This window comes from Homarus americanus, unplaced genomic scaffold (assembly GCF_018991925.1).
Source record: "Homarus americanus isolate GMGI-L3 unplaced genomic scaffold, GMGI_Hamer_2.0 scaffold45698, whole genome shotgun sequence".
In the NCBI taxonomy this organism is placed as follows: Eukaryota; Metazoa; Arthropoda; class Malacostraca; order Decapoda; family Nephropidae; genus Homarus; species Homarus americanus.
This window is the reverse complement of record NW_024735554.1, coordinates 4962451-5034539: the sequence shown is the minus strand read 5'-3', so window position 1 is coordinate 5034539 and position 72089 is coordinate 4962451. Positions and strand designations below refer to the sequence as shown.

At 37.9% G+C, this 72089-nt stretch overlaps 4 protein-coding genes across 8 annotated transcripts in view; 2 read left to right on the top strand and 2 right to left on the bottom strand.

Annotated features, from left to right (window-relative positions):
• Window positions 1-18716, top strand: part of LOC121871442 (polyadenylate-binding protein 2-B-like) — a 32347-nt gene extending 13631 nt beyond the window's left edge. For 2 of the 3 annotated variants that reach the window (XM_042373740.1, XM_042373741.1), the window contains exon 6: window positions 5462-6514. In XM_042373740.1, the coding sequence (XP_042229674.1) occupies window positions 5462-5492 (31 nt within the window). In that variant the 3' untranslated portion in view covers window positions 5493-6514. Of the gene's footprint in view, window positions 1-5461; window positions 6515-18017 lie in introns of those variants that run through there. The other variant, XM_042373742.1, reaches the window with a different exon arrangement.
• A 5520-nt stretch (window positions 18717-24236) lies between these two features.
• On the bottom strand, window positions 24237-25278 carry LOC121871439 (high mobility group protein DSP1-like). The gene has a single exon (XM_042373735.1). It carries the CDS (start codon window positions 25150-25152, stop codon window positions 24475-24477), a length of 678 nt encoding a protein of 225 aa, XP_042229669.1. The 5' UTR covers window positions 25153-25278; the 3' UTR covers window positions 24237-24474.
• A 15381-nt stretch (window positions 25279-40659) lies between these two features.
• On the top strand, window positions 40660-70580 carry LOC121871433 (sphingosine-1-phosphate lyase-like). Of its 2 annotated transcripts, none has more exons than XM_042373725.1 (16): window positions 40660-42219; window positions 43747-43866; window positions 45416-45514; window positions 46283-46408; window positions 47420-47631; window positions 48575-48736; window positions 49002-49076; window positions 49538-49747; window positions 49875-50010; window positions 51021-51123; window positions 51475-51621; window positions 51912-52029; window positions 53038-53202; window positions 68189-68371; window positions 69352-69469; window positions 70249-70580. In XM_042373725.1, the coding sequence occupies exons 1-13, from the start codon at window positions 42192-42194 to the stop codon at window positions 53197-53199; spliced, it is 1698 nt and encodes a 565-aa protein (XP_042229659.1). In that variant the 5' UTR covers window positions 40660-42191; the 3' UTR covers window positions 53200-53202; window positions 68189-68371; window positions 69352-69469; window positions 70249-70580. The 2 variants fall into 2 exon arrangements, with proteins under 2 accessions (XP_042229659.1, XP_042229658.1); XM_042373724.1 differs by having other exon boundaries at window positions 40665-42219; window positions 68145-68371.
• Window positions 57716-67780, bottom strand: LOC121871436 (very-long-chain (3R)-3-hydroxyacyl-CoA dehydratase-like). Of its 2 annotated transcripts, none has more exons than XM_042373732.1 (10): window positions 67708-67780; window positions 65979-66095; window positions 65708-65818; window positions 64587-64707; window positions 63431-63538; window positions 62047-62174; window positions 61036-61148; window positions 60672-60794; window positions 59493-59611; window positions 57716-58797 (listed from the first exon to the last, which is right to left on the bottom strand). In XM_042373732.1, exons 1-10 carry the CDS (start codon window positions 67771-67773, stop codon window positions 58715-58717), a joined length of 1089 nt encoding a protein of 362 aa, XP_042229666.1. In that variant the 5' UTR covers window positions 67774-67780; the 3' UTR covers window positions 57716-58714. The 2 variants fall into 2 exon arrangements, with proteins under 2 accessions (XP_042229666.1, XP_042229665.1); XM_042373731.1 differs by lacking the exon at window positions 67708-67780 and adding an exon at window positions 66840-67098.
• Window positions 70581-72089: the final 1509 nt, after the last annotated feature.

Genomic DNA, 72089 nt, shown 5'->3' with positions numbered 1-72089 from the left:
TTGGGGGTATGATATTGGGTTTTTTTTTTTTTTTTTTTTGGGGAACTAAACCCTATTTTTCCCATATTTTCCTATTCGAGATCTGAAAATTTACCTAAAGTTTTTTTTTTTTCTATTGTTTTACCAAACCATTCGTATCTCGGGGATACCTGTACATGTTGAGATATAACAAAGCGACAGAGAATCTGACATAAAATTTGCCTACGTTGCCACTTACCCAAGGGATTTTTATTCTGCTTATTACTGTAGTTCCGTCTGTGAAATTGTCTAGAATTTTTGTAAAGTCAGCAACTGCATATCGTGATCTTTCTAGTTTATGTCCTAAAGCCAGGCAGCTCTACTAATACTGCATAGACTGGTGTCAATTTATTAGCATTTGGGTATGCAGAACTTCCCTCCAACCGTCCTGTCACATCATTTGCCTCAAATAAGGTGCACTTGTTACACACTTATGGGTGAGGATGTTTTCTCCGAGCTGAACATGTCCAGTCAGCAATCTTCATACCAGAGCTTTATCTGTTACCTTTAGAATTCAGGACCTATCTTTTACTCACAGTTAAGTTCCTTGCAGACTGCTGTCAAGAGTGAAGCTTTCGACCAATTCTCTCCAGGCTGCTTCAAAAAAAGTTAGATATCAGAGCTACAGGCTGCTTCAACAAAAGTTAGATGTCAAACCTATTTTGCTACTTTTTAGGGATAGTTTACAGGAATTGCTACACATCTTGTTGTTATCTTGCAAGTAAGAAGTGCAGTTAACATTTCATAAAGTTTGTTTATGGTATTTTATACTTGATTTCCTAAGTCTGGGCTAGCCTTGACTGCCCTCTCATGCAAGTTTACATGGTCCATCAAAATTTTTGGCATACCTGTGATATGCTTTGTAAGGTTCAGGCCTTGCCATAGTGATGTTGATGTGACAAGTGTCTGTTCATAGCTGCAGGATAGGACAAACATATTCGGTTAGCTCTCCTGGACGACCTATCTTGTTGAGAGCATATCTGTATATTAAGTCTACAAATCCAATTTTCCTGGGAGTCTTTACATGTTTTGTGTTCATTAGTTAATTATTTATGAACCTTAGAAAATCTACCTGACTTGCTTGAATAGGTTAGGTAGGACACTTTTTGGTTTGAATAACCTTCTGAGGTACCCTGTGAGTTATGACTCACAGGGTCAATAAACAGCTCCAGGGTCTTTTTGCTCCCCAGAGAGACATGACCTTTGCATCAATATTAATAAATGTACCACTTGTTATGCCATAGATTATTCGCTCACCTCAAGTATGGGACTTGTAGTAATTTTCAAATAAGTAATAGTTACTGCTTCATTGCAAATGGACTAGATTGTACTTTGTTTTGGTTATTTATGTTGGAGATCTCGCTTCAGGCATTTAAAATGAATCAGATTACTTCTGCAAGATAAATGAGAGGGGAGTGAGTTTTTTTTTTGCCACATAACAGTTAAGTAATTCTTTTACCTTCACAAATGTATGTCATGATATACCCTGCACAAGGCACAAATCTTGCAAGAAACAATACTTATGGTTATAAAAGGATTAAAACATAAAGCTCTGTACAGTAGGTAAAAAAAAGGGGGGGGGGGCTAGCAGTGGTTCCTTGAGTTTCACTAGTGGATTTGAGTTATCTTTTGGTTCTGTGTTACTTCAATGGGAAGTTTCTAGTTAAGGAGTGGGGGGGACCTCATGGGTTCCCTTTTCTTTCTATTTTTTCTGCCTTTTCTTTGCTAACTGACAGTCTATACAGTAGTTGGTTTCACTTGTTCATCTCCATAGGGCATGTTCAATGAATTTTGGCTTTTTGAATACTGACTGCTCTCTTTTTCCATAAGTTCCAGGATCAAAACCTCTTGATTGCACAAAACAAAGGCAACTTTTTGTAGCATCTTTTTGTCTTGTCTTTTCATGATTCTGAAGTCGTTTTTCTAGTACATCCTGTAATCAGGATGGTTTGCTCAGCTAGAACTTAATTTTGAAGGATTGGGCCTAGATTTTAAAGATGGTGGATGAAATCGTTGATAAGAGCATACTTATTTGACCTCTTCTCTAGAGGGCAACAACTGCCGAACCTAGTTCTCATTCAGGACAGGGGCTGATAGAATACCCAAAGGCATTAATAAATCAACCCTGGCTTGCAGTTCAGGGGATTGAAGGTAGATCCTTAACCCCAGTAAGCCACATGTATTACAAGAACTGCATGGTTACTCACTCCACTAGAAAAGAGGATATAAATGCCAAATCCTTCTACTATTTAGAGATTTGTGTGGAATTTGGTGATTTTCTGTTAATTTTGAGAGGCTAGTGGCATTCTCTATTTGTTTAAAAACCACTGATGCCTCCACCCACCAGAATGAGCCTGCTTTATGACAAAATTGTTGAGGTGCAGGTCGTGTAGTAAGCTGTGTGGTGTATGTTTCATTAGACTTCCATCTTTTGGGCAATCTTGACTCCTAATCTCCCTTCACTTAAGGGCAGTGGTTACTGTTGGGTAGTTGGTTAATCTATGGATTAACCCCAGTTGCCTTATTTTGGGAGTTTTCTGGCCCTACCCACCTGGCTTCGACAGGAGTGTTATATGTAAGTAAATTCACAATGGCATGGTAATAAAACAAGTTCACAGAATCAACCTTTTTGCCAGTTTGACTGTAGTTTTGATTATTCCAATAAAAGGTTTAGTTTAGATCTCCGTCTTTTCTGTTGATTAGTCCAACCCTCCATCCTGGAGTGGATTATGACAGGTGTGTTAATTCGGTTACACTCGTTTTATCCCACCCCCCCCCCCTCCCCTCCCAGATTTTGTCTTAAAACCATTTAACCAATCTTTATTAATTTTTTGCCCTTATGCATTTTGATGAGATGTTGCAAAGCTTAACCCTTGATTTTTTTTTCTTGACTTAACCCTGCGGGGCTGTTACTGCCAGCAGTATCCTAACCTGGGGCTTAAGGGTTAAGCCCCCTTACTTTATGACAACAGGCTAATAAATTCTATATTTTTATATTACATACATTTAAAAATATTGTCTTTTGCATTCAGAATTTGGCTTGGTCAAATATAGAATGCAAGTAATGTTATGTAGTACCTTTTAATATAGAATGAATAAAATAATTTCCTTCTCCAATAACTGTGTACCCTTAGTGTGCATAAGGATAATTTCCATGGAAAGGTTTAAAGTTATATTTTTTCTCCCTCTGCCTGAATGTTGAGAATGGTAAACGACTCATAAGCAACTAAATTTTTCTTCTTTTTGCATATTTTATTATTATCTGTTTACTGATTATTCACAAAATTGTAAAAGTGGGGAAAAATGTTGGTCTGCCTTAAGAAAATATTATTAGCTGTGTAAGCAGTACAGTACAGTCACCAACTTATCATTTACTGAGGGACAAATATTGATATCTTCCCTAATGGGATAAACTATATTTCTATAATAGGCTATTATAACCTGCCAAATCTATTACAGTGAGTTCTGCTATAACGCGTGTTTTGATAACGCTAATTTGCTCTAACGCGATTTATGAATTCGGAACAATATTTGTATAACGCGATCGCTTGTTTGCTATAACGCGATTTTTGCTTACTATTTCTCCAATTTTGTGGTATTAACTGTGAATATGGTAAAGAAGAATATCTCCAAAAAGCATTCTGATGATAGAATTCCCGGTGATTATCGTAAAAGAAAGGATATAACACTTGAAGAGAAGCTTGATGTTATCAACCTCAAAATCACCCTTCTCCCCATCAAGTTACATTCATATTTTTTCAAGGTAAAGTGTTAAATTTACTGTATGATTTCATTATTAGATATGAATGTAACATTTATTTAGACTGTGCTATCCTTTGTGTTAGGCTAACTACTAAATTTTTTTCGATTTCGAGTAATCTGCACCTAACCCTATTTTCTCCATAAGCCCTGTTATTTCTATTACGCGATTTTCTATAACACGATATTTTACAAGAACACAATTATCGCTATAGCAGAACTACCTGTAGTAGGATCTTCACAAATAAATTGCATTAGATTTGACCACACTTCATGAGACAACTCACCGACTCATTTATGGAGAAAATTTTATGCTGCGAGTTTATATGTACGTCTTTTCTGTTTGATCAGTTTATGCCTGTAGGTTCCATTAATTTCTTTCCAATAACAGACTCTAACTCTTGCTGCAGTTCTTCCTCTACATTCACATCGATTGTCAGTCCATATTCATACAAGTCCCACTTCTGTCACCATTCACTTGTACAGTTGTGGAAATGTGTTCTACACCCCCTGTGGTAACCTGTGTCTTCAAATGGCCAACCTATATCAAACCTATCCCTCAGTCATGTCCGTCGGTACATGACCAATTACCCATTCATTCATAAATAGTGATAGTGTTACTGCGACATTACCGTTTGGAGACATGGGTTACCACGGGGTATATGAACACATTTCCGTAAATGTACCTATACTCAATCCACATTAACACCTCATTATGCTACCGTCTGCATTCACTTGGTCCACTTCTCAATCCTCATGCTCCTGGTCCACTATTTAGTCTGCATTCACTTGTAGTTTTTGTTCGTGCGTTCCACTTGTCATTGTTCACACTTTATCACTTCTTAGTTGTCACGATGTTCTGCATTTTTGTTCCCATTCAGACTTCTGAGGCCATACTGTATTTACACCTTCACCACTTTTCAATCACTTATTCTTTATTAAATCCAAGTTTATACTGTTTGCTCTTTTTGTCCACATTCCCTTTTAGCACTTAATCAGTCATCACACTTAGTTCACGAGTCAGTTCTCCTTCACAAAGGTTCTATTTCCATCAACATTCACTCTTGTTTAATAATCTCAGTTCACATTTGTACTTGTTCAATTGTAATAAAAATTTGCAATGTACTGTTAACATTCACACAATTTTTCCGCCACCGTCATCATTCATGCAGGTCCACTTTTCAATGCTCATTTGGCCTTAGTTCCTTCAATTTGAAGTCCAGTACATTATGTTATACAATTTCAAACTACCCCTTCCATTTGACTTAGTTCCAGCAAGTCATTTGGTTAGTCAGCACAAATTTCTTCTTGATTTTATTATTTCTTTTTAACTGTAGTAGCAATTGGTAGTAGTTCATTAAGTGACAGCCAAGTCAGTTAACAGACTTTGGGGAGTTAAATGTTGCAACTACTGTTATTTCGTTTTCTGTAATTGATGTGTGGAGATCTGTGGTATCAAAGGCCTAGGAGAAAGTTCACTTGATCCCTGCATGGGAAGTACCATACGCAAAGAGGAGGGGGGAGGGCAAATACACACACACAAGGGTATATTATATACAGTATATTACAGTATTCTAAATAGATAATGTATAAATAATGTTAGTAACTTGGCACTCCCAAGGAATAAATCTACCAACTTGCGTGCCTCAGCTAAGCAGCAGCTTGATCGCATTTGTCATTTCAGGGGACGGAGGTTCTACTACAGCCCTTATTAATGGCCGCATGTGGAGGAAATGCGGAAACAGGTGGTTGCAGATCCATACTTCCGTAATTGCTTTACTTAATATCAGTTTTTTGTTTTTTTGTTTTTTTGCAAAGGCTTTTTCCTGTGAAGGTATTAATATTACCCTTGACCGATTCCCTCTTTTCTGGTAATTTGTGGTAAATAATAAGACAGTTTATAACTTAATTTATTATGTGAGTGGGGTGTAAATTTCTGATAGGGGGGGTGGGGGGCTTTAGGTAGTTTTATTTATTTTTTTTTATCTTTAATTTCCAGGGGTCTTCTTATTCTCGCTTTGGTTGCTACTGGACACAGTTGTATGTGTCATGACAAAAATAACTTTTCCCCCTTTTTTTTATATGGGTTGGGTAGATATGGAAGTTAATGTGACTTGATCAGCTGGTGTTTAATACTTAGTGATTAATGCAGTATTAGTAGTGTGTATAATCCCTGGATAGCCTTGACAATAAGTTGGTACTCATAATGAAATATAATTTTGTAAGATTCAAAGCACAACACTTGTGCATAAGTAGGATAATTGCTGATCTTGTCACAGGTTGGAATGGGATTAGATTTAGTGGTAAGCCTATCTAACCCTTCCTTTTCAGCTCTGCAATAAAGGCAATCACAGGGATTTCATATTTTTCATGTTGAAGCATGTAGTAGACTCATGTAATTTCAGCCATAAATATCAAATACTCCTTGTCTCTGTCGCTGTGTGTGTCTCATCAAAAGGGTTTGGAATTACATGAGATAAGTACTAATAATTTATAGTGACTGGTCTTCTTTTGACCTAAATTTGCTCACCTGTGATTGCCTGGCATCCCCAAAGGAGGTTGGAGATTTAAAAAAAAAAATGTATCAAAATAAGTTAATGAATAAAAAAAAAGCAATTTTTGACAAAAAAAGATTAAAAAGATTCACAAGGGAAAATATACAGATTAGATAAAAAAAAAGATGTTAAGGTCAGAAAAGAGGAACATTGTAAAGACATTAATAAATGAATTGTTAAATTTTTTTTATTTCATATACCTTCTTATGACAAAAGTCTGAGTGTTTGTGACCTTATTTTTATTTTAATAATTTGATAAAATATTTTCAACACTTGAATGTAGTATTTAGGAATATATCTAATTGAATTTGCTGAATCTTTCATCTTATGACATCAAGCAATTACTTGAACTGTGACAAATCTTGGTGAAATTTTATTTATTTTTTCCAATACCAGTAATTTACTGTTGTAACTGTATGCCATATAGTACTTTATCCAAAAGAAATCCTAGAAGAAAATGTAGTCAGTTGTGGGGGTCAGTAGACTTAAGGGAAACATACAATTTCCCACCATTTGGTGCCTTATTGAATAACTGCAGTTGAAAGTATTACAGTTAGATGGAATGATACAGATGGGTGATAAGAAAGTATAGCACCATACAGGGTATTATGGAGAAATATGGAGTCCTAGGATTGAATGGATATGGAGAGAGAGAGACTGATGGAAATGTGTGTTGCAAGACGAATGAAAAGAGGTCGCAATTATGCATGGAGGCAGAACTATAAGCAGTAGTACTGTAGTGTGTTGTTAAACTATTAACAGAAGAGTAAAATGTCTTAATCAGAGGCGATTATTTGGTAAAGGTACAGTAATGATAATAGGGAGAGGAAGGTTCACGATGAGATGTTCAAAGAACCTGAAAAAATAGGTCTTTGGCTGAAAATGAAAAGAAAAATTAAACAGGTGGAGTGTGGGTATAAGAGAATGAAAATGAAAATCAAGCTGAAGGAGAGGATGGACTTATGAAGAGAAGGAAGTGAGCATTATTACAAGTATGGGGTTATGAAGTAAGAGGAATACAGGGATATTAAAAGGAAGTAAAGAGAGTGGTGAATGAATGCAAAATCTGTAAATGAAAGGTTTTAAAGTGACAAGTTTTTCTGGACGGAACTGAATAGGGTAAGAAAATTAAGAAACAAATGAACATGGCTAAGATTGCAGGAAATCACTACTGTATAGTACTGTCTGTTGTCAAAAGAGGGGTATGGGAAGATTATTAAAAAACTTTTAAATGCGTATGAGGAGGGAAGTTGAGTTATAATGTTTGGGATAGGGTGAAAGAGGAAGAAGTGAAAAGTAAGGAAAAATGAAATTGGCTGTAAGCAAGCTCAAGTGGTCAGGCATTGGTTGTTGTTGGAGTCGTTGTTATGTTCATGATAGAGGTGGAAGAGTGATATGGATGCAAGTGCACAGGCTGTGTGCATGGCAAGAAGGAAGAACACAGAATGGCAGATAGCATGTACAGGGGGAAAGATAACAGAAATGTATGCAAAAATCATGCAGGAATAAGTTATTTCATGTACTACAGAATGATTATGGAAGTTACTATTGAAAGCATTGTAGCTAAAACAAGTTTAACAGGGAATTACATAGATCAGAAAAGGCTTTCATGGAAGAGCACATGTGAAAAGTTTGTGGAGAAATGGGAGAATTTGTTTGTAACATTTGTGGAGCAGTATGCTGAATGTTGTCCAAAGTTTCAGTAGAGATATGGCTCCCAATGAAAGCAGAATTATAATAAAGGATGTGTAATGCTGCTGAGGGTTTTTAAGAGGAAAAGGCAAGATTAATGGAGAGAATGCAAGTTTGGTAAATAATAATATGGGATGCAAGTGGAAGGCGAGTAAGTTTGTATTTGCAGTTGAAACTGCTCTAGTGGGTGATACAGAAGAAACATTGCAAGTACTGTACAATGTTTGTAGTCAGGAGAAAATAAATATTAAAACAAAAGTAAACTGGGTAGAATAAATAAAGGAGTGTTTGAATGGAGATAAAATGGATGAATTGAGATGTCTCAGATACCTGATTGTGGATGTGTCTGTAAATGGAACAGTGAAGGATAAATATGTTGACAGTAGCAAAGGGGAAGAACGAGGTGCATTGGGAAATGTTTGCGAAGATGGCATGAGCATAATGACAGAATGAGAAATGAAATACTAGTGGGAAGTGTATAAATCAGAGGTGGATAGTAGAAGAGAGAGGAGGAGACCAAGGAGATGCAAGGATGGAATGAAAGCCACACAAAACATGAAGGTTAAACTTCCAGGAAGGAGCCGAACAATTTATTTTTTATAATGTCCGATATTAAGTGATGGGTTTAATTAGGTTGTGGACAGGGTTTTATCACAATACTTCTACAAAAGTAAAAAATTGGTGATACTGTACAAAGGTTGAAAAGAGACGGGACGTACGCTTAATTTATAGCCACCCCACAGTCATGGGAAGATGTTTGAAAGAGTTGGGGGTAAAGTGTTCATTTTAGCAAGGTGAATTGCCACCTTGTCCAAGTAACTTATCTTATGCATTTTTATCAATCTGTCTTGATAGGGAAATTACCCATAACCATATCTGTCCATAAACTATTCTTGCCTACTCCATAGTTTTGAGCTGGTGAAAATTAACAACCAGATCTGTACTGTATGTACCATCACTCTTGAGGATATGTACAGCAACCATGTCCCTCCACCAAAACTCAAGATCTTCATTGAAATAAAGATGTAATAATGGTTCCAAGTTGCATGTTGGCCCTCAAGGCATACATAGTATTACTGCATTCCCACATAACTGAATTGTTATGGCAGGATTATTTGTAGCTGATCCCTTTGATAAATTTGAAATGTATTGCATTCTTGATCCTCATTCCGTGTGTCTTCTCATCTTTTACATGAACCTCCAAACACTTGGTGAAGTGATCTGAAGTGATTTTAAAAATAGACAATTTTATCCAAAACAAAAAGATTTTTATGTAAGTTCTGTGTAGAGTACAGTATTAAGAAAGTTTAGCCTTGGCAGTATAAGTGATGAATCAGTTGACTCAGGTGCACAGTGTGCATAAAATGCCAGTGTTGGCATGAAATACTGGTTGATTCATATAGGTCCTTGGTTCATTTACTGTATAGTTACGTATCCATAATCTATCCTTAAGAGACCAACTGATTTGGTTTGTTTTTTCCTTCTCTCTAATACATCTTGCCCATTAAGTGTTTAGAGAATGGTAGACTCAAACTATTTCAAACTTACTGGATACTGTATGTTCATCAGCTGTATATGAAGAGCTGATTATTTATGTAGGTTAACCCAATTTCACTCTCACTTACCTGCAAAACATGATAGATATTCTTAGTATTTGTCCAATTGGTATTATACGAGTGCAAAAGTCAAGGGAGTTTAAACCTGCAGGATAGGTTTCCGAGCAAGTGATGTAAAGCTGATTTACTTCCAGGGTTGTTGTTAGGTAGCCATGACCTTGGGATAGGGAGGGAGGGGGGTTAGATATGTGGCTGCCTGTCACATAATATAGTATAACTTGCACTATTCCATCTTTCTCTGTTTTTTTATGCTTTATTTCCTCTGAGACCTCTTCTGTCCATAGTTAAATTTATTTAAACATATCTCCTGGTCAGATTTTTTTTTTTAAGTATTAAAAACCTTTCAGCCTCGAGAACAGCGTAACTTTTCAGTCTTTCATTATCTACGCGAATTCTTTGGAACTTAAAAATGTGTAACCCATCCATTAAAATGGGAATCTATTCCCCTCAGTCTGAAGACCCGTGTCAGTTACCTCATCTCTAAATTATGGAGACTGAAAATAACTTTTTAATCACCTTGAAAGATAACCTGTTTATCAGACACATTTTATCCATGCATTTATATTTGGGTAAAACTGAATGTTTACCCATTAGTGTTGGAGAGCCCAGGTCTTGCCCCAAAACTTTTTTCCTATAACATTAACTTTACATTAACTAGAGCTAATTATGTATTCTTTTGAAATCAATACATATTAAATTGCTAGAACTATTTCATATTAACTTTGTATTTAGTCATGTCATTCTTTTTAGGAAGCCATAACTGCTCACACATACAACCTTCATCTCCTGTTTATAGAAATGCATTCCAATCCTCTTTAACCTTCTCTAATAGAAACCACACAGAAAGCCCATCACCTCAGTAACCCTCTAGCAGGCAGGGGCTCCTCTCAGCTGTAAAATCGTCTGGCGTTAGCCAAATTAAAATGCTTAAGGGATACTTTGCCCGCTAAAGGGTTAATGACAATTTGCACTTTCATTCTGCAACACACACTTGCCCAGCATTGAGTTTCACCACTTTCTCTGACATTGCTTTATTTGCAAATGGTCATCATAAGCAAACTTTTCAAACTACTGTACTGTGTCTTAGTGTAGTTAATTGCATGTTTTATATATATATATATATATTATATATATACTTTTTTTTTTTTTTTTACGGTATTCCACTACCTCCTCATTATTTTAGCCGAATGACCATAGTTATTCAAAATCGGATGACAGTAATTACTGTAATGACAAATGGCATATTAAAGTACCTGTACACATTATATCACAATTGAAAGAACCCATCAATTAAGTTACAATATCAATCAGATTGATACTAACTGCTTGCACTGGAAGAATATCAATATAAATGAACCAAACAAGGAACCAATCAGTTTACACAAAGTCAAAAGGTTATCTTATCTGTTGACTATAAAAAAATAAGTAAGACTTATGCCTGTCAGTCTGTCCATCTATCTGCTATCTACTGTACATCTAATGAGTTTATCCATGTACACCTCTGTTCTGACAGTTTTAAACACATCCTCTACATAAGCAAAAGGAATATTGGCTGTTGCAATTTTTGTAAAATAAAGTCAAGTTTAAGGGTGATTAAATTTAGTCAACGCTGTTTCTCTTAATATCACTTGCTAGTGTTTGCCTTCCATTATTACTTTTGAAACTTTTCTTAGTTCAACTGGTCTCTGCTACAACTAATGTAGATGAATGTTTTTCCTGATATTTTCAGGCTTTCCCTTTTAAATTATGTAAGGACACGTACACCTACTCCTGTGTATAGCAATTTCACTTATCAATTTATTTAAAAAAAAAATCTGGATCATTCCTCAGAATGATCCAATAACGTTTTGCCATATAAAATACAGTATGGCTAAATTTAAGAACATTTTGTGTCCAGTCATCTTGTTCACTCCAGTATCATAACATGTTAGGGAGTGCTGACTCCAAATACTTTATTCACTCATGTAACATATTAAGCAGTAACTCCAAACAGTTTCAGTATTCTAATAACAAGTTAGAAAATTACTTCAAACATTTATTCCCATAACTTGTTAGGAAGTACCTTTAAATATTTTATTTACTCCAGTAACATACTGTATTAGAAAATACCTGTACCTTTACAACACTTGATTCCTATTCTAAGGGTTACTGATTTGTACCCAGGGCACCTCCAATATGGGAGGTGAATGTGGGTGAGTGCAGTGCTGGCCAAACTGCCTCCTTGGAAACTGAAGGTTTAGTCATCAACGTTGTATGTCTGTTTTACCCCTAATGGGACCCTCTTTGCTCTAGAAGAATTACTACTACAGTACCAAAAAATTTTATTCATTATCGCTAATAATATTTTCCTGATGCCATTTTTCAATTCCACTTAATCTTATTAGATTTTTTATTTTTACAGTACAGTACCTGTACTTTGTTTCTGTGTACATTTGTCCCAAAAAACTATCTTTACTGGTGGGGGGGGGGGGGTCAATGAATTTCAGAATGAACACTGTGACTCCTGTCGTCTCGGTATAGTTGTCAAAATCCTTCAACCGTTGTGTCATTGTCTAACAAATTTTGTAAAGATAGATTTTTTAGTGATGACATTCATTCTTTTTCATTACTTTTGTTTCTCTACATTTCTACTTCCTCCATTATACTATTGTTTCTCTTTACATTTCTCCTCTTTTCATTACTGTACTTTCTACTTTTGTTTTTCGATGTATACAGTATTTTTGCTAGGACAGTACAGTTCTCGTTCTCTACAGTTTTCTTTTCTCATAAGGATTTACTGGTTAGCCAATCTAGCACACAGCATACTGAACATCAGTACAGTATATGTATTTAGGTAATGAGATAGAATTGTAGGTCTGACACATTTTGGTGCAGTGGACACTATTTTAATCTTTTTTTCCTTAGAAGATTCTCTATGCCACCTTGAATATAGGATGCAGAAGAGTATGAAATGATTTAAACAGACCTATTGTTGAAAGATATTTACATATTTTCTCCAAAGAGTAAACCATGCCTAGAAAATTTTAGAAAAAGGAAAGAATGAAAAACACTTTTTTTCCTTTAAAATATTTTCCCACTTTAAGTTTAATGCAGGCTGGCCAAAATTGGGTAAACAAATTCACGCACAGATTCTCTCTTCATTCAACACCATTCTTTCATTCGTAGTGCTGTAATTGATGTGTTCTGCTATGGTATTCGCCTTCCACAGTAGGGCCCAAATATCTATCCAGTGTACCCTAGCGTTTAATACGACCAAGCATACCCATCAGCGGCACGCCCCTCCTCAAAAGTCACTTGATGCTACATACAGTACTCCAGTCATGCATGTTGCTCCATCCTGGATGATCATCACCCTTGTTTTTAGTGCATCCTTCCAATTGTCCTTCTATTTTCTTGGTCTTCCACACACTAACCATTCATCTCTAAATTTTCTGCTAGTTTAACCAAATCTCTCCCTTCCCATTCTTTTGATATGCCTATTCCACTTAAGCAAACCTGGATCATCTCTCTGTAAAGTATGACTCTTCTTTCACAGAACATCTCTTTATTTCAGTACAGTACAGTATTTTTCATTCTTTGCATCCCATTCACCTACATGTTGCTCTCAGGTGCTTTTCTGTTACTTATTCTTGCATCTAGAGTCCTTGCTTTACCCTTGCATAGTATAGTGTCAACTGTTCTCTATATCCCTATCTATGCCTTCTATGATTTTACAGTTCTCTCTCTCTCCCTTTATGTTTCTCAGTGTACCACCTACTATTTTTCTTCTGCTACCCTGTGTTGTTGAATTCACTCCTATCATTCCATTTACCGACTCCCTCTGTTACTTGGATTCATTATTATTGTTGTTCACATTTACTCTTGACTTTCTCATAATACACTTCCAAAGTCATTCACTATTATATTTAATTTATCTTTCAAATTACCCTCTAGAATAATGTGAAATTCACCTTCCATACCATTATTTACTAAGATTGCCACGCACTCCATTAGTCTTACATTCATCGCTCACCAATATGTCAAAGGTTTGAGCCTCGGTAGCCAGTGTGACACGTCCAAACATCACAGGTTTCCCAGTCCCCCGGTGTCTTCCTGTACTAACACTGAAAGACCAATCGCCTGAACGGCTAGTAAGCTGATACGTGGTGAAATTGAAAAAAAATATAATAATAATATATAATCATAGACATTATACATCTTCGACATCGTACTTTCCTTGGGAACCAGTTTCAATCTTGCTGTCAAACTTAATTAGCTACTGTTCATCCTTCACTATAATTCTGGACAGCATTCATTAATTTCTTTACTCCATACATCTTCAAAAAATGCCATATTGTATTTTCTGTCTACTACTACTGTATATGTTATTTCTAGAATAATGAATACCACCAACAAATTCATTCATTTCACAAGGAGCATTTTACATATGCTCTAATGCATTGACTGTATCCATACTCACTCTCTTTTCCATGTGTGAACCCACAGTTCTTCTCTTAATACTGTACATTTATGGTTTTACTATACAGGTACTTCTCTCAGTAATAAATCCATCATACTCTCCTTGGTCACTGTATCCTCAATAAACTTGTTCCTCTTCTAGGTTTTACATTAATTTTGATCACAATGTAAGTGCTCTTGTCCATTTCTTTGACACCATTCTCATTGCCACACAGAACCTGTACACTTTTGTCACCTATCTTATCCCATTTCCACCTCCCACCCTTAACTTTTCAATGGTTATTCCTTTCACTCCTGATGCCATACAATTCTTGAGCTGCCTTACAGCTAGTCTTACTGCTTCCTCACTTATAACTTTCTTTTTTGCTGTGATGCTTCAAACCACCACATGCTAAACAGGATAACTCTACCTCTACTTTATCAGTTTCATTTAACAGTAGTACAAAGTATTCTTAACATCTCCTTTTTCTGCATGTAAATGGAGGATTGATCCTGAAATCCCATTTAATGGTTGAGCCCAGAGTTAAGCAACTCCTGTATCATGCTCATTATGTCAGCGGGTTGAGACCTAGATGACCAATTGACACCCTATCATCACAACCAAGTTTGTGTCAGGTATCTTTTTGTAGCAACAGTCACATTCAAGGTAAAATGCAACTAATTGTGGTGTATCAGCATGCACATCTCATTCTTCATCAAGTTGGCCATATTGAAATCAAAGGAATCATTCTTCATTCAGTCCAGCTGAATTTGCATTGCCCACCGAGAAGAGTGAAGGAAACCTTGTCTCTTAACTCGAGGCTCAGTCATTATAGGATTTCAAGGTTAATCCTCCATGTACAGGTATCACTTTATGCTCTCATTAAGAGACTCAAGTATCTGAACCCATAAAGGCCATGAAAGATATGTTGTCCCTGATCTCATAAATCTAACTATACAGCCTGGTCATGTCAAGCAAAGATTTAAAATTATAAACATCCATACTTTGGAAGTTCATACACATAAAACAAAGGTCAGCAGTAAAATTTAATTGCAATCCTAAGGAAAATAGAACCATTTGACTTAAACCTGTAAGATCTGAAGAACTAGCAGATAACCTATTCAACCAAAAACACCCAAAGAGACTTGAGATGGCTTCTGACCTAGTAGTTACTTAATAATGAGTTATTGGTCAAGATTGACTAGCAGCCCTGTCAGAGAATGATAGTATCATTCTCACATCCACTGTGAAAAGTCAATGAAGCCAAAGACACTTGGGTTGTCCTAAGTCTTGTTCCCCAAACTAGGGAAGAGGGGCAAATACTTTACAGTATTAATTCTCCTGAAAAGCTATGCCCTTAGAAAGAATAAAAACCTACTTTTGCACTAGAAAAACAAAAGGGATTAGAATTGAGGAGCAGTTCTACAAAAAAAAAATTACAGATAGATCAATTGGTTAATCCTCTCCTTTGTCTTTACAACTCTGGCCTGAATGAGGTTCAAGCCCCCCAAATAAGCGTACAGTACTGGGTACTTAAACTGATTTAACATGTCGCCCATTGAGTCAGTCGTCAGCACTGGAAGGTCATCCTAATCAAAACTGGTTCAATTAATGGGTTTCAGTCTAAATTCTGGTGTATAGAAATGAGTACGAGAAAGCCACTGTGGTAAATTGTCCTCCGCATGGAAAGTTCCAAGGAAACAGATGGTTTGGAGATATTGCCTCCAACAAATGCAGGTGTTTTAAAATTGTCAGTCAGACCCCCAAATGACTTCTTTATTAAGGACATAACACAAAAAGGAGACCAAAAACACTTTGATTCCAGTCCCAATTATCCATCCAAAACATTTTGGGCCATTTGACCCGAGGTGCTGACAACACTTCAGTGATTGATAAAACGGCTTTTAAACATGTGATAACTTTCTGGAAATCAACAAATGAGGAGAAAAATCATTACTATCCATGTAAGACCACTTTCTAATTCACTGAACCACCATTTCCAATACTGACATCTGCAGGGAGGAGGTGATTAAAGATTTTTACTTCTCAAAACACCCTCGGTGTTGACTGGAGACCGAAAGAGATACACTGGAACCAGAGCCAGATGTTGAGGTGGTAGAGTCAAGTAAACAGTACTGTACAGTACTGTACTGTACTACTAAATCTGGTCCAGATCAAGAGTTATAACAAAACCTTGGCATGATCTTTACCTTTGGAGTCCAAATAACCAGGCATAATTCACAAGTTCATACATACTCTCAAATGTATTGGAAAACAAATTAATCACCTCTCTGATTTGAACACTGCTCCCCTGCATACCCTCATGGAAAAATAATTTCCTCAAAAATTGAGGCTGCTGTGGACTCTACTCCAACTTGCAGAATACTAGTAAGTCCAGTGCACCATATACTGTACTGTACATGACAACCAATATACAGTAAATGATTACCACTATTAAGGGGCAACTCATCATGACTGCATAAGGCTTACTGTGATCATTCATTTGAAAGTACTGTATTCATAATGAAAGTAAAAATAGTCCCATCCAAAGGCACTATTATGCACAAAAACCATAACGAAAATGACCACCATAGCAAACAGACAAGTTCACTTTGCAAGTGTAACAAAAAGTTTAATCTTAATACTGTACCCCAAAATTAACAATTTTAATTATTGGGTCCAGGGACCTTTCAGCCTTAATGTTCCTGTTTTGTGGTATTCTTGGGTTACTGGCATTTGGGCTGCCTAGTTTGTGTCATTATTGTGAATTTATTTTCTGAATTGTTTTAACTCAGTTTTGGGGAAACATGGTTGACAGATTTAATTGGTTTTACTGAATCACTGAACTCATCATCAGTTGGCTGAAAGGTCTCTTATTTTCTCTGCAGAACAAAAAGAGCACACAAACCCCAAAAGATATCAGTAAGCATATGTTTGTCCAGTCCTGGAGGATCCAGTGAACCTCCCAACAAACACCTGAAAAAGGATGTCCTGTACAGTACTATATTTCTAATTTTCTAGCCTTATCAGGTCACCCCTTTCACCCAATGCCACACACCAGTGCTTAGTACAGTACTGTATATAACAAATCTTATACAGGTACGTATTGTATTCAAATAAATTGACATCTTCACTGGAATTAATTTCTCCCTTGGACACTATGAATCAAGTTGGCTCCCATACCAGCATACAGTAATGGTTGGACTTAACTGGATGTGAACAATCCTTGAAGGTGAAAACAACAAAGACATGAACCCTTTACTGTAATACTGTACTGTACTGTACTAATGCTAAGGACTGTGTGGTCCAGCCAATGACTTGATGCTAAAAGGAAAAAGACACTGCAGAAAGGTAGACAATTGTTCTGTTTAAAGCATGACTGCAATTTCAGCATATCCAGTCAGATGAAGGTTAAGGTCAAGGTGTGTATGATGATGCAACACCATGACTTGTTGCCCTCTAGCTTCAAAGGTAATGGTTGCTATTGAGTACTTAAGATCCCTGTTGTGATGTAAAAGCATGACTAATTCATGAATTGGTTGCAACACTAATGAAGGGTCTTCTGGGTTTCAACCCAGTGACCTGGTGAGTGTAGTACATGTGCAAAAGTCTCTTAATGAGAGGGTGTCAAGTCATAAAAGAATACCGTTTACTAATTCTCGTATTCTATGATATTATGCTTGTCATCCTTCAATATTACCTCATTTAGTCAGAGGTGTTACTTCTGACTAAATTTCTTTGAGATATAACATTTTAAATATGTATGGTACAGTATTTATAGTGCTGTACACTATAGAATAGAAACATTTAGGAAAAAGCAAATGCAGATTAAAGCAGCAGGCATAATAAACTATGCAAGGTGTATTCTGAATAAAGGCATGTAACATTAGATATTAATGGAGGAAGTGGATAAGTTGCTGAGGTGTAGGATTATTTCAGATATAGACGGTATTAGTTGAAGATCTTGTGCTGTTGAAATGTTCTGAGTGAAGGCAGAAGAGTTGGTGGAAAGAAGACTTTAATCTCACCTGATGACTCGACTTAAGTGTCAAGTGAAAGGATAAAGTGTTCTAGGTAATGTATAGGCCATTAAGCATTGTCACAGGTACTTGCTTAAAATGTTTTGCAATTAATGTCTCAGAATTTAAAACAAGAGAATGAATAGAACTGCATATTGCTTTGCTCATCATCCTTATCACAAATAATCTTGCCTACCTATACAGTATTTCATCTTAACTTCAAACCCTTCTCCATTCCTATTGGTGCTTATTATGCATAAATTGCAACTCATTTGAATTTAAGTACTGCATATTAACTTCACTCTACTGCACATAAAATACTGTAGCCATGATCTATATTTGCAAAAAAAAAAAAATAATTATTTGATTAATTTTAATTCACCTTGCATTACATTGTACCTCATTCTTATTTTTCGTATTTCAACCTTTCTTATACAATCCTTTTCATTGGTTGCTTTTCACTTGTTATCCAGATAATCCACCAGCTTTCTCAGGTCACCATACATGTAACTAATCTGTGTTTATAATTACTTTGACAGTGTGGGGGTGAGTTAGTGATGCGCTGTCACACTTATGTATCTAAACAAATAAATGAATAAAAAAAAAAGAGGGGAGACCACCTCTGGCTGTGATTTTTACACCCATAACTCAAGAGATGACACTACTGTATACTATACTGTACAGAGGAAACGGAAAATGGAATGTTTTCTCGACTACAAATGGATTAATGCTTACCTCGGGGGGTTGCAGTTCTGCCTTACTAGCCGAGAGGGAGCTTGGATATACTTCCTAGTTCTCTATAAAAATGGGTTTGCAATAGGAAAAACATCCATCCATAAAAATAGCTTCAAATTAGTCCTATGGCAACTGGGACACAATGCCATCAGTTATTCACAGGTGCTAACCCATGCAAGCATGGAAAATGGCGATAATTATGATTAATGAAAATAGCATTCCCTTCCCGGTTTACTTCACCATTTATTTTACATGGACCTGGTCATTTTCTTACTCCCATCGTCAATTTTTGCATTTGTGTGGGTTAGCTGTGATTTCCAGATGGCAGCTCTCCATGATGCAAGTCTCCTGCAATCTCTCGTCAGGTCATACCTCAAATGTCATTTCTTACCTCTCCCCATGTCATTCTTGGCCTACCCCTGGCTCTGCTCTCTTCACATTTAGGCTCAGCAAATTCTTGACCCAATTATTCTCATCTATTTTCTCCATATGCCCAAACCATTTCAGCCTGTCTCTATTCAGAATTTTGCCAATACTGTAGTACTGTGCTCTCAATGCCCAGCCATCTGCTAACTCTGAACAAGACCTCCTGTCTTTCAGTGTCACAATACACATACACCTCACCACTCATTTCAGCTTGCTCAAGTCTGCTTATACCATCCTATCAACTGCCACACATCACTTCTCACACCAGTTGCATACATTCTTCATTTCACGTGGAGGAAAGGCCCTCTTACCGTCAATAAAGGCAGCAACTCCCTAAACTAACTCCAGCCACTTCTGAATCTTGCAACTGGGCAGGCTTCAGCACCCCCAATGACACCGATCATGTTACCCAGGTAACAGATTTCATTGACAGTCAAGTCACGTGATATATCCATAATGTTGAGGCTCTCCAGCCTTGCTGTGGGCATATGATTACCTGCACACACATACACTGTCAGCAATATTCTGTAGTCTGCCACCTACTCCACTGCACTTCTTGTGTACACACTTTCCACTTATCGCACAATGAAATACCGTACTGTACTGTATATTGTATCGAGTTGCTGCCAACTTTGGTTTTTGCCACTTTCACTCTCGGGCCCTTTGACTATTCCATCCTTCCATTTCTTAAGTATTGTACTGTATCTCCACTGCCTCTTCAATGCTATCAGCACTAAATCATCAGCATATAACAACTTCCAGGGCAGGCCAGTGCTAAAGCCGTGATATGTCTTCAATACCAAGATAAACAGAGAGGTTCAAGACATGCACTTACTTTCAACTCAAATTCTTCACCACTTCCTCTCACGGGTTTTTGAGCCCTCATATGCCATAACCACTCGAAAATGCTTCTCAACTCCTAGCCTTTACATTACCCACTTCACTGGTACCGTCAAATGCTTTCTGTAAGTCTACGAATAGAAAGTATACTGTATACAGTAGTACAGTACCACTAATTTTTATGCACTAATTGCATAAGCCTGAGGATACAGTAGCAATTTGCATATATTTCCATCCCATCTAAGTTTGTTAACAAGATGTATGAAGAAATATCTAGGGTATATTCATTACATTTCATAATTTTTTATTATTATTGATCCTTGGATAACCTAAAGTTTCAGAATGATTTAATTAATTTATACCTTTTAAAGATGTTCCAATTTTTACTTATTGTAGACATGAGAGCACATTTTATATATATATATATATATATATATATATATATATATATATATATATATATATATATATATATATATATATATATATATATATATATATATATATACTGATAACCTGTAGTTTATAATTTTCATTCAGTTTACTTTCAGAAAAATTATGTCAATATGCAATTACAATATAGTTTTTCACTTTGTGTAGCTACCATACTTTTGTAGTGAAATTTACAAACCTAAGAATTGTCACATGTTCCATATATACAGGTATTGTATTTATATAGTGGTACAGTGCTGTGCATATTGTACAGTAATTCCAATTACCAACACAGTACAACAGTACTGTTTATCAAATGCTAAATAATCTCAACTAATTGAGTCATGATAAAAATCTTTATTATTGTACTGTATGCACCTTTCAGATACTGTACAGGATCACGTGATTATACACCTTTCAATCATTAAAAGCCATGAATATGTGAGTTGTGAGGGAAACTACAAGTTTATGGTCAGTACTATATATAGTTTGTTTATGTTGTAAATTTGTTGGCAGATCAGAGTTAGTGGCACTTCATCAAAGGTCTCTTGCACTATTATCCTCCTATTACCAGGCTCTTGAGCTTTTACTACCTTATTTCATTCATATACTGTACAGTAACCAGTACAAAGTTCGTTCTACAACTTACTAACACTATACAGTATAGATGTAAATGTACTGTACTGTACTTGCAATATAGTTCATAAATGAAAATGGTTAGTTTTAATTAAACAGTATCAAGTACTGTACAGTATTTTCATAAATGCTTAACACTGCAAGTTTAAATAAAAGCAGGCGTACTGTAGACATGCTATTAATTGTAATGCTGTATCACCCACTAACTTGGAAAAAGCTTGCTTATCTGACACACCAACTAATTCTATATGTAAGTTTAGCTATCAAAAGCTGCTCACAACAGCAGCAAAATGAGAGTTTTTGTACAGTAATGGTGATCTGAAGTAAAGATGCTGGAAACAGGATAACAAAGATAATATGAGGTTTGAAGGAGACTGAATGAGGTTAAAAGATAAGAGCAAAGCGAGTACAGTATGTACATGTATGATGTTTTAAGGGCTGGGCAAAGTAAAGATGCATACAAGAGACTGCATTTGTAAGGTGAGGATGCAGAAGAAATTGCATATGCAAGATTGTATTGCAGACCATTGAAAAAAATAGGTACATACAAGAGACAACAACTGTAAGATGGTGATCTATGTTAAAAATGTATGGGCAAGACAAATGCATCAAGGCAGGATTATATACAGTATTATTGTACCCTGTATATAGGAAACAGCTTACCCAGTATGGAAGATTTTAGATGCATGTGCAAGGCATTGACTCAGTGAATTTACGTACAAACATAGGTTTGCACAGATAATGGATTTGTTGCACTGGGACAGACTGTAGTCTACATTTGAAAAATAGGAATGCACAAGAGACCATGTGGATGAGATGCACTGAAGTTACTGCATGTGTAAGAGACTGCATTGAACTTTTTTATTTTAAATATTGTATTGTAAACAGTATACTGTGTGTAAGATAATGTTCCCAATGGTAGGAGTAACAAGAGGAGTGAAGGTAGGGGAAAACTGGAAGAGTAGCAAATGAAACTATAAAATGTAAATCAAAGTTAGAATAAAGAGGGAGATAAAGAGTATTGTATGAACAGGAATTATCAAGATAAGGCACATGCTGATCACTGAGGTTAGAATAAAGCATAATTCTGAAAGTTGAGGTTCGAATATAGAAGCGGATAGTTAGTACAGGTATAAGGCACAGATGCCGACAGATTAGTATAGCACAGGTATACAGTATAGACAGTACAAAAAGTGCTGACAGACCAGGTTAGAGACTGGTAGTTAGTTTATGGCATAAGTAATGATAGATCAGGTGAGAGCAGGGTACTGCTAATTAAAATAAAGCACAGGTGCTGAAACATAAGGAGTAAAGACTGATGCTGACAAACATGTATACAGCATTTACAATATAGGAAGTGAATGTTGACATGTAGGAATTTACTGATAGATGGTTAAAAATATAGAAATTGATGGTTTGGGTTAAAGATGCTACGATATGAATGGAAAAAATGATAAGCAGGCAAAGCTGAAAGTTTAAAGTAAATAAACAATAGAGATTTAAGAAAAAGAAGGCTAGACGAATACAGGGTAAAAGAACGGAAACATTAAGGATAAAATAAAATTGTACACACAAGAAAAGTAGGGTTCAAGATAATGAATGAAGACATGGACAGAAATGCACAAATGCCAGGAATAAAGATGAGAACAGGAAAAAGCTACGAAATAAAATTAAAGAATAAGAATACCCTATGAAAGAGTAACACGAAGAATTAGAGGGAAGGTCAAACTGGAGAAAACGGTGGAATACGAATATAGTAAAGAATATAATACCTGAAGAACAGAGATGTCATTGTGTAAACCCGTAATTCGGTATACTGTACTTTGTTAAGGTATGTAGTTGGATTGTTGAATATGTCCTACAATCTAACTTAAAAAAATATCCCAGTAAAAAATCAAACCGGAGCTTTAAAGAATACCAAGTTAAACAAATAAACATTACAGTCAATGAATTTTCATAAAAATAAAAACGTGCTACGTACAGCAAATTTTGAATGTTGTATCCGGGGTTAAGTCAAGGTGCGTTAATTAACGGCTTTAATTTAAAATGAATATATTAGCTGCATCCATAGTTATTTCCGGATACGATATGAAAAATTAAGTAAAGTTATAAATAATACCTGAAAAATTTACATGCATCTAGTAAATCGGGGTTTGGTGTACAGGGCGAGCGACCATGACCCCGCGGCGTCCTCCCATACCTACCACATCCCTCCTCCCTCTCTATGGTCTGGCCGGGACTTCCACATTCCTTCACTCCACATATTTACTTTCCAGTTCTCAAGTATGTTACGCAGTGGATTTATTTATACAGGGCAATTGGGACGTGGAGCCTTTATGCCATTTGTTAAGAACCAGATTAAGAGTAATCATTTAGGTTGGAATTACAGGTGCGATTCCGTCATCACATTCGAGAACAGTTGACATCGTCAAGTTATCAGTGTAGTGTTAACTTCACTAGTATTTCATTCATGCTCTAATTCATATATATGTATGCGATAAATGTGTATTGCTAGCTAGATATATATTTACCATATATTTCAAGATTTATTGAACTAGGTTGTCGCAACAATGGCAATTTGCGTGGGAAATAAGCCTAAACAGTAACAGGCGTTTCGAAGCACTATGTCCGCCAACCCTTCAAGCCATACATTGCTGCCACATATTTTAGCGCAGTTATCATATATGTACAAGTTCTTACTTCACTTCCAAGTATAGACGGTGTTTTCATCGAGTCAACATAAATTTTACATTTATCAGATTTACTCTTATCGCCTTCATAATCTTTTAAATCGTTGTACCCAGCATTTAAAAATGGCGACAAAACACGGAACGTGCAACGATTTTGTAAATTTGACCCAGATGTCCCTAGGCACTCCTTACTTTTAATGGCACACCCTTATTACCAGCATCACACTGATCACGTACACCAACATTGCTTGAATCAGTTACAATGTTATCAGTCATATCTTTCATATCTAAGCAGTTAAAAGTGCACCACTACATTTTTCTTATTTGTACAGGTTAAAATTACTCACTTCACAGAAACTGGGGACACTTAAAAGAGAAAATAACCTTTTCTTATTTATTGGTAGAAAATATAAAAACTAATGTCAAAAAATGAGGTCCTAAGTACATACGAGTGTAACACTGGTCGTAAAATCAATCCTTGAGGAGTCCCCGGGGTTATGGGATAAATAGCTTACACTAACTTTCTAAAATGTACAGGCTTAGGAATATAAAAATAAGTTTGTACATCACATAACACTGTCTTTTTGGTCGTGTAGACGCGCATATCCACTAAGGCGATCACTCATCGTCATCTGAGATATCATCGTCGTCGTCGTCAGGTCCTATGTCGTTATCATCGTCGTCGTCATCATTGTCCTCGTGCTTCACGTCCACTGGGTGGCCATTCGTAGCCTTTAGTTTCTTAGAAGGCAAGGGGCCACCGGCCTTGTAGACGGTCATCTCACGGTCGTAGCGAGCGCGGTCCTCCTCGGCCTGCTTCTCGTACTTGAGTTTATCACCCTCGAACAGCTCGTTCCACTGGCGCCCCAGCTCCTTGGCCACCTCCCCCACAGAAAAGTCGGGGTTAGCAGCTCGTACCTTGGCTCGTTCATCATTGGCGTAGTAGAAGAAGGCGGAGAGAGCTCGTTTAGGCTTATTAGGGTCTTTAGGTTGTCTGGTTCCACGTCCACGCCGTCCACGACGGCTTCCGGGAGGCGGTACGAAGTCCTTCATCTCCAAGTCGTAACGAGCCTTGTCCACGTCAGCCAAATCGTGAAACTTTTTCTTCTCCTTCTCCGACATGGTCTTCCAGCGCTCTGAGCACTGGCGAGAGAACTCAGCAAACTGAACATTCTCGTCAGGATGGAGCTTCTTGTGTTCTGTGCGGCAGGTCTGCACGAAGAAGGCATACGCAGTCATGCGACCACGGGGCTTGTCAGGGGTAGACCCTGATCCCTTTGGTCTTCCACGCGGCATGTTGGCACTTAGGTGACACTCCTGAGAAGAGGTTAAACCGCTGAGCGGTGGAGAGTGGCGGAGTGCGGTGTAACCTCCCTGTGCGACACTGTCTTAGTAAGTGACGCTTTACGACCGTTACTGCGGGCCAGGCCACGCGGGACACGCCAGTCTTACCCCTCACTCAGCCAAAACCAGCCTATCCACTAATCACAACCCATTTTGATAGCTCGGGCCTCTTGAACTCGACTCTCATTGGTTGAGCGGCCAGCGGAAACGACGCCTCGCACTCCTTTCGCCGCTTTGTACTTATGTTCGCGGGAAAATGCTGTATTTTCATTGGTCGTAGGTGGACGACGCGCTAACGTAGGGTGGCCAAGAGGCTTATGTTTTATAGCAACAGTCCGTTTTCAACCTTATGACAGAGTTCATTATGGGTTTATGACGCAAGAAATGTAGGAAATACCCCACGTATTTTTAATATAAGAGAGCAAAGGGCGTAAGGTTTTCTATGGCCAGGTAATATAACCCCTATGCCCCACGATATTGACTTCATTGTTGAAGAGACGACTGTATTTCTTGCATACTTGTAGGGGTTTCATTTGGCTTCTTCTAATGTCTACTTACTAAAATCATACGGAGTTCGAGTCATTGGCTTTCTATGAAGGCTCTATGATTAAGTTATTTTATTTCAGCTGCTAATTATTACTATAAAAATTATTATTTCATTTATCGCAAATATATCAGTAAAGATAAGGACGTGGCAAAAATAATACCTTACAATTGCTATAAAGATCAAATTGGAATGCGCGCCCAAGACTAAAATCGGAATTAACCAGTTGAATCAGCGGGTCACCGATTGGTATGAATTGTCTTGAATGAAATATTATTTTAACTTTATCATGCACAATGTTTCATCCATAGTAAGTATCATATAGTGTTTGTTTTATCAATAAACATACAAATAAAAAGAAAATATTACGCGTATGGTTAATATTACCCAGGAAATAGTTTTCTTATTGCGGGAGATAAATCGAACGTTGTAGTTTTCCCGCCACTTTGTAAGAAGCCCGCCCAGCCTCTCGTATCGAGTTGCCATCTACCATTATTTTAGAAAATATTTGGGATGCGAAGTTTATATTTCCAAACACAAGGGTATATTAGTATAAAGAAAGTAGTTTTAGTAAATAGAAATGAATGCATGTTAAGTGCGATATTAAACAAAGCACGTAATAAAATGTAAGTGAGGAGGTTTTGAGTGTAAGGATGCCGTTCTGAGATCGCTGGTTATGGCACGCTCTACAAGGTACTGAACAGTTAACTTATTACTTAATTTTTAGGTGTACCTGTATTATAGGCCAATCGCTTAAGCCCATACTGAAGCCCACAGGAACTTAATTAATTACAGCAAAATGTAGAAATTTCCTACCGATGCTTTAGGAGCCTGGAGCGGCGTCACTACGTTGAAGACCTGTCACAGTCAACACGCATAGTTTATTCTACCAATTGTTGTTTCTGTGCTGCCTCATGATTTCTGAGAATTATAGCTTACGTTATACAATAAAACATTAAAACTATGAGCATTAGCCTCTTTGGTCACAAGAGCAATATCTGTAAACAAGCACATATAAAACGTCCTTGAAGAAAATTCTCATCTGAACATCTTTGCAGAAGGAAACAAGAAATATTGATTGCGCGGGCAGGGCCAGAGGCTCTACTCTCATAAGATATCGAGAGTTTGAGATCACGCAAAATATACTCTAACACACGCTCACCATAGGGTCTAGTAGCCACTGTATTATTTTTTTATTTCTTTTAGGTGTTCGGATGTTTCGTTTTACCTGTTTAAGTTGTTACTGCGAAGGTATTTATACGGTTTTTCTTATATAGTAAATCTTCATTCGTGTTAGTTTTTATTTGGGGATGAAAAGTTATATAATGTCAAGCTTCTTTGCATCCAGCTGAGGCGACCATATACGTAGAGCCAGCTGTTGCGCATAGTAATGATTCAGTGAATCTTTATTGCCAATACCCCATTGTACTTCCTTTTTACCTTCAGACGTATTATTGACGTCTATGTTGACGTTTGTATGTTAACCTTGGAAATCTTGTCTATACTGATACTCAGAGACCTTTTTATCAGTTCGCGCTGACACCCGAGTCGAGATAAAATAAAATATGCAGGGAAATCTGAGATTTAACAACTATGGCAAGATTACCCGTGAGGGCAGTGAAGGGTGTAGCATAAGGCTTAGTTATGTAATTTACAAGTCCCATGTTTGCATCTCGCCCACGACGTTTGCAGGGTTTGCACTGAAATCCTTTGAATATTGTTCACCTTTAGCATACAGTACTTTTGCTGTGGTTATTACATAAGAAAATAAGGAGTCTGCAATAGGCCGGTTGGCCTGTGCATGGCAGCTCCTGTCGAGAGTTACTACCACTCTCTATCATCCATGAATCTATCCAGCCTCCCTTTGAAACTTTCCAGCGTTCCAGCACTTACTACAAAGTTGCGAAGCTTGTTCCACTCGTCCACCACCCTATTTGTAAACCAGTTCCTTCCTATCTCCCTCCTCAACCTAAACTTATCCAACTTGAATCCGTTGTTCCGAGTCCTATCCTGCTCGGATATTATAAGAACTTTATCTATATCACCTTTATTGATTCCTTTCACCCACTTGAATATTTCTATCATATCTCCCCGCACTCTTCGTCTTTCTAGGGAATGCAAATTTAGTTTCTTTTACCTTTCCTGATATGGAAGGTTTCTAAGTCCCGGAATCATTTTCGTCATTCTTCGCTGCACCGACTCTAGTGAATTGATATCCATTCTATAATAAGGGCACCAGAACTGAACCGCATAATCGAGGTGCGGCCTGACTAGCGCAAGATATAGTTGCAATAAGACCTCTGCATTCTTATTACTTACCTGTTAGTTAATTGTTAGTTATTTAATGAAGTCTCCATTATCTTCTTTCGGTACTGTGTGCCCTGCCCGCCTGTGGATTTTTAGAGCTTTCGAATACTCTACATATATTTTTCGTCAAAATGCCATTTACTTGGGATATTATATTCTAAGATACTCATTTTATTTAGATATCAGAAGGTAAGTACACTAGAACCGTTGAGTTGAGCCTGAATTCAGTATAATACATATATATGATTAATAAAGGGACCACCTGAAGAATCTCTACCCCAACTTATTTCAGCTAATGATTAACCACCATAACACTAACCTAACCTAATATCATCCCTCCAAATACTGTTAGGGTGGTTAATCTGTAGGTTAAGCTAGGGTGTATATTCTTCAGGTGATCTCAATAAACACATCATTGGTGAGTGACTGTATATGGGAGGTTGTGCTGAGCTGTTTATATTGTAGAATGTTAGTTTCTCAATATAAAATAATTTCGCTCTCGTCATTGATCTAATTTTTTTTTATTAAAGGGTAGACTTTTTAAGGTAACCATCAGTTTTTGTATCCATAGATTATCAATTCTGGTAAACACTTTTTCTTGTTCTGAATGTTGGCTTTGGGATTGATGAGATGGAAAAGTTTTATGTTGTGATACCCATATGTTTTTCACTTTATGTTTATTAGTAAGGCCATTTTAATTTGAACGCTGAAACATTACCTGGCTAGGGTAAAATTTCCGTCTAGTTCGAAACATCTGGTCACTAAACTACTGAAAGTTTGACATTTTCACTGAGGCTTACTTCCTGTGGTGTGAAGCTCATGGCGATTGTATACGCCTGGCAGCTGTTACCCACGCTACTTAAAATTTCTCCTCGATTATCTCACCAGTTCTCATCCTTATGTTATTTAGGTTCATTATTGAAGTCTCCAATCTTCATTTGTTTATCCAGTAATCTTCCATACTAAAGCAAGTGCAATATACAGTATACTGTATTCAGTGTTTTGTATTCGTGCATGAGTTTGGTCTTCCCTAATAAAGGTTCATACTCCAGAATAATCCTCCTAACTAGAGGTGAAATCACACATAATTACATCAAACTAGTGTAATTTTTACGTAATTTTTGAGTCACCTCTGTATCGCATCTTAACCTTAGAAAACCAAGACGAAAAGAACTATAGTTTTTGGGTGCCTTTAATGTTTAAAAAACACATTTTGTAAATAACAAGAAACAATTCTTATTGTCATGGTTAGCTAGTTATTAGTTTCCTGGTCGCCAGGGCCTGGTTAGTCACGAACGGAGTTGGTACAGTACAGTACAAAGTTTAATGACTTAACCAGGTATCAATTCAATTCAATTTCAATTGTTTATTCCTTGATCGAGGAAGCGGGATCCTAGTGCTGTCACTAGGTACCCCTGTACAATAACACCAGAAGCATCTGGCAAGTGTCACAAGTATATACAGTATAAATATTATAAAGGGGCTTACTAAAGCCTAAGGAAGGAAGGATATTCCTTTAACACATAATCAATGTTATTTACATATTATCTGGCCAGTATGGGGAGGATCATCGTGTCTCCGTCAGGGGGTCGTGGAGTGGTGGTCCAGCAGGCGTCACGGAAGCGTTGTGTGTGGGGACATCTTAGGAGGTAGTGGATAAGGGTGCGGCTGTCGGGTCTTCTACATAATGCACAAGAGCGTTGCTCAGGGATGCGGGGATACCAATCTCAACCAGGTATCTTCTGAGCATTATCACGATCTTTCGGCTGCACTAGTTATATCTAGTTATACCTAACAACCCAGGGACGGTTATACTTGTGTAAGTTACATTTAATTTGATTAAAAATTAAAATTTTCAATATAGTTTGTTACTCTCGCTCGTTGACAAATAAATCAAAACTAAGCAAATGTCACAACCATGACCAACTAGTTTAGTTGAAGCGACAAATTCATGATATATTTTTTTCCAGTGATAACGTTTTATATTGTTATGATATTATAGTTAATAGTTATTTGTATTTTTTTGGTTAGGCATACTTTAGAATGTTAATAAGTATGTCAAAGACAAGAATTCCATAACCCTCATCGCGCGAGTGTTATCCTTCAACGTTCCAGTATAAGTTGGCTTTCAGCTCTCGACTACTTATAAGGCTCCAAATCCTGAGTATCAGGTTAGCCGTCAACACTTGAGTATAAAGTTAGCTTTCAGCGCTGAAGTACAGAGTTTGCCCTAACTCCCGTGTAATTGGGTTAACTCGACGCTCCGGTATTAAGTTAATTCTCAACGCTTGAGCATCAGGTCAACCATCAGACTTAAGCAAAAGTGGTAGAAATTTTTCGTGTATAGATTATTTTCCAAGTGCTTATGAATTAAAAACACAACTATTCTAGTGAATCGCTTATGAAGCAATATTGGTAACCCAAACTTGCAAACACAAGCAGTCTAGTGGAGTGAGTGACAGGACATCTTTGGTGTTTAGTTATAATTTATAATCTACAACTTTCAGCTGATGATGTTTTGAGCTAGAGGTTCGAACTCGAGACATTCTAGCAGAAGAAGCTTACCTCAGGGTGCCCTTTAACCTAATTCAAATACAGCTTAAGCAATTAGGGTCTCTACTTTCCACAACACCTTATGAAATGGAAGGCCGAATTTTTCTCAGACGTACATTTGTGGGGGGAGGGGGGGGGGTGCATAATCATATCAAGTGATGGTAATTGGTGCTCTCTCGTTATATATATGTATACACTTGCTACTGCATCAATCAAAAGATGTTGGAATAGATGTTCATGAACTTCCTGGGATGGTTATGATTTTGTAAAGCGGGGTCTACGATGGGTACAAAGATACGTGAGAAGCACACAACAGCAGCGTCAGCGCTACTCTCGCCTGGTGAAGGGTCACTCGCCCGTAGCGATTATATAGCGCAGCACCACGTGGGTTTGTGTAGTGTTGTCACCCAGACGTACAGTTTACCCAGCTCACTACTGCTTATCATGCACACTCCTGCACACACACACACACACACACACACACACCGGCCGACCCCCGCGCGTACCTCACTCTCACAAGTTCGTCTTGTGCAGGTGCATTGAACTTATACCCAAGTCTAGAAGTATCTCTAGAAAGAAGTTATTAAGAAAAATATAGTCAGTTCCTGAGCAGTTTAGCACATGGAGAGATTATACTGTGTCTTCGATATGGCTATGAAGCAAACCGTTTCCATTACTGTGTATATGTTTAGGTTAAGTTGTAGGTGAATATATATTCACATTTTTGTTACAACACCGACTTTATTATAAAATAACGACTAAATCTGTATAATGTAATGACAGTTCTCCTTAAAACTCATTATTTTAATTAGGTTAGATATGAGGCCTTAATCCATCACCAGTGTTTATATCACACTGGAACTAAACCTTGATTTGAAATCCCAGCTTCTTGTTGGTCGTTATTCACTAGAAAATTTTGCAGTATAATTTATTATTATTAATATTATTATATTTATTATTATTATTATTATTATTATTAAACCATACTTCTTCGCTCTTTATCGAGCTTACATTACACTCGAGAAACTGTACAATAGAATTTCTAATAATCTGTGGCAGTTTGTAGTAACACTTAACAAACGAGTGTTTCAATTTTTCAATTTCAATAGTTTAGTCCTTGATAGAGGAAGCGGGATCCTAGTGCTGTCACTAGGTACCCCCGTACAATAATACCAGAAGCATCTAGCAAGTGTCACAAGTATATACAGTATAAATATTATAAAGGGGCTTACTAAAGCCTAAGGAAGGAAGGATATTCCAAGAAAACTGACTGACCGCAAATTCCATGTGTATTAACCAAGTACTAGGAGTTGTTTTTATTTCTTTTAATCAGGATCATATCTACGGCCTTTAACATTAAAAAAAGACCATTGAGTTTTGCAAATGACCTTGACTTTCCTACATCACGTTACCAAGGACAGTAGGCTAGTCACCGCCCTTAGAAGTAGTAAATAAAGGCACTATTGCACTGTTTGGCCCCGAAGAAAAGTTTTGGCCCCTTAAAACTGTTGGTAATTATATCTGTCGTCCCGTATTAACCCGGGATGGTCTTCTTACTTTAACTTTTCACTGATAACTTCTCCCTTGTGTACTTTGTCCAAAATGCTAAACTTTTGTACTTTCGTGTCCAAAATATTATACTACCCTTGTGTACCGTGTCCAAAATATTACACCAGTTATTGCTCATGAGTCATGACGTCTCCAGATGCCTTGCTTAAAGCCAGTGCTGACCATAGTGTCTTGTTATAAGCCGTATTGAGGGCATCGTGGGAAATGTATGTTGAGAGTATACTTAGAAATGTATCTTGAGGATACAGCGTGCAATCATGTTTAGTGTTATAACCTTATAGTCAGACAGTTGCTAGATATACGACAGCTTGTGACTAGGGTTAAGGCTGTGAGTGCACGAGTTTGCATGTGTAGATACAGGCCGTGAAGTTTTTATACATAAGACCGTTTTTAATAACTAATATAATGGGCTGATCAGTACTGTATAATTATATTACGGGGTAATCATCGGAGGATAAACACACAGTAAATACTGAGCAGTAATCCAAGAGGCCAATCTCACGCCCCTCCTGAGTATAACTGATGGCGGGATTTTGTGGAATATCATATCCACGTGTTGCATCAGCATCCAGGGGCGGATTGAGGAATATCAAAATAAGTTTGGGTGGGGGAACATGGCGAGCAAAGCGGGCCCATCCAGTTGGGGTGGGGACGGCGCTGTAAGCCCTCCCCCCGCCCCCAGATTTTTTTTTAAATCTAACCAATATCATGGGCATTTTGAGGCCATATTGAAGTCATGTGCAATTGATATTAGGAGATATTCTGAGGTCAATAGTAATTACTTTTTACTATACAAAAGCGCCTGAGTGCAATACTGTATTAAAGAAAAATTATTGGCATTTTCTGATGAAAAGGGGTGGTCCGGACCCTTCAAAAAGTACCACAAAAAAGCTTTACAAAGTTTCCTTACATTTATTTTTGTCTTCTGGTACAGAGAGCATAATTTCGTTTGCTAGTTTTGGATGTTTAACTAAACTATTTAGGTGTATTCTTGCATCGCCTGTTACGAAGAAGTAATCCACCGTAGGAACCTTTAAAAGTACGAATGTAGAGCTTAGAGCAAGGGGTGTGTGAAGTGCTGGGCAGTAGTAGTATGGACCACCAGGGGCCAGGCGAGGGAGAGGGTTGGTGGGGGGGGGGGTCAATTGTATCGGCTGTATGCCAGCTGCCACCTTACCGTCAACATGTCTTTACGATGTTGACATTCCGCTCATGTTACCAAATTTATTGTTCGCGTCAACTGTACGTATTTGAAGCTGGTTATATTATGTATATATTTGTGTAACACAACGATGGGGTACATTACTGTAATATTGTTAATATGTCAAGTCTCACGAACTTTAATTATAACATTTTAATGTGGCGAATTGATTCACCGAGAAGTGGATAACCTTACCAATGACGTCAGAACTCGCCTCTCATTGGACGCCTCAGCAGAAGTTTCTATGTACGGGTATAGGTTGAATTGAATTGAATTGGAACAGTTTATTTAGGCAGAAAAAAACAAGATACAGAGTGGATAATAATAACAATATTAACATGGCTGAGCCAGGTTAGGTTAGGTTAGTGTGTGAGAGTATACATATGACTTTTACAGTACATACAGATAATAAGAAATAACCTTTGCGATCTGTACTACAATTATTTTTCTCAGCTTAAATAATTAAAACTATTTTAGGTCGCGTTAAATAAATATGCATTGTAGTATAATGAAACTATCTCTTGTAACTTTTTCTTGCTCCTGAAGGTGATTGATCTACTCAGTTACATTCCACTGGCTTTTCACAAAACCAGCGGGTACTTCTTTGAAATTAACCAATACATAGCATGTGTCACCCATTACTATCATTTCGATAATAAATACATTTATTGTTAGCTTTTTCTGGAAGTGTAGATGTGAGTGTGGTGGTGGTCGGTGTGTTTATAATTACAATGAGGCGCCCACTCATATTGGAACAGTACATTGGAGCCATTCCCTTGCTCTCACCTCTAATATTTAGTTAGAGTAAACTCCTCGACTGGAGATGAATAAATACTTTATCCATTCTTCATAAAGTTGTTGTATAATCATTTTCATAATGACAATTCATCGAGCAAGGTTTAAATAGTAGCGTAATAAAGGTACAGTTGTCTTGATGGTAACTGACTCCATCTTTGTGGCCCGGAATAAACCCCACGCTAGTTACCGGCCCCCTACACCACCGCCACCCAGGTCCCCAGCCAGCGACTCCCTCCCCACCACACTCCCCACACCGGCCGCGACCACCTCCCTACATCCGCTTCTACCACCTCCCTACACCCGCTTCTACCTCTTTACACCACCAGGTCCACCACCACTACCACCAGTTCCTTACACTACCGCTACCACCACCCCCTTACACCACCACTATGATTATTATCATCTCCCTATACCACCACTACCACCTCTCTACACCACCACTACCACCACTCTACACCACCACTACCACCACTTCCCTACACAACTACTATCACCACCTCTCTACACCACCACTGTCACCACCATCACACACTTCCACAGCTAGTTTAACAGAGCTCAGCAGACAGCTTGACAAATATTCGTACATTATTTCTTCCTCGTGACTGTAAACTCGAGGCCATTTTACATGTCGCCTTTGCCTGTGTGTCATTTCAATATTTAATTTCCAAGTGGGATAAATGGAGCACCTGAAGATTAGCCCCCCAGTTTATACCATCTTAAGATTAAACATCCGTATACTGCTTGCGGTGTTAGGTTATGTTATTTTAAGTTAAGGGTAATCTTAAGGTGATCCCTATAAACTTTTACGTAAAAACTTATGGAATCTTATAACCGAAGCAGTAGATGTAAAATATTTAAACCCTAGATAATGTTTATATACGTTTATATCTGGATGTTTTCCCATCCTACTAAAATATATTGAACCTAACCATTAGTTCATCCAGGGGTGGAGGGAGAGGGCACAGAGAGTTTGCTAATTCTTGATTTGCATAATATGAAGCCTAGCGTTTTTGTGGGTGGTCTGCCCGTATCCGGTGTAGGGGGGGGGGGGTAAACAAAACAAAGAATTTGGGGACACGCCGGGTTCCCCTCCTCCATCAAACTTCTGGCTGTGCCCCTGAACCCAACCACACTACACCGAGGAAAGTACAGTACAGTATTACGATATTTTTTTAACCTTGAACAAATTTTTAAAAGATAAGAAAAAACCTATCTTATTTATTTTAGCTTAATTAGTAACCCATACCTAAAGGAGGTTCAACCACGCTGTCCTTATGGGGGAGGGGGTTTATAGTGTGTGTCTGTGTGTGTGTACTGCGGGGCGGGTGGGTACTAATATAGCCCTCAGCTATCAGCCTGGGGGGTTGCCCTGCCTGCCTGGTCAGCTCGGCTCCCTCTGGTCCCCGACCACAGGACAAGACGCCTGAAACATCTAATGAAAGAAATTCTTATGTTAAACATTTATTTTTAGCCAAGTAACATCACGTAACTCTTGAAGTGAGTACAGTATACTATGATCATAAACCAGCTCATGTGTTGATTTTATAGTAGTGCAAAATACTCAGGAATCAAAGTTCAAACTAGTACAGTATAACATGAAAACGGTAACATTTTCCAGAATGGTGTTTGTGTGAGACCACAATTTGTTGTCGTCGACCCCAGTCCTGGAACAACACTGTTAGTCTGAAAAGACAACGAGTCAGCGTCGCGCATGTTTGTTTACATCTTTTTAAAATCCCTGTGTATAGTCAGCCGCCTTTTATATTTAAGTAAATATGTGGCTGGTACGTTGAACTCTGTTACCGCTGATTGATTTTTACATTGTAGAAATGAATTGCTGTTGTGCGTAACCTACCACAGCTGTTTGAATCTCTTCAGTTATGTTCAACAGGTGAAACTTACAGAATATATTGTATGTAAATTGTTTAATTACAATAAAAGCTACGTTCGCCATCCCTTTATCGTACACAGTCACATGTCAGCAGTGGTTGGCTAAGATTAGTTACTTCCTCGAATAACAAAGCATTACAGTACTTACTTTTGCTTGTGTCCACATTGGTTGGTTTTAGTTTTAAACTACTACTACTAATAATAATAATTTACGGTTTATTAACAAATTCAGTAGCCATAAGCTGATAATATATGACAAGTGGGGAGAGTCATTTAATAACGAATTTCAGCTGTTACAGTACAAAAGGAAGATTGGTAGAAAGTGAACACACAGGTCATCTACGTGTGTGGATGTTTGTTTCTCACAAATAACATTGATGGTCCTAGACAGAACAGAATTATTCCTGAACCCGTGGTCTATGTAGGAAATGCTACTGCTTCGCTTTCTGACACAGATGGTGTGTGGCTTAGGCTGTGAAGGTTTACTGTACATTTGTCGTCAGGGCAGGGAAACGTAGTAACAACTCCACCACTCTCCAACTACGAGACATTGTGGACAGCAAACCAAGCATATCCAATGTAACATAGCCTAAATTACCCAACTTAACTTCACTCTAAACTTATCAAATCCAGCTTGAAAAGAGCCGAACACAACCTTACCTAACGTATTCCAAACCAGCCTTACCCAATCCAACCAAATTCCTTCAGAGATGTTAATGCCTGCTATGATATTTCGTAAATTCCCACTCAGTCACGGGAGTAATAATGTACCACCAAACTATGTAGCTAAAACTGAAATTAATGTTTGCCTTTACTTTCTATGTACACAATGACATGAGGTAATAATGTACAGTGATTTTGTAGAATACAGTATCTGTATTTGTGTACTAGTATTTCGAAATTTCTACTGTTGATTCGATACCTGCAGGCTTGTTTTATCAGTACGCCTTTACTTCTTTTTTTCTGAATTAATGTGTTAGGAATTAAACATCGTAGGACGTAGCGATGACATCTCTCATATACAGGTACAGTATATTAGGCTGAATCGGTGGGTGTGTCGTCGGCGGGGTGACTAGACTGGCGCAAGGACCGCTACGGCGTCTTGACCTCCCTGTATTACGGACCGGAAATTGGGGCCTTCTACAGGTTGATGTCTCTTGCACGCCGCACCATTTGCATGTTGTTAATCGAATCACCGAGCGAGTGTGTGTGTGTGTGAAGAGGCTATTCTGTAATTTTCATATTGTTGTTTATTATTTAAGAGACATATAACAAGAACGAATCGCCGACAATATGCAAAGCTTTTATTGTCATTATGGTGATTTCAAATTCCCCAAACAAAATGCTGTAGCACAAATTCTAAATCTACCTACTACTTTAACTTATAAATTTGCTAACAATTATCTACATTTAAATTTGTGTCAAGGTTTGTCAAAATATATAGGAATGATAGAGCCAAGGCACTCTAATATGATGTGAAGGTATAAGGAAGTGGTATGAGGCAATGGTATATGGTGGTATCCGGCAGTCCCAGATGGTGATAGATGGAACAGGTGGTGGCAAGTGGTAGTATAGGCGATGATGGTATTATGGTGGCAGACATTGGCAGGTGTTGACAGAGCGCCACGTAATGACAGCCGGCGGTGGTAGTGTAATATAATTAGGAGGTGGCGGCAGACAGGAGGAAGCTGTGGGTTACGATGGCAGACAGTTGACGGGTGATGGCAGACAGTAGCAGAAGGTGACACGCATCTTGGCAAAACTCGTAGCGTAACCCGGCAAAAAAAGGCGATAAAAAAAAATAAGTAGCTCAGTCGGTTCCAGCTACATACACAAATCGTAGTCTGTATTCTCTTAAAGTTTGTATATGTTAAATTTCTTAGCATTAACTCCAACTAGGAATGAAGATAGAGCACAGAAAATTGGAAAAAGATAATACAACGGAGACCCGAATCATACAAAGGGGACGATAGTGAAAGGCGAATATTTTCACGTTAGATGCTTTGAGAATTCGAACCCTGTGTGTGTGAGAAGTTCATTGACCTGCCGAATCTCGCGCTCTCTAGTAGGTCTGTATTAGTACTTGTTGATCTCTAGCAATACTCACTGCTCTCTAGTAGTACCTGTTGGTTTCTAGTAGTGCCTGTTGGTCTCTAGTAGTACCTGTTGGTTTCTAGTAGTGCCTGTTGGTCTCTAGTAGTGCCTGTTGGTCTCTAGTAGTACCTGTTGGTTTCTAGTAATACTCGCTGGTCTCTAGTAGTACCTGTTGGTTTCTAGTAATACTCGCTGGTCTCTAGTAGTACCTGTTGGTTTCTAGCAATACTCACTGCTCTCTAGTAGTACCTGTTGGTTTCTAGTAATACTCGCTGGTCTCTAGTAGTACCTGTTGGTTTCTAGTAATACTCGCTGGTCTCTAGTAGTATCTGTTGGTTTCTAGTAATACTCGCTGGTCTCTAGTAGTACCTGTTGGTTTCTAGTAGTACCTGTTGGTCTCTAGTAGTACCTGTTCATCTTCATAGTAATACCCATGGTTATCTACTAGTGCCCATGGTTATCTACTAGTGCCCATGGTTATCTACTGATGTCCATGATTATTTACTGGTGCCCATGGTTATCTACTGGTGCCCATGGTTATCTCCGTATTATTTTCACACGAACTTCTAAGAATACAACCCAGAGTAAGATACGGCGACGGTTACTTCACGGAGCGACACGAAAATGAGTAGGTTACATAAAGCACTTGGTTAGTCCAGTGTTAACTTACCCAGTGAGTGAAACTTTCATAAAAAGATCCATCAAATTATGAGAGATAAGATACTAGCTGACTGGGGTGAGCGACCACCTGTATCACTTATCATGTCGACAACGTCAACACTTCACGCCCACCTCTCTACTGTACTCTTCTACTACTGTATAGAATGTTTACAAAGTCCCTTGGTGTTTATGTGTTTACAGAGACATTCAAAACATTGGTATCTATACAAGTGAATGGTAGGGAACGTTTACTACAAGGGTGGTGGTGTGTGTCTTATGTTTTCTCCTGAAACTTTTATATCAAGGTGGACATGTTGCATGTTAAAGAGAGCAGTTACGTGCGGAACGTGATGGAGTAGATGCGAATGTTTTGGTTGTGTAATTTCCTTAGGGGACTTAGTTAACACCCCTGTGAACACCCAGTAATTTATATATCCACAAAGTCTTCTGAAGAGTATAGTGTCTGGGGACTAATCACACAAGGGTAACACTTGATGGCCTATCAGATGCCGTTATTCCCTGGGCGGGTCACGTCATTGTTTTTCCTAGGATAGCCGATTATATTACGCGCGTTGTGATTGACTGTAAGTAATTACGGTACATGAGAGATATATCAAAATTTCCCAATTGATCAGACTGATAAAGTAGGGTTTGGTTGGGTTTGGGGGAAGGAAAATATTTCAGGTGACTCACAAACAGCCAATTGCTGGACCGAATTATGATCATCCTTGGAAAAAAATAATGCAGGTGGGGTCAGTGTTGTTAGTTAAGATAAACGTGATAGCACAGACTGGAACTTTACCTCTTAACAAGATTACTCGCCACAATCTTATCTGGCGCAGTAAAAACATCAGGAGGGAAGTAATAGTTATTTTTAATATTTTTTTTTATGAAGATATTAGAATATGAGCATTATTTTTCAATGTTAATTTGAAAAGGCCTTTTTGCCTTAAAGGGAAGCTCCAGTCTATAAACTTTGAGCAATCAAAAGTTAGTTATGATTAATTACCAAGTGCTGGTTTGTGGCTGTGTTCAAGCGCGATAAACATCCATCAGACAGCGCAGGGAAGACGGTATTGGACTGACTAAACGCATTTAAAAATCGTGTAATTTTTATGACACATGCCTCAAAGATGGTAATCATATAACCTTATTTACACTATTTAATCATTGTGCATTCCTAGAACACTTTATTCACAGCAAGGCGAGCAATAGTGTTGATGAGTGGTGATAGAGGCGTCAGCAAACACAATGCAAGGTTTGCTTTTAAAGTGATGATGTGGCACTGTACCTCAATGATTACTGGAGTGACGTGTACTAACTGTGGTGGGAGTGTGGTACCCAATGGAACGCAACCTTCGTAAGAAAAACAAGGTTAAATTAATATAATCTTAATTAACGAAAATAAAAAATAATGTAACAATCTAAACGTAATAAATCATACGAGGTAATTTATACGTAACGTACCCAATCTTAACAGTACGAAATCAAAGCTATATTACTTATACTCAATCTTATATGTAACAGTAATGACAATACCTAATATATGCATCGAAATACTAATTATCAATATCAACCGCAAAACTCCACGGGTCGACCTGCATTGACGGAATAGCGTCGCGTACATACACCAGATGGAAGGTCAGGCTGTAACGAAAGCTGATGTTATATTTTATGTCAGTATTAGACGAGTAAATGTCTGTTCTGGTACAATTAACCATTGTTTTGTTTCTATTGTTCTCTAACTTCTCTCTATTTATTTTAGTTATATGTCAATGCTTGTGTTTGTGTTGACGTGTGTGCGGTGCTGTGTCGTCAGTTCATACCACACGTTTTGGTGGGTAAGTAATCATAGTGCCGGTATGGTCTGATAATGGTGGGAATAGGCATAATACAGTTATACTCAAATCTTGATGAGGCATCTATTTTCGATGTACAGTAGTTTTACATATTGTCACCATGTTAAGCATTTGTTGTGGGTATTTTGAAACGAAGTCAGAAGTATCTAAGAGTATTAAAAATGTAAAGACTAAAGAAATAACGATAAAGGTGGAGGAGACCGTTAGTACCTGAGGTTAGGTTAGGTCAACTAATAGGTTCTGTGCATTCTCGCTTCCATTTTTGTGATCAGTATCATGTAAATAGTATCTCGGTTTGTGTTCAATTCCTTAAGTTATTTCTTGTCTAACGGTCTCATCCGCCTTTATCCACACAGCGCGGTTGCAATTTTTGATTGGAGGTTTAATGTAATGCTTGTATATACACATTATTATTGACCTCAACTGTGGGGTTTGAATCTGGGCCCACAGGATGGGAAACAGGAACGCTACCTGGGGCCTTTTTTTTTTTAGTGGTAAGTGGAGCCTCTCCCTCAGAATCAGTAGTAGTGCTAAAGTTCAGATTTGCTCCGCAAGGGGGCTGAGGTGCTGGTGAGCACCCTGTTGGCTCCTGGGAAAGTGACCGGCGCAGAGAGTGTATGCGTGAGGCGAATCTGAAATCTGAATCCGATGGTCTGCCCGACTCAACTACCACTGGGGATTTCGTCCCACGGTGGCTAGGACTCTTTGGGAATCGAAATCATGTAGAAATGCCTGGTTGTCTTGAATGTTTCACAATTGGTAAGAATTGTCTTAGAAAGTGCAGGGGGAGAACTATTCAAGACCATGGCAAGTTGTAGATTGTCATCGTAGCTGTTTTCGTGTAGGGATGACCTTGGGTCAAGTCAGCTCCATCCACGAGACCAGGGTTCAGAAGTCAGGTGACTAACTTTCTCTCTTGGGAATACTCGCCAACCTTCCGCACTCTGAGTGCGGCCTATATTGTCTCATTAGCTCCGGTGTGAGCCCAGCACACCTGGCGAGAACCTTATTACGATGCCTCCGTCGTCACGTGGTGGTTACGCTTTCATGATGTATTCCTTCTATCATCATAAACTTGACAATCGTGCACCCACATTTCTGTGGTGTACTAGTAATGGAATCTTCAGTATTATAAGCTAACCACTTGAGCCCAGAATACGGACAAGAAAGGTGATTGCACTTTTGTCCAACAAAGAACAATAACACTCAATAATTCGATGGTCGTATCTCCTAACTTCGACCCAGTACCTGGTAACGGAACTAGGGACAACTCCCGTCCCAGAACCAGCACACTGGCAGTACAGAACCTGCTAATTGTGGGAATGGTCTTATCAGTGAGGGACAGGCATGAAGCGATAGTCTTATGTACTGTAGTAGAAGGCGGAGTCAGTACAGTACTCAGTAGGTGGGCATCCACCGTAGTGTGCATACCCCTCCGGGCCCACTGCTGAATCTCTCGTGCTCAACTCCTCACGCTCAAGAGTTCCCTGCTAATCACACGTACTCAGTGTTGAGTATGGAACAGCTACACCGGACCTTACTGTGTAGGTGGCCCTCTGTACTGTCACCATCCTTCAGGTTCAGTGGCGGAAGTTCCAAAAATAGTCGGTGTTAAAGTGGGATCGAAGCTTGAACTCCTAACAGGAGTTGCCTTTTGATTATATATTTTATTGGTGTTAGAGGTAGGATAGAGTTGTTTTCTAAGATATACAGGTAGATGCGTGAGAAATGATCTACCTCTGTTACTTTGTATACCCATATCAGTTTCCTGTACGCTCACAAACGCACACCTGTATAATGTGACTTGTATTTATTTGTATGTCGAAGCCGACCTAGTGTGCCTTTTAAGTGCATGTAATTTTGTCCTGACATGCCTCTTCATATTTATGGTTCATGGTGTGTTTACCTACTTGTTTAAGCTCAGTTTGTTTTTTGGCTTAAGTTTGGAGTGGATGTTTAGGTAAAGGTAGGTTAGGATGGGTTAGGCCATGTTAGTTACATGCCAGCACTTTTCCACGATTCCGATTCTCAAAGATGTGGACGTTAAAGTTTCTTTTACATCATGGGCCATGCAGATCACATTTATTCAGAGTCGTCACTGGGTAAATCGCCTGCCATCTTTATATTGCTTAAATGAGCCATATTTTGCTGAATTGACGTGAAATATAACGTAAGGACTTGTGCGAATTCATCCCAGAATGTTTAGGAAGTACAGTACGTTTTGTGCCTATTATAATTTTTTTTAATACACACTTTAATGGCATATATTTGAATACAACTAATCATATTTTAGCACGTACGTTTGTATACACAGGCAGCCAGTAGAAAGGTGAGGTGTAAGGAGTACGGATTGCTTTGTCAAGACTCAAAACACAACCTTATCTGGAGGCTTTTATTAAAGAGTTCCTTATTATGTGTTTACGACTGATAAGTTTTCTCAAACGCACTTCACATGTACTGGTATCCTAAGTCAGTATTCTTAGTGATTCATGCGTCTTTTTTCTCTCTCAACTGTGGCTTGATCTTTTCTTTTCAGATGCTCCAACTTTTAAATTATTGGGGGAAGGTTAAGTTTTATTCAAATCACATCTCTAGACTGGTTGATCGATGATTAAATTAGATAGACATACATTTATTCGGTTAGAAATCATTATGGGTAGATTTGCATCATTTCCATTACTTCGTCGTATACCTAACCTGCCTTGCTGCTTAAAATGTTGGGATCTGTCTTAGCCTCTCACACGTTCTCATAAATCCCCACGATGTGCCAAATTACTCACAGGTGCTCATAATTCCTACCACCAGGTGACTAATAGACTCAAAATGAGCCCCTGGAAGTGCTCATCTTGACGAAAGGTACTCTATTCAATGACCCCAGCATGAATTTTAAACAAAACTATACCATTTATGATGACAGTTGAAATGTGCCAATCAAACCTGACTTACCGTAACTTACCTGACTTACCCTAACCTTACCTAACGAAAAATATTACGAGATCATAAGCTAAGGTTTAGTGGTTAGGTTAGTGTTGTGTTGCAGCAATGGAGATCGAGAAATTGTTGTGTTGCAGGGGTAGAGGAGGAGGTGGAGAGACAGGTGCATGGGTACCAGAAATGGCAGATCGTGGCCGCCACAGCTGCCATCACACTGACCACCCTCGCAGCTAAGGATCTCGTCAGCAACAGGGAAGGTAAGTAGACGTTTATGGTTCTCACGCTGTCATTACCACATGTCACGCTCACACACATGGTAACACTCCGTCTCTGCCGTAAACGCTCCCACCACCTTCGCCAGGGGGGGGTACTAGGGGTTCGGACCCCCTCCTTTTCTAAAACAAATTCCAATGCTTTTTCTTTAATGTAGTATTGTACTCGGGCATTTTTGTATGGTAAAAAGTAATTACCATTGACCTCACAATATCTCCTAATACCAAGTACACAAGTACTTCAAAATGGCTCAAAATGCCCATGATATTGGTCAGATTTCATAAGATTTCTGGGGTGGGGGGCTTACAGTGTCCCTCCCTCCCTCCAGCTGGGTGGGCTTGTAGCATAGTGTACAGTATGTGGCCAGTTGTCAAATTTCTCTTTGTTAGGCTCACACACATACATACATACATGTAGGAGATCTCGCACAAAGGATGGAGGTGAGAAAGGAAACTCACAATATATATATATATATATATATATATATATATATATATATATATATATATATATATATATATATATATATATATATATATATATATACAATGCAGTTAATTATTATGACCCTTTGTAAACTCTACTCTGTAATCCTTTTGCGCTACCACTCACAGGATGAGTGTGGGGTGCACAATAAAGTAGCCGCTGTCAGCGGCAAAATCAAAATCAATGCAGTGCTAGGGAGTTGCTGTGTGGCTAGGAGCTTGTTGAGAGGTCTTCTCTGTTTGAGAGCGTTGAGTAGAATGACCTTCACTGCGAGGCTGGGGGTATTTATACGATTCTGCCGGATCAGGTCCAGAGATGTGAAGTGAGCGGCGCTGCTGATTGGCTGAGGTGAAGGCGGTAACTGGCCAATCACCTTGCAATCCGAAAGCGAGGCCCGGTCTATGGAGCTCGCCGCTGGTTGGTTGGTAAGCGGACGGCGAGTGACAAATCGGCAGTTGTAGGGGAGAGTATCCACTGCAGGCTTGCTGTGCTCGCCACGTTACCCTTACCCACAAGTTTTTGAACCTCCCCCCTTTTGATATTCCTGGATCCCCCACTGGGTCACCTTAATATGTAACCTATACTATACCAAATATTTTTGTGCTTTCAACACAACGTTTTGCCACAATGACTCCCTTGTGTAAATGACATTATCTATTTACCTAATTTACCTGACTGCCACCACAACCACAGGGAGCCGTGACGAATATTCATGGTGTTGACTGAGCTTGAAATCTTATACTAAAAGATTTAAGATAAAAATACATGATTTGTGTGACGGATACAGAAGTAAAAGTGTCTGTTAAGGAAGAGAGTAAGGAATAAAATGTGAGAACATTGAATTTAGTAGGCATTAGATAGTGTGGTGCTACTATAGCATGCAGCAATGGAGCTCACATTGAACTTAAATGCTATGATTTTAATTCTAATATTTTGCCTGATCAACACTTGCCGTACCTAGGATAAGCCCCTTCGTGTGCCATGTCAACATATTATAGAGTAGGAAGCATTTTATGGAATATTGACTAACTGCCTTTGATTTTGTAGACGTGTATGAGAGCATCAAGAACTGGGTGTTCAGGACGGGTCGCTCCATCCCGGCCGTCAAGCGGAGGATAGCAGAGTCCCTTGATAACTCCCGTAAAGGTGAGACACGACCACAGAGGTGAGACACGACCACAGAGGTGAGACACGACCACCGAGGTGAGACACAACCACTGAGGTAAGACACACCCACAGAGGTGAGACACGACCACAGAGGTGAGACACGACCACCGAGGTGAGACACAACCACTGAGGTAAGACACACCCACAGAGGTGAGACACGACCACAGAGGTGAGACACGACCACCGAGGTGAGACACAACCACTGAGGCAAGACACGACCACAGAGGTGAGACACGACCACAGACGTGAGACATAACCACCGAGGTGAGACACACCCACAGAGGTGAGATATATATCAACAGATGTGAAACACAAATCTGAAGGCAAGGTGCACATCCCCAAAAGAAAAATATTAAAAAAATGCATGAAACTATACCTTTTTAGTTTTATTTATTTCACTTATTAATAAAGTAGGGTTATATAATCTTTCTTTTAATTTTATAATTTATTGTATTGATTTATTTATCATGTAGGCCTAAGTGGTGAATCTTGCCCACAGTTAGCATAACAATCCTTTTGTCTTGAAAAAGTTGATTTGTGGTGAATTTTGCTGCCAAGAGAACAATGTTTTGTCCTACCTTGTGTAACAGGTGCAGTGGTAGAGTACAATGTGTGATCATATTATTTTTTGTTTGAAAAAAAAAGTTTAAGGACCTTTTATGGCTGGTAGAATGATGTTTAGTGTTCTGTGACTTGTTGATAAAGTATGGTAAATATGTGCTAATAATTATTTAATTACTGTCATAGATCTAGAGAAAAGCATGTTTGAGGACAATGGATTGCTCAGTGTCCAGCCACCACTGAAGACACTGCCACCCACTGGCTGGACCAGGGAGCAAGTACTGCAGGAGGCCAGCAACATACTCAGAGAAGGTCAGTGATTTCTGGCCTCTCACACACCTGTTTCCTGGATTGCTGTTTCTGTACTTAAGACCTAAATCTCTACTTATACTGACACTTCCAAATAAACTTTTCTTTATCTGTTAAGGCACCAATTTGATACTGTCACCATACTGAAATTATCACTCCAGTCCTGTTTCTCCAAATCTTTACAGGTATTTGTATTTCTGGTAATGGTTTTATGGTTCTGTATGTCCTGTATCTCTTTTTCTGTTTGCATTATTAACCACTTGTTCCCATTGATTGTAACTCATCAGCATCACCGTTTTATAGCCATTTACAACTCTTGTGTGGTTTATCCGACAGGAGCTCTCCATCAGGTAATTGTAGCGAACCCTTGCTGCATGGTCTCTTGTAGTCTCTCTTGTCAGGTTCTTAACTCTAATGTCATTTCTTACAACCTCTCCGTGTCTTTCTTGGGCTATACCTGGCTCTCATCCCCTCCATATTTAGGTTCATACACCTCTAGACCCAATTGGTCTCATCTATTACCTTATTTACCTAAAGGCCATCTATTAGAGGTGGCCATGCCAAAGGAAGGAGGCCAGTGGCCTGTGTAGGATTCCTCTATTGTTCTTAATAATATTGTCAAAAGTTATTTTGAAGCCCAATACTGGGCTGGTACACCATACCATAGGTCTACCACCATCTATGTGACTAAATATTTCCTGGTTTGTTCTCCATGATAACTTGGCGAGCTTGTAGTTATGTTTCCTCGTGTTGGTGGTGCTTGGCATCACATAGAAATGGCCCGGGTTTATGTTTTCCATCCCTTTCAAGATTTTTAATGTTTTAATGAGATCTACCCTATTGTGCCTTGTCTGAAGGGTTGTTAGTTCTAAGACCCCCAGCTTTGAGTAGAGATTCAATTACCCAGTCACCTCAGATGCCCAGTTGCCTGAAAACACCAATTTGTTGCTTAATACAGCCTTCTGTTTAGGTGTGGATATTCCATTCAGCATTAAACTCTGCTTTCTATTCCAGGCAAGTATGAGTGGCGGGATGGAAAGATCTCTGGTGGGGCTTTCTCAGGCTCAGACGACATGTTCACTAACCTCCTAGAGAAGATATATGGCCTCTTTGCCTTCAGTAACCCACTTCATGCTGACATCTTCCCTGGTGTGAGGAAGATGGAGGCAGAGATTGTCAGGATGACCATCTCTCTCTTCCATGGAACTGATGAGCAGTGTGGATGTGTGAGTTGTCCAGATTCAAGGTCTTGTCATTTGGGATTTATGTTTTGAGTTTTCTCTGCTGCAGTTGATTAGATTTGTGAATAATGTCATGTGGCCTTAAACAATTATGTTTGATATTACCGTATTTATGTGCCCTTCGGCATATTTTTTTCACCAAATTTCACGACACGACTTTTGTCTTTCATTGTACACTACATACAGTACCTCTACTGTGTTCCCCTATTCAATGACTACAATATAGAATTTAGATTTTCAACAATTGAACACATTTATTGGAATAAAGTCCCAACTTATGGATTTTAGTGTGGTTATCAAACTTTAGAAGACCTGTTGGATAATATTTCAGAATAACTTTTCCATAGCCTTATAACTATGTACTGCACTGTACTCTTATTCATCACCTTCCTTGTTTTTTCTTGGATCTTTATATCTGTGTGGCCCTAAAGTTTACCTGAAGCGCTGCTGGTCCCTGCCACCTCCCAGTAACTCTTGCCCAGAGTTCCTCTGGTTCTTCACATCACCCTGGGAGACTTCTTCTAATCACTCTTTAGATCCTTGTATTAAGTTCACGTGTCATAAAATGACATCCATCAATTAGGATTTACCTCCCCCCTTCCTATGTGGACATTTATCCCTCCCTCCCCATTAAATTCGGATTTTTCAGAATATGCAGCTCTTAGAACACACAATAATCAATATTTCAGGAAACACCATCTCTCCAAGAAGACAAATATTCTCCTACCCCAGGCCACACTACCTCCTCTCCCAGGAGCCAGGATACAGTATACTTCCTCTAATAGGTTAGTCTTTCCCTTATCACAATACACACCAACTGCTTTTTCAACATCGGTCTCACTAACCCTTCTCCTAGTCACAATACTCCCTCGTCTAAGTCAAATTTGCATCCTTTCCAAAACTCCTTCTCAGTTTCTGTACGTTACAGATAACAAGTGGTGGATCTGAGAGTATCTTGATGGCAATGAAGGCAATGAGAGACTGGAGCCGGGAGGTAAAGGGCGTGGAGAAACCGGAGATAGTTGCTTGTGTGACAGTCCATGCAGCTTTTGACAAGTCTGCCTCCTTGCTAGGAATAAAGATCAGGAAGGTAGGTCCTGTGTCCTTCCCCACATATCCTTCAAGTGTAGCAACAATTGGGCACATTGTTTGCCTGATGGTTGAAGATTCTGTCTTCTGGATGAAGTTAGGACTACTATAAAAGAAATAAGCCTTCATAATTACAGGGTATATCACAAATTACTGGAAACAATAAGTGTGAAGTACTGTATTTTATGTTTACAAGAATATGACTGTAATTGTAACAACAGAGTGTTTGAAGTTCAGGTTTTTATGAGGTGATCTCTCTCCCTTAGGTACCCATGGACCATAATACTTGTAAGGTCAATATAGCAGCAATGCGACAGGCCATCACCAGCAACACTGTCATGGTAAGTTGTCTCTAGATAATGGATCGCCTGGAGTGGTTACAGAGTCCAGAGTTTCAGAAAATGGCTGTGCAATATAAGAGATGAGAAGTGGTGGTGCTACTAGTGGTCGTATGAGATAGAAAATTGGAGTTAATAATACTAATTACCAAATTTACCAAATGGCTGCTCCAAATAGTGATGGTTTAAGTGGTGATTTTCAGTATTTAGTATCCCACATCATGTTTGGAAGCATCAAATTATCAGCAGTCAAACCATTCATAGTATGAAAATGCTATGTACTGTACTTAGAATATTGTCAGTTGTAATTATGTTGTTCTATTCTTGTACTGTATTTTGTAATGGAAGTTGAAAACACATGGAGTATAAGTAATTTTATTTCAGTTAATAGGTTCCATGATTCTGCCATCTTTCATGTGTGAAGTTTTGAAAATTACAAAATATTTTTCATTTGGTTGCTTCAGCTAGTAGCATCTGCCCCAGAATTCCCTCATGGTATCATTGATGATGTGGAGAAGATAGGTGCTCTAGGCCAGCAATACGATGTACCTGTCCATGTTGATTGTTGTATGGGCGGCTTCATCCTCCCCTTCATGGAGGGTGCTGGCTATCCTCTTCCTCCTTTTGACTTCCGTGTTCCGGGAGTTACCAGTATTTCCGCTGACACACACAAGGTGATGAGACACGCACCCATTGATGAAATACTTATGCAAAACAATTTAGAGGTATTGCCATATTTGTAATACTATTTCTGAATAAACCCTGTGACTCATCAGACTAAATCTCATCTCATTCCTCCAGTATGGGAATGCACCCAAGGGCTCCAGCGTTATCATGTACCGGAGTGAGAAGTACCGACACTACCAGTACTTCGTGGTACCTGATTGGCCTGGTGGTATCTACGCCTCCCCCACTATACCGGGGTCACGTGCAGGAGGTAATGTAGTGGAGTATATTGAGAGTGTAGGAGTGAGGTATACTGAGTGTAGAAAATATGGTAAACAAACTGTAGTGATAGGGAAGATACTGACAGTGTAGTTACAGGGAGAGGGACTGACAGTGTAGTGATGGGAGGGATTGACAGTGTAGTGACAGGAGAGGTAATGACAGGGTAGGGACTGACATTGTAGTGACGGGGGAGGGACTGACAGTGTAGAGAGGGATGGATGAAATCAATAAAGAAGACTAATCAGTGAAAAAAGTTTTGGTGCACTAATTAAGGAGCTTTCCCTAGGGAGGTGAGAGAGTAGGGGGGGGGTGGTGAAGGGTGAGATGTGGTGGTGAGAGGGATTTAGGGAGGGGGAGATGGGGTGGTAAGGGGAGAGTGTTAGGGTGGTAAGAGGGATTTAGGAAGGCAAGTGGGGGGGAGGGGAGAGTTAGGTGTTGGTGAGAGGAATTGAAAGGTGAGGAAGAGGTAGAGGGAAGAGAAAGTTAAATACAGCATTGGAGAAGAGATAGAGGCAAGTGAGGGAAGGCAGGTAAAGGGAGGGAGAAGGGAGTGTGTGAGAGAGGACAGGTGGGCGATAGATCAATACCCACTTTCCTGTGTTCGAGGTAATCTAACTCAAGGATGGTAAAGCATTAATTAATTATTTTGCCTACGGGTATGTCTTCAATTTGCTATATTTTTGGGATGAAGACAAGGCTGATAAAATATTTAACTGTTTTAAAAGATGCCTGTGCATTAGCTTGGTTTTCCAGGATTAAACCTTAGGGTTTCATGTAGGCCAACCTTTAGCCCTTTCAGTGGCTTATACAGGGTTGGTGGCATAAATCAACAGTATCTACATTTTGGCCATGTAATACTGGATATTAAAATAATTTACAATTATTTACCAATAATTGTAAACCATCAGCAGTTACATAAAACATAAGTCAATAGCACTAATATAAAAGGTAGGTTAATAATATATAAGATAAAAATATACTAATGGCAGTAATACCCAGGGTTGGTGGCAGTGTGCTGGGCAGCACTAGTTTACCATGGGGTTGATGGCTACACTGAGACAACCCGCAAGATCATCACTACTGCTAGGCACATCAAGAAGCAGTGAGTCTTATTGTTTTCTTTGGTAATTTTTTTTCTCTTTTAATTGGAATTTACAAGTTCAACTACTTTAATACATTTATAATACTACTGTAATGTACACTACCAGTAACAGAAAAATGCCCAAAATCAAGATCAAAATGTTCCAGGTTTTGTAATTAGTGTAGCAAAACGATTAAAGATTTTCAGTCATTAGGACAAGTATTTATCAACATAACTTTTGACCCATATGGTTACCTTTCTACTGAATAGCCATATCTTGATCTAACAAGCCTTCATCTCTTCAAAACAAAATATCAATGCAGGAACAGTGAATTATGAGTTTACAAGTAAGTGTTCTTTGTCCCTACACAGGCTGAAGTTGATTCCTGAGATCCAGTTGTTTGGGGATCCTCTGACATCCATTGTGGCCTTCACCAGCACAAATGCAGACATTTTTAAAGTGGGAGACATTTTGGGTCAGCATGGGTGGCACCTCACTTTTATCCAGTATCCTTCTGGGTGAGTTACTGGATTACTGTGTGAATGTACATGAAAGAAAATGGGAGACATGTACTTGGCCCCCATAATCCAAAACATTAACTCTTCATCGTCATAATAAAATACAGTAGTCATTCATGTATCAAGTTGTGGATCCATGGCATAATAACCTTCCATACTATCTTGATTAACTAATAAAATGTATAAACTAATGTGTTTTACTGGTACTGTAATTCTTATAGATAATTTTCTTCAACTTGTACATACAGTACATTTGTCTGATCTGATTCATTTTTATTGTTTCAATTCAGACTACATATATGTTTGACGTCCTTACAAAATTCTGATGACTTTGCCGAGCGTTTTGTGACTGATGTGAAAAAAGCTATCACGGAAGTGGGAGTCCACCCAGGAGACAGTACTGGTCTTGTAAGTATCATACAATTTTTGTATATGAGTACAGTTTGTGAGATTAGTGTTTTATTTCTGAAGATACACTTGTTAACCATTTTTGTATGGGGTCCACTCTCTGCTGAATAAAATTGCCTGGGCCAAATAAAACATTTAAACTGACATCCCTGTAGTGAAGGGGTTAAGAGGTACCAGTTTCTTAATGAAACAAGAGGTGCTTGGTCATCATATGAATTGTGAGTTTTGGCATTGGGGTATTTGTCATCACTGCCACCACCATTTTCCATGCTTGTGTGCGTGGGTTAGTCAAAATTACCTGACGGGGTGCATGTTGCACTTGGACTTATAGTACAGTACTGAACCACCACCTCCCATTTCTTAGCTGGCTGCAGTCATGAGAGCCACCTTGTGTAGGGAGTTAGGTTAGAAGTGGAGGATTAATCGTGAAATCCATTTTATTACTTAAGCCCATAGCCAGGCAGCTCTGATACCCTCCATTAGGGTAGCAGGTAGTTGGCAGGAAACTAAATGGTTTATACAGTTGTGGACAAAATTACCTGGACACTTGACAGTATCTGAGGATCATTAGGTGAAGGCTTTTGGAATGTTAACATATATTCTTAGATTTTTCTTTGTGTAAGACTATTTTTTCCATTTTGAGGTTCCAACATAACGTGATAAAAAGCAGTGTTATTAAATACAGTATAAACCCATCATATAATGACCCAAAAGTAGATGCCAGATATTGCCAAGTGTTCTGGGAATTTTGTCTGCAACTGTACATGTTAAGTAGGCATTGCTTTAATAGACCTCCTGTTTTTAATGTTGACTTTCACTTCCAATCTGTTTTTTAAGGGAGAGTTTCAGTAACTGGGATGGGTGGGCATTCATATGATTAATCCTTAGTTTGTTGCATAGCATAGGATAGTAAAATCTTACTAAAATGATATTCCATTTAAGTTACCTGTTTAATGAAAAACATATTACAGTACCTTTGTGTTTGAATACATAATATCTTGTCCACAGGGGAAGGTGTATGGTACAGCAGCAGATATACCAGATAAATTCTTGATAGGGGAGGCAGCAAAGGTTTTTCTTACATGCTATTATGAGACTGAACCATCCAAAGATGAAGAGTTAGAGGAGGTGAATGACACTGAAGGTGAAGAAACCACAAAGGGAATATAACAGGTGAAGCAAAATTTTCTTACTGCACGAGTGAAAAAAATGCACAGTTACTGTAGAATGTGTAGTACAGTAGTTACCTAGGTGTCAGTCACAGAATATAAGCACAGGCAGACCCAGATTTACAAATGTGGTTTACAAATTTTCAAAAATACCTTTTGTTTTAGTCTGTGCTTTATTTTATGAATGGAAAACCTGGTTTAATTTTTTTTCCATATCATTGTAAGATGCTGACATATGCATCTGGAAAGCTTCCCATACTGAGCCTGGCCAGTACACAGTGCAGTCTAGACGTTTCATGTGTGCAGCAACATTTCTTAAGAATTTGTGTCACGTTGTTCAGAAAAACTAAACATGAAACCTTCACATAGAGTATTGTGGATTTATCTTAACTAATTTTGATTACAATATTTAGATATCAAGATGGGATGATTTTGTTCATTTATGGTAGTGTTTACCTCACTGGTGTAGAAGCCATGCATACCTCTTGTAGAAAGGAGGGAGCGATGGACATGGAAAAAATGCACTACACTTGAACCCCGACTAACAGGACTACTGTACTTTAGTAATAAAACTCCTGAAATTGCTGGTGATAATAGTGATGACTGCAGCAGGAAGTTTAATAAATGTTTTATCTACTCGATTCAAGCGATGACCGACATGGATGTGACCTTTAGCTTAGTTTGAGTAAAAAAAATTTCAAAAGAGTCGTATCTCCCATTATTAACAATGGAAGTCCGTGAAAAATATGCTTCAACTTACAAAATGTTTTCAGAAACAACTCTCATAAATCACAGTCTGCCTGTATGTAGTACAGGCAAACCTCTATTTACGATGTCCCCATCTACGACAATTCGCGTTAAAGATGCTGGTATATTAAGACCACTCCCCTATTTGCCATGTAAAAAAGCCCACGGTAACAATTTTCATCATCCCGCCAACTTGCCAACTCGGAATATGGAATAGATCACTCACTTCATTTCTCAACTACCTGAACGCTGCCTCGTGACCATCTGGTGAACTAAGTCCAGCCATTGTTTCTTCTTGGTTACATGCGAGTAAGAAATAGAGTTCTATATCTATTGGTCATCATTCGTGTTGTTATTTAGCATCTACCTTTTTTATACAGTGAGAAAACACCACTAAAATTCATATTGTACTCTGCTTTGGTGACTGAAGTTATTTTTGCTATGTTTTTTTTTTGTGACTACAAAGTGCTTTGCCTCTGTTGCTCCAAACACGAAGTGAGCAGCGGCAACCGGTATCATTATTTTTTTTAGCATTTTTCCCTTTGCAGTTACAGGAAATTACAAAGTTTTAGTGTACTATACAGATACAGTACATGTACTGTTCTCAGTTTTAGTGACTGTGAGGTGTTTTCTCTGCTTCAGTGACTGTGAAGTGTTTTTGCATTGACTGTGACAGTAAAGTGAGCAGTGTAACTTTGAAAATGTCAAGCAAGTGTTTTACTCAGGATCCTGTGTCTGGGAAGGCCAAGGCACCCAGGAACACTGTATCTCTGGAGGTGAAGCTCGACATTGTGAAATGGCATGAGAGAAGTGAAGGAGCATGCTAAATTGCTCTTGGCCTGGTCCAGTCAACAGTGTCTACCATCATTAAGAAGGCATTGGAAGTGAAGGCTGCGGCACCGAATGTGAATCCACTCTCCGTTTCTAGGGTATTTAAGAAACGTGAGTCTACTCCAAGACTGGATTCAAAACCAGACTTGATGCCGCTTGCCTCCTCCCACAGGGATCATTATGGCGAAGGTCACCAATATTTGGACGAAGCTGAAGGCAGAAAGCAGTAACAGCAATAGCAGTGAGGCCTCTTCCTCTTTCAAGGCAAGTTGTGGTTAGTTTCAGCAGTTCAAGAACTGCACCAATCTCCACAGTCTTCATCTGACTGGTGAGGCAGCCAGTGCTGGCGTTGTAAGTGCCAGGAACGATACAGTACATTAAATACAAAAAACTGTATTGATTCTTCGGGTGTCCCTCTGCTAACCAATCAGCTGCCTTGCTACAAACTGACCCTAGGACTTGGTTGCAAGCTTCGAGTGAATAAACTATAAGAACATGTGGTACAGTACAGCCATAGTATTCCATGTGCTAAGATTATGAGGGGAATGCACTATTGTACAGTACTTTGTTTTGGGTACATAAACAGAGCTATCAAGACGATGATGACCTTCATAAACTGGGGAAACATCCAGACTTGAGGTATGATCCTATAAATCCAATATGGCTGATGACAGACAATGAAAGGCAAGGTTGAGCATCCATTCTGTGGCACCACAACTCATAGCTTCCTTCCTTGAATGGTGATTGCCGGTTATAAATCTCCCCGTCTTAATGGCAATAGTTGCAAACAGATGAATTTCACTGATAGTTTGATTTGTGACAACTGTCAATATCAGTGCTTGCCTGGGTCGTTAACTTTTGTTCACTTGATGAGTACAGTAAACAGTACGGTACAGTATATTACTGCACAGACACTACCGTTCATTACAAACAAGAACCATAAAAGATCAACCACGTCAAGAGGAAAGGAGTTTGCCAAGAGGAGGTTTATGCCAAACTCTGTCAGAAGCTTTATATAAATATCTAGGATCAACAGAGAAAATTCAAATTGAGTTATATTTTAATAGGATAAAAATGGGGGGGGGGGTACAATATGGTATTAATCCAAACTAAAAATTTTCATTAACATTACTGTATCTGCCCATTAAGTCGATAATGTATGTTGTCTTGTGAGGAGTAACATTGTAACATTTTAAATTACTTAGAAAAATACTTGCTAAACATGCATGATTAATTAAATGACTGAAATGTAAGAATGGGGCCATTCAGATATAGTGGGAGCCTGACATCAGTAGTTATAATTTGTATATGAGACAGAGGTCGAGATATATTTGCTGACAAAAATATATAAATTCTTTCCTACTTCCGATATAAGCAACAATCTGAAGTACAAAGTTACTTCTCTATAAATTTCTTTAGAGACGAGAGGCAAGATGAGGGAGCATTCATGGTTTCTCTCAGATAAACGGGTAACTTTATTCCATGGTTAATCTTTACGTGTCACCACATTTAGACTCTCCGGGTGGTAATGTAAAGGAGAGAGCAAGTCAGGTTATGGCACTAGCTGAGAAGAGAGTGATTTTAGAAGAGCTAAGTACAGTATGTTGGGTGTAGGCCGGGAGTATAAAGTTAATGAGTTGAGTATACGTATATATACCATTCATTCAAGTGAGGACATGGTTCATGGAAGTGTCAAGGTGAAGTAAGTAACCAGGACAAATAACAAATTTGTAAGAAAGGGACAGTTGTAAATGGTGTTACCATAAAAGAAAATGCAGCTCTTTCCCCAAGCACTACTTCTTCCATAAGATACTGTACTGTATAAAAAACTACTACCTGTACTAAGTCATGGAAAGGTGGGTAAATACTGTGCACACAGGCAGATGACCACTCTTCTTCATTTCCCAGTTGTATTGTACAATCGCCCAAATGAATTATGTCACGATTTCCAGAAACTTTCAATCAGAAAATGGTGTCTGTCAACTACAAGATTCACTTTATATTTTGTTTTAATTTTTCGAAGTGCAATGCAATTTTATGAAATAGTAACATAAATTAATTCATAAATGCTATAGCAGGTTTTCTTAAGAATATTTTAAGAAAAAATCCTATACGTAGTTAGGATAATAGTACGTATATTTCTGTAATGGGCCCCTGTCTCATCAACAGAACATATTATATAAATGGGTCAATACATCTGATATTATATTCAGATTCACCCCCTGTAACTTTCCACTGTCTATGAGTAAGACATGAGTTGTACACGTGAGAGGGCAACTCTCCCAGGAGGGTAGAGACCCATCGTCAGCATATCTGTAAGCCCGCACAGCGAGGCCCTTACTCGAGTAGTCGCTCACAGAAAGTTATATCGTAAGGACGTGACCTAACGTTTATAATACATAAACGCCGTCCCTTTCTCATTCACTCCTATACAGTGGAACTTATGGTCGATCTACACTCAGGAATTATATATATACAATCCTTTTATAATAAAACAAGGAACTACCGTTTGGGTTTTGTTACTTAAACCCAAATAATAAATATATGTGAACGGCCTGGTTAATTGCACAAGTAGCCGATTCATTTCAAAACAAGACGAGATTATCACTCGGGCATTCAGGATTAACTTACGGAATTAAAATTGGATGTCAAAATGAAAAGGTATACAGTACCTGTACATTAATTGTGTGAAGTTGAAATGGGTACGTATTAAAAAAAATCTAAATAATATTCATACTAACCACATTTATATCATGTCTTTATGGAATATGCAAACAAATATTTTCCATATTCACCACCTTGATGGACGATGGCATAAGGCTATAGGCTTAAATAAATGTTTGTTAGTGTATTTTCTCTAGTATTTATACGAAAATTAATTGTCATTTAAACTCTGAGGGTATTATATCTTTTAGCACCAAAGAATAAAATTTAAAACATTTAAGATTTACATTTAATGGTCATATTTTACTTTGGAAAATATATAAAGTTTGGTTAAATTGCTAACTTCTATGAACACTTATTCAAATAATGAGCCATATGCAGAATATGGTATTCCAGGAACAGATCCAGGCAATTTTGTATGGTAAAAAGTAATTACTACTGACCTCAAAATATCTGGGTGTACAGTTGGAACCAAATTTTACCTGGGGTGCTGAATATTAATCATGGTGTCCTAGATACTCTGTGAGGCAATGTATAGTACCCAAAATATTGTGCACTCTCCCTTCCTGTGTCCATGTACTGGGTGGAGTGAGAGCGGGTCACTAATAATTTTTCATGAATATGGAGTTTGCAAATATGTGAGGATATGTGTATGTACTCATCTAACTTCTTTAAATAGACCAGAAACATGACAAGGTAAAGACTAAATGTGGGTATGCTCTATTAACAATCAAGTCTGTTATTATACAATAATAATACAAAAACATTTATGTGATAATCAATTTCTAAATACACTATAAATATTTAAAAACAAAAACAAGAAATACATATTGTGAAATGACTAGGTTCTCTTGAAATGGCACCAGTTTTCCTATTCAGTAACCATTTACAATCTCTCCTGTATCACCTGCTCTTGGTCATTGGAATTACAGTAGATTACTCTAAGCCTTTCTCTTGCCAACCATTAATTATCAATAAACTTAGACAAACATCCTCAATAGATTCCTATACACACCCAAGAATACTCACAATTAAAGAAATTCTAAGTTAATACTTAATAACATCTTGCATAACATGAAAAATGCTCTCACTGATATGAAGTTCTCACTAAATGTTACAGAATCCCTTATGAAATATTAAAAAAATTCAAGCTATGCATTCAGATGTACAGGAATTTATTATCGGTTAGTCAACTTTCCTTCTCTAAAACTCAGTAGAAACTTACGTAACATTCTTCAGTAGTAGGAAAAAAAACTTGCACTGGGCTTCCCAATTTACTCGAACTTCTTCTTCCAACTCACAGGACCTAATTTCTTTAACCGCATTTGGTACATATGATTCATCATCTTGTACATTGCTGAGGAAAAATTTTTTTATTTTACATTAAAACCATGTACTTAAGCAAATTGTCATATACTGACTGGTAGCTTACATTATAACACACAGGTATGGGATGTTTATCTGGTGTCTGGAACACTCCCAAAACTGGCTATTTTCTGGAAGGATTAAAAAAAAAAGTGCCAAGTAATTCCAAAGGAATGGAAATGAGTAATAATACGTAGTTCCCTGTTAGAATTAATGCAAATATTAAAAAGGATTAAGTCTGTTAAGCACACTCGGAAAAGTGTATGGTAGTGTCACTACTGAAAAGTTACCAAAAAGCGGTATATTGGGAGAGCTCTATGGGTTAAGGAAAGAAAGGGGATTTATGGATCAAGTTTTTTATTAGGGAGTATGAATAAAAAGTTATAGATTTTGTTTGTGGCATCAATGACTAAAAACTATTTGTTTTCAAATGTACAAGAGGGCTGGGGGAACAAAAAAAAAGAGAAAAACCAAAGAAAAAATAACAATCTTGTCTAGTGACACCAGTGAAATTAAGAATTCATAAATAGGTTACAGTAAGAATAATAAAGGACAAAACAAATTTGTTAAGAATATTGAACAATTACATTAGTATGCAGAAAATGAGTTTTCTGGTACAATATAGATAATTGTTAAATGAAAACCATCATTTCATTCATTAAGTGGAACAAATGGCCAATAACATACCTGGGAAGAAGAAACACAGTAGATAACATCTGAGGAGAGTCGGGAAGTGGAAAGCAAAGTTCAATTTGTTTGGTAGAGCCACAGAAAACTTTCCTGTCTCGTCAAAGTATGGAATGTCCCTGGTAAAAATAAAATATTTATTATACCTAATGTAAATTTTCAAAAGGAAGATTTGACACCATGGTTTAAGAAATTAAACTGTTACTGTAAAAGAAAATCCTGCTCAATTGAAGCAGGTGTTTAATTTTGATGAGACTGGTCTCTTCTGGAAGCATATGCTTGCAACAACACTAATTTCCAAGGAAGATAAGTCTGTGCCTGGCTTTAAAGCTACAAGAGATCACCTGATGCTTATTAGTGTATCATTCCCTGAACCCTAAGTCTGTGAAGGACTTTGCCAAGGCTAGTCTACCAATAAGAAAACATGGATAATATTAAGTAATTTTCAGGTCAGGATTGGTTTCTAATTATTTTTGTCCTGATATCAAAGAATATTATTGCAACAACCTCAACAACAAGGACTTGTTATTTTAGAAACTGTAATGCTCCAAACCATCCAGTTATTTTAAGTGATTTGTGTCCGCATGTGAGGGCTGAGCACGGGCACAAGAACACAACTTTCTTGCTGCATCCCATGGATCAAACAGTAGTCAACTTAAAGGCATTCTACCTTAGAAGAACATTTTGCCATGTCCTACTAGCTAGTGCCATACGGGGAGGGGAAACCAATAATCAAGGAATACTGGCAGACATAATAATGAATACTGTTAACAACATTGCTTTTTCCAGGGCTGAACAGAAACAGTCAACTATGAATGTGTGCATGACTAAATAGGATTTCCTCAATGTGACTGAAAACCATTCAGCATAAGATAAGCTTTGAGGAAGTAAAAAAGCTGATGATGTTAAGTTACTAGAGTCACATGGAGAGGAACTCAGTGATGAAGAGTTAATAATGTTGGCAAAAGAGCATGTTGTATAAGAGGATGAGCATGTAATAGCTCCAGCAACTCCACATCAGTTGACTCCAGAATTATTGTCTTGTCATTAGTTTTGATCATGGACTTAAAAATGAACCCAGCCATACATTAACTGTAGCCTTAAAGAAAATCTACTTCCTAAAATATCAGCAGTCCAAAGCTTCAACCTGTTAAAGTATAAACCTTAATTAAAACTCACCTAAGAATAACAACGCCTTCACAAATGAAGCCAAGTGGGTAGAGTGGAATCCAAATAGTGTACCGAAGCCAAGTGATAAAACTCAGTTCCACATCATAAACTCTCAGCATGTAGTATGGGTATCTGAAATATAACAAAGATTTCACTTATGCTTTGATACTGCAGGGAGATGAAATATGTTTATAAAAGACAAAATTTCTACCTGTATATCAGTGTAATTAATCCGTCAATGGTCACAATCACTCCCAAATGACCACCGAATATGTGGAAAGTAATGAAAACATTTAAATGCTCAATTTAAAGGTTGTGCAAATGCAGGTTTTGTTTCCACTACTTAAAGAGTAAGACACAAAAGACAATTTACCTCACTAGCTCTATGAGTGACCACACAAGGAAGAGATAGAAGATGACAGGCTTTGTTTGCATCCTCTTCTCTCCTTCAATCAAGCAAAAGAAAATAATGCCTCGTCCACCAATCTGAAAGAAACGGTTAAAATACTTGAAAGATCAATGGAAAGGGGAGATGTTTTGTTACATAATATTTTATGAAATAATCTACTAACATTACAATTTGCGGTTTCGACTTTGTGCCAAGCAGATAGTGGTTAGCTCATGAGCCATTGGGAGAACATTATGAGTTAACCCCACCCGCCCCCATTGTCTCCTCTCCCTTGTTTGTGCGCAATCCTCCAAAAATTTAATATTTTGTGAAGATCTATTAACTCCCAAAGCTGAAATTTTTCTAAGCCTCCTCCAATCATAAAAAAAGAAACTTGCAGACTGTTGCACTTCACATAAGAACATTTTCTCCAAACTCTATACCTGATCCCACGGCCAGAAAATCAAAATTGCCAAGACAAATTGGATCACTTGGTGAAATCCAATTACTCCTTGACACCGCTCATCTGCTTCCCACAAGTGGCCACTTGAATTCAAATTAGATCATAAACATAGGTAAAGTTTGCATTGTGAAAATAAATTTCCCTTGTATGCTAATAAGGAAGACTATGATGTGGACAACACTCTAGAAAAGGCTTAAATAATGAGAGAGACTTATCCACATTGATCCAAACAACAAGAACCTCATTTTCTAATGAGGGTCTCTTGTACTGTACTTTAAAACAGTGTACAATACTGTATACAATACTTACTAGGTTCATTGATGAATATTGTGTTTCTGATCATACCCTATAACAGTTAAAAATAATAAACCAAACAATGTTACAAGAGAGGTAATGCTGTTGGATTACCAATGCCTACGACATAGGCTTACCCTTGTGTAGTGGTAAGGCAGGAATGGTCAGTTATTTGCCATTTTACAAAGAATAATATAAAGATGTAAGAGAAACTAATTTTGTTTTGTGAAAATTCTTACCTGAATTACAGCCTCAAAAACTGATCCTTTTGTGTATCCAATCAGTGGATGAAGCACCTCAATGAACTGTGTTAGTAAGCAAAGATGCATCATCCATCCAACTGCCTCATATGTTCCTGCCATAGAGTCTGCAAATGCACGAAATTTTTATTTACAAGTACACAACAAGTCTTGATAAATATAAGTAAAGAAAACATGGTTCTATAAGATTTTAATTTAATATAATTAAAGTTACAGTTCAGTATTAACATATCACTTTAGTTGCATATATGGTACAGCTGCGGAAATGTGTTCCTACACCCCCCGTGGTAACCCGTGTCTACAAACGGCAACGTCGCAGTAGTAGTACAGTATTACTATGAATGAATGGGTATTGGTCGTGTAATGACAGATGTGATTGGTGAGTAGGGATACTATAGGTCATATAGGTTGGCAATTTGGAAACATGGGGTGTAGGAACACGTTTCCGCAACTCTACGTACTAAGCAAGTGCACCCAAAGAAGAAATTTCATATAATAATTTGAACTAGAGCTAAAAGAAAAAAATATCCAATATCAGCTGTTTTCATACGGTTAGTTTTTATTACTGTGGAGCACCTGGAATTGCTGCATGAAATTCTTTTTTAGGAAAGATGTAAATTTAATTAAAAATTAGTGTTAGCTTTTATAGAACTGTATTGTACTATGAGGTGGAGTTGTATGTGAAAGAAATCTTTGGCAATGCAAAAATAGGATGCACAGAATATACTGTCCTGTATATATATATATATATATATATTTTTTTTTTAAACATTAGAATAAATTAACTACTATATAACTTACATCGAATATTACTCCTGAATGGTAAACATTTATTATTTTACTCATAATCACATAAAAAACCAAATCAATGTGGTACAACCAATCTGGGGCTTTTAACATGTCTACTAATACTGTATCAGTTGATATCTTCTATCTGTTGAGTCTTAACCTGAAAGAACTATCAACCAAAATATACACTACATACCGGTAATTAAAAAAGAAAAAAAGTAAAGTTTCCTTCAAAATTCTTCTGAATAACAGTTTACTCTTGCAGATAGTACTTCCCTTCTCCTGGGTAAATGTCTCTGCCAATCAAACTCAGTTGGTATGATGTGTTCTTGTGTAAGCTTGAGAGGTGGAAGGGGCAAAGTTTGTATCTTACACAAAGCTCAAGATTTTTATAACTACAGTACATATATCTTGCCTCTGTTTATCAACTATCCACCATTCTCAAGTAAATTGTGTGCAGCAGATGGACAAACTCTAACAAGGAACCTCTATTTGCCATTAGTGGTTCACTATGGCCAAGTTATTAATACTGTGGGAACAGGGAAATTTAAGGTAAAATCTTGCATAAACTCACCAGATCCATCCTTAAGGTAGCGAGTGATCATTACAGAAGTAACATATATGAAGCCAACAAGTTGCCAGAGGTTGTACAGGAACAGGTACACTTTCTTCATACTCTCTCCTATAAAAAGTTAATAAATAAATATAAAATGTCATTAATGCTATAAAAGTCTATAATATTACAAAGAGACACTTTTACATACACTAACTAACATTTTGGTAGCTGCATTTCAAAGTTACCCACTCTCATGGACAGCCAAAATTATGCTGTTTTAACACATTTTGAAAATTGTTTAGAAACCATTAGGACTCCAACATTTCCATAAATTATGCAGTGGAGGAGAGGTTGTTTTGTTATGTAACAAAAAAAATTCTAAGCTTCATCACTAGGAAATGACCACATAATATATTGTACACCAAACTGTTTCTTATTATTCTATTTTGCTTTAATTAACAGTGCAGGATCTATATCCATGTCTCAGTTGAGTAATTTCAATTTATTAATATAAGTGGTGTACAGTACTGTACTATGTCTCTTTATGTAAGATATATGATAAGGTAATTAAGGAATTTGACTGAGAATATCATAGTTAAGTATGAATGATTAAGAATTTATAGGGTGCTGCTACATTTTCCCTCTACGTGTATCATAGTACGTATCAACTAGGAATCAGAAATTTTAACTAAGCTGGTACAGCGGCAGTGACCATAAATTTGTGTTATTCAGTATAATAGATCTTTTATAAATTCTTAAACTTTGAAAACTGTAAGATGCACATCCCTAAATCTGCAGCTGATGAATGTTCAAATTAATGATGGCAAAAGAGAGCACTGTACATTAATATACTTTGTGAACGTAGTAGATTTTCTATTTGTTTATCAATTGATCTATCTATCTATCCATCCATCCATTTATCTCCTATACAGTACTTTATTTCACATTAAACTAGGATAGAACAAAAGCAACAAGTAACTATAAAAAGCTATTAACTCTGATCTTGTCCAGTAGAACCGAGTAAATAAAGAGTTCCATGTTGTTTGAATGATTTATAACTACCGTTCATAATCCACACTTTGTTTAGTAAGTTAATTTGGCATTTTTTTTTTATATAACTCCAACATTTATAGCTTTTTTATCAGAAAGTAGAAAGCTGGAATCATAAACTTACTCTTTGTGGGCCATCCCAGAGCCTCTGCTTGCATCTTCTCATACAATCCAGGGTAGTCATCTGTAATGTCTCGTGCCTCATCTGATAAATCCTCTTCATGTGTCCATTTATCAAAATCAATCTAATAAAAAAAATTAAATAACTAGATGTTTTTTTTTTTAATGGTACAGGTATTCAGCTATTGCAGTAGGGTTTTTGGGTACATATGATCAAAATGCATTGTTCACCCACAAGATATTGGAGCGGAAACTCTGCTTGCTTATGCAACAGGGTAAAATGAAGTGCCATTTAGAAATGTTATATTGCTGCCATGAGAGATGATACAAGTCTAAACAGTCCATAGAATGATTTCTTTGAATTCCACATACAAAACAGGTCAAAAGTTTGTACTGTATTGTACAAAGTTTGAGGTGGTATATACAGAGCAAACTGCATATGATGGGGGGAATATGAGAAAAATGGTGCCAAGATCGTATTTAATAATCCTGAGCCTTTTTTTTTTTACTGTGAATTGTCATCTGTTACTTCAATTATGGAATTAGTTTTTACAGTAGCTGCTCTTTGACTCTGATTCTCTTTTATAAGGAAACTCCAAAAGTCATCAAAGTCTGGCAATACTTGCACATTAATGTATTTGTAGAAATTAATCAAATGAGTCCAAAATACACATTACAGTACAGTACTTAAATACTGTATAAACACATATCCATTTAATGTTACAGCCAATCTACAGCTTAGTTACATAAACGAAATTGTAAAATTTATCAAAACTTTTCACAAATCAAAGACTTTTTGTTTTTCCAACTGTTCTAGGCTCAATCCCCCCCCCCCCCTCCTGTATGATCTTATCTTTCAGTCCTTATGTGAACACAAAATTAACAGAATATTAGACTGAAAATAAGAGTTTTGTCTAGTCTGTGTATCTATACCCAAGAAACTCTCTTACCATCTTTGAATAATACCGAACACTCCAGTGTTAACATCATCCAGCCTATATATACAGTATAGTAATGTATTTCATCTTCCCACTTCACTGTCAGTTTTCCTCCTTTCTCCTTTTCCTACTATTGGAGATACTGTACCTATTACAAACTCACCCTCAGTCAAGAGTATATCCTTACCTTAAGCCAGGCAGGTTTTTTAGTGTCTTCTAGGAGTCGTGGCCAAAATTCAACTTGAGCTTTGGTTAGACTAAACTCGACATTACGGTCCAGTACTCTGAATCTACTCTTCTGTAAATAAAAATATTTGTGGTTGAGAAGATGACTACAGTACAATATAAAGTATAAAAAATATGCTATGTAGAATCGATGAAAATATAAACAGAGCACTACAGCTTATTTCCATAAATGATAAATAAATAAAACAGTAAAAAATACATGTATGCTGTACCTCTGTATCAATTGATTTTAAGAGTTTGAGGTTGAATCCATACTTTTTTTCTCCCTGAGCACCTTGACCGACTGCTGAGAAAATTAAATTCTGCTCCTGAAGATCTACACTAGGAGACTGTAAAAAGAGAAAGATCATACACTACGGTATTATAATATCATTATTATTATCACCACAAATGCCATTTCCTCATTTACATTGGGGTGGCACTTGTGACTTCTCTACAATGAAATACTCGCTTACACACATTAAAAATATATATCTTGGCCCTTGCCATCTGTCTACACCACAATAACTTAGGATCATATATTAATTTTTGCTACAACCAGTCACATTAACAGTAAACGTGGAGAAAATGGTTATCCCCAGAAGGAACTTATGGAATTGTACTGAAATTTTTATAGATGTTATTTGCTTGGTACTAAACAAGAAAATCTATATGACAATGCACAGACCTAACCTAACCTTATCTAACTTCCTAACCGGCCGGACCCCCCACCTTATATAGTTAAGCCAAAGTATTACTGTACGTTGCTAATGCCCCCTGGACCCCTTAACAGAAGAATTTTATGGTTGCAATCAATAGTTTAGATAATTATAAGACACTTTTCTTCTATGGTTTCTCTCGCAATCTTCACCTTACACCAGCAATTTCACATTTGTGTAACCACAGAAAATCCTAAAAAGTTTTATATTTTTGTATTTAAAGATTGGTAAGTACTGTACTCAATTCACTAGCAAAGTACAAATATGATTGTCTTTTTAATTTCCCCAAATCTACCACACAGGTCACAGAATTAATGGGTGGTGTTAACGTTAAGAGGCATAGAGATTAGAGGTTATCGGGGACGACTCACTGACCTGTACATTCCTCAGCTCAATTCTTAACGTTACATTTGACTCCGTTTGAGCCCAGTACACGAAGGGGCTCAGCTGGCTCTCCTCCTCCATGTTCAGTGACCGCGGTAAATGTTACTGTCGTCCTCTACACAACTATCTCAACGCCACCATCGGTTTGTTTATGTCACGCTCAGAAGAAAATTGTCCAGCCAACACAAACATTTTATAGCGAACGAAAACTGTCTGTAGTGAACAAAAACATTTTCCAACAAACACAGTCACTAGTGAATAAAAACACATTCCAACAAACAAAAACACCAACCACTATGAACCTTTACCTGAGACCATAAACACGGCAACACTCCCCTGAGCATACACAGTACATTTACAAGCACAAAACGGCAAGGAACACAAATGTAGAATCTTGACAGAGGGATCCAATAAATTTCAAAATGAACACCGTGATCACTCCTGGGGTTGTCAAAATCCTTCATCCGTTTGTCATAATTTTTGTTTACACAAAATTTTTAATGTATTTTTGATTGTGTGCACGCACCTATGTTACAGAGATAATGATAATCTTTGTTACTTTCAGTAATAGTCGTTTGGTAGATTTTCGTATTAGTTGACTTATCTGAGCTTGATAGTAATTATGTTATCCTCTTCGGCCCCTGATTGGTTTAATTTTCTGGTGGTCATCTCTGTTGATGGCATTGGCACAATATAGGTACAGTATCCATGCTGTGTTCTGCTGAGACCTTACTTTGTATCAGGGGCACGGGAAAGATGAGCAAGAAAGTCGGGCGGGTTGAGGTATGCGTAGGACTGACTTCCTATAGGAGATGGGGAGGGGGACACCGTGCTAGTACCGCCTGGGGCTGGGGTTTACCTGAAAGTTCTGGGCCAAGGTAAACGAAACCTGACTCCAGAGTGACTCGTTGTGCTGATGCCACATGAATGCACTTCTATCCTTGCGGCCCCCCATCCCCCCTCCCACCGCTCACGCATGTACAGTACAGTACGTACTGTGACCCACAATAAAAGCTCCCAGAATCAAATTATGTCTAAATGAATCTTACTAAAATTAACCAATTTGAAATGTATTCCACAAGAATAGATCTTACGGTGAAGAAGTTCTGTAAAATACAGTAATATAACAAAAGACAGGATTTCTAAAGATATTTTTCACTAACTAAAGTCTTTAATATTTCCATATTTTTTTATTATTGGATGAGTCATCAGCCATTGTTAATACACAAATGACAATGATCAATGAGCCTTCCCCGACGAGGACACCAAAAAACTTAATCATTATTTCATTCCCAGACTGGTAATCCTCCAGCCCAACAACTCCCGCTTTTTCCTACTAGGTATCCCTGGGTCTGGAAGGTGACAAGCCGAGCCGGGTGAAGTTGGGGGGGAGACCCAGGATCCAAGAGGCAAGAGGAGCTTGGGGCTGGGCGCCTGGTATGGTAGTGTTGTGGTGACCTCAGTGGTAAGATGACGTGTGCACGCGTACTGGCATTTTGTCTCTCTTTCGTCCTCCTGGCCAGGTAAGAATTATACTACACCGTTTCCATTGAGGGAAGAATATTTTCTCACTCACCATTGAGGTTAAAATGGTCACTCAATAATGAGATAAGAATGTTCTCTCAGCCTCCCTAATAAGGCAAGAATTTTCCCTCACTCTCTCACCATAGGTAAGATTAATCCCTCGTTATGTTTCGCCTTTGAGGCAAGAATGTTCACTATGTCTCGCCGATGAAGTAAGAATGTTGATTCTCAGTTTGTCTCAGCAGTCGGCACCTTTAATATCAAGGTGCTTTAGCAGCCAGGAACCAAGCACTAGCCTTGTATTTAAACAAGAGAGAGTTGTAAAATGACATTCACGACATAATCACAGTGTTCTCGCCGATTTTAGTTAGAATTATATTTTTTTATATAAAGAATATCAATACTGCAGCAGCTAAGGTCTTAAAGTAGATAATCTTCCTAGTATATTCATGTTAAACATTTTCACGCTTATACAGAACTGTGTGACGGGCCCGGGGTCATTTCCTGTTTTCTCAAGGTTTTTGAATATTGAAGCATCAAAGCGATTTGTGTCTTGCTTCATTTTTTTCAACATATGAACTCTGATAATTTTTCGTAAATACCTTAAGATTCCGTAGAAATTCTTTTAGTGACTTAATTATTTTATACATTAGTACAAACCTCGTGTCTCATTAATTTATACATTAAACTCATTGTAAAACCTGTTTTATTTATATTATACTGTAGCATTTTTTCATCTAAAATTTTATGTGTACTTTATTTCAGCACCAATCTTGAAGTATAACTAATTGTCATTAGTTTTAACACTTAACGTCATAAAAAAATTGTTTAGCCTCAACCTTGTGTGAGTCACTGCACAATCAAATAAATTGTACAGTACTGTATATGCAGTTTTCGTTTTATATTCAGTAGTCAGTGTTTCATTCCATCACTAACCATGAGATACAGCTCTGGGTTGACTTGATGTATTGTGTTCCAGCATGAGGTGCCAGGAATGTCGGGACTGTGACCTCAGTGAATGTTACCCCCTGACCTCCAGTGACTGTCTCTGGGGGATTCACAAGGATAGCTGTTTCTGTTGTAATCGCTGTGCCAAGGTAAAGGTCGTTACTTAATTAAGATGTATGTACCTTATTGAAACTCAAATCTGCATAAATAGTGCCAACAGTGGATGAGCTCTATAGAAATTACACAAACATGAAAACCGGCAAAATTAGGAGGAAAACGCGGAGAACTATTACCAATACTTGGTCACAAAACATATCACTTTTTATGAAAACGAAGGTAAACACTGGGAGGCTTTATTCAACTTAATGCAACATCAGTATCCATAGATCAGTAATAAACAGAATAAACAGGAATTACGTACAAATTAAGAATGACTAAGCTTCAAGTAATAGAATTGGCTTAGCACAAATAAACATAACATAAGAAATATAGGAGAACTTCAAACAATATAATCTAGAGCACTTAACCAACTAAGCATAACACATCAAACTTCACTAGTTTCCAGGTACTGTACTGTGCTTGCTGGCTTCAGAAATAAAAACTACGATTGCAAACTATATCAGAAATCATGCAAAAATACTTGGTTATTTATTTCCTTGAAACTATTGGCCATCATTAGATTCTCAAGACTAGAAATCCCTTAAATATCATGTTTCATGTTATTGTGATTATGGGAAAGTTATTTTTAATAAAGAGGTACAGTGGCATGGCTTGGTGAGGGCAATATCCTCTCACGGTTTTCAGTTTTTATACTCGCTGGCGACAGGTCCAGTACTTTATGAAGGGCTTACAATAGCATTGCACATGTCGTAAATTTCATTCATGTTACTCTATTAACCCCTGTTTTTCTGTATTCCTTCCCATGTAGGGGTTAGGAGAGAGCTGCGGGGGCCGCCTTGAAGAGTTTGGCAAATGTGGTCCCGGAATGGGCTGCACCTCACAAGACCCGGAAGGTGAGGGCGTGTGTTCGATGGCGCTACTCATGCCCAAGACGGTGCCCATCATCTTCCATCCCCAGAAGAAAACACAACAGTAATTTTTTTCATGGTTGGATGTACCGCGTGTTTGTCGAGATGTTAATTTGATTTAGTAATGTCAATTTGTAAATTTTTCGTTTTACTTCATCATGGGAAAAATTACGCTTTCTTGAATACACGCCTTTTTATTGTCAACTGTCACATAAAATCTGTATAAAAATACCATCCCTGTTTTCATCATTCATTTTAAATGGTAAGATTTTTCATATCCCAAAGAGCATACCTCAAAAATTCCTCTAAATTGATTCCCTGTGCCCATTAACATAATAATAATCAACAGTTGACTATTTGTGGATGATGGCTTAAGAGTGTATGAAAACAAAAAAACGCCAAAATTATCTCCACTAACTTTGATCCCAATTACCCGTAAATTGAATGAATTTCCTCCACAATATCGACAGGAAAAAATCTAGACCGTGTAATAGTCAACACAAAGGTAAAACAACCCCTATCCAACATACAGTATAAAGCCTGTGGCAAGGTCAGCACTCAGCAGCCTACGTGCCGCCAGCATAAACACACAGATAGACTGAATTGTGAAACCGTGTTCCTGTGGTCAGATGAATTACTTTTCCTTCTCTTCATCCGTAAGAAATCTCTTGCGTATGACATTTAATGTTGGTGATACATTTATAGGTTTATTATACAGTCGATGCTTCCTGTGGCCGGCAATTACATCACTGACGATATACTCGAAGTTTAATTACGAATAGCATAAATTGTCGACAGCTTTTTTTTTTTACTCTTTCCGATACCTTAGTGATCAAACTTTGATAGAATTATCTAATGGTAATTATATCAAAGTCTGATCACTGGCGTATGTATTTTAACCTTCATTGTAGTATATAACATTTTTATTACTAATTCAAGTTTCTTATGGTATCAGTCACCACAAGGATTCTGTACATACAAAATCCTTGATATCATTAAATCATATAATTTTCGTTACCTTTCAGGTTCAAACCAGTAGTTGTGTAAATTCTTTCAAACATTATTATCCAAAATACTGTAATCCTCCTTTCATTATAGATAAAATAGCAACTGACAAATATATAACAATAGTATATACTGTATTATAAAAACCGAAAAATTTCAGCCTCGAAAGTAAAACAAGTCGACGATCCGTGTCAAGGATGTGCGAAACTTTACGAAAAGTCTAAAATGAGAATTTGGAACTAATCGCACCTCGACAAATATACAAAATATCATTATTACAATTTTCTCTCAGCTAATATATTTCTTATCCCGTTGTCCTTGAAATCAAACATCCTCAAGAAGCCTGAGTGCGTAGCAAAAGTTCACTGTTAAACTTAAGCAAATGTTTCAGACACTTAACACGTATTATTTAATATCATTACATTAATTACTATCGTATCCTTAATAATTATTACACAAGGCAAAATTGTTATGAAAACGTTTGAAGTCTGAAAGCATTTCCGGGGTGGCGCCAACAGCTGTCTCCACCTGAAGCGTCAACTTCGTCAAAGACAGTCAGTTCAGCAGTTGTTTTGGCAAGTGCAGGTGATGGTGTTGTCCCAGGTGGTGGATGAAGATTGTTTTGGACTTAAGAGTCATCTGTTTGTGATTCTTCGAGTGTTGTATTTCCTCACGAACTGTTGACCAAGATGGACCGGTCAGACAGGTAAGCCCGGCAGGTATATTGACATGAGAG

Excerpts from the sequence above, each read along its gene's own strand:
- LOC121871439 (XM_042373735.1), bottom strand. The coding sequence starts at position 25,152 with ATGCCGCGTGGAAGACCAAAGGGATCAGGGTCTACCCCTGACAAGCCC.
- LOC121871433 (XM_042373725.1), top strand. The coding sequence starts at position 42,192 with ATGGAACAGCTACACCGGACCTTACTGT. Across the intron at positions 49,077-49,537 it reads TCACCAGCAACACTGTCATG|CTAGTAGCATCTGCCCCAGA; the intron begins GTAAGTTGTCTC and ends TGGTTGCTTCAG. Across the intron at positions 52,030-53,037 it reads CAGGAGACAGTACTGGTCTT|GGGAAGGTGTATGGTACAGC; the intron begins GTAAGTATCATA and ends TCTTGTCCACAG.
- LOC121871436 (XM_042373731.1), bottom strand. The coding sequence starts at position 66,929 with ATGGAGGAGGAGAGCCAGCTGAGCCCCTTCGTGTACTGGGCTCAAACG. Across the intron at positions 66,096-66,839 it reads TTGAGCTGAGGAATGTACAG|TCTCCTAGTGTAGATCTTCA; the intron begins GTCAGTGAGTCG and ends CTCTTTTTACAG. Across the intron at positions 63,539-64,586 it reads TCTGGGATGGCCCACAAAGA|GAGAGAGTATGAAGAAAGTG; the intron begins GTAAGTTTATGA and ends AACTTTTTATAG.